Source organism: Podarcis tiliguerta (genome assembly GCF_965153285.1).
Source record: "Podarcis tiliguerta genome assembly, chromosome: 2".
NCBI lineage: Eukaryota > Metazoa > Chordata > Lepidosauria > Squamata > Lacertidae > Podarcis > Podarcis tiliguerta.
In genome coordinates, this window is record NC_139535.1 from 38,926,621 (window position 1) to 38,987,568 (window position 60,948).

The 60,948-nt window shown below is 44.4% G+C and overlaps 1 long non-coding RNA gene across 1 annotated transcript; it reads right to left on the reverse strand.

Annotated features, from left to right (window-relative positions):
* Positions 1-5,700: 5,700 nt before the first annotated feature.
* Positions 5,701-42,539, reverse strand: LOC310671253. The gene is made up of 4 exons (XR_014507929.1): positions 42,444-42,539; positions 39,438-39,512; positions 10,549-10,693; positions 5,701-7,847 (listed from the first exon to the last, which is right to left on the reverse strand). It is a non-coding gene; the product is annotated as an uncharacterized lncRNA (long non-coding RNA).
* Between the last annotated feature and the right edge of the window lie 18,409 nt (positions 42,540-60,948).

Consider the following 60,948-nt stretch of genomic DNA (forward strand, 5'->3'; position numbering starts at 1 on the left):
ATCAAACCATTGACTTATTTCTTGGTTTGGCTTTTGATTAAGATAACCACCAGCCAGGATTGCTCCATTTGCCTCTTCTGCATTTCCAATCATTTTGCCACTTAGAGAGACACGACATCCGTCAGGTCTGACACTGCCTTTTTCCAAGATGTTTTTACAGCGCCCCCCCCCCCAAAAAAAAAATTAAGAAGAACTAGGGAGAAAGTAGGAAATTAATTTTGATGGCTTTAAAGATTCCAGGCATACAACTTCAGAAACATCAGCAGCTGAAAGTCTGGGGCTTCATTAGCACAGGACGATAGAAGATAGAGACATTAAGGAAGGAAATGTGTGACTCACAGGGGAAAATGGGAAAAACAACACACAAAGTAGCAGCTGTTACATTTACTTCAATTAAAGAACAGCTCAAAGGGTATGTTAGGGAGGTAGAGAAAGAGTGCAGATGAAACAATCGGTACCCTAAAGCCCCACAACGACCTGACTAAGGAATGTGAACACTCAGGGAGGGCTCTTGGTCCTAAACTTCAAAATGTTTCTCATTTTTATTTTTATTTTTTATTTTTTGCGTGAGCCCAATTTAGCAAGGGGATACTGACGGACCAAAAAAAGGCATTGGCACTGCTTGAGAGGCATGGAAAGTAATGCGAGGCAGATGGGTTGCCTTTTGTTGGAAACGCTGCTGCTTCACTTCAAAGGGGGACCCAGACAGGCTGCTACAGCATGCCATGGTATTTTAAGGCGTTCCGAGACAGATTTGCAAGAAAGATCAGCTCCTGTTTAAACTCTAGCAAAGTCCCCATAAAAATGAGAAGGGTGCGGGGAGGAAGGACTCGTTGCATTGAAGGGACCGGGAAACAAGATGAGATTCCCTGTGACCACCCCCCACCCCCCCTTGGACTGAAGACAGGATTCGCCCTCGCCACAGCTTTGCAATGTGCATCTTTCCTTTTCCTCATAGGAATGAGTAGCAGCAGTTCAACCTAGAAGGGTGGAGGTTAAGCCTGATCTCTGCCAAGTGATTTATGGAGGCGTACCTGTTGTTGTTTAGTCGTTTAGTCATGTCCGACTCTTCGTGACCCCATGGACCAGAGCACGCCAGGCACCCCTGTCTTCCACTGCCTCCCGCAGTTTGGTCAAACTCACGTTCGTAGCTTCGAGAACACCGTCCAACCATCTCGTCCTCTGTTGTCCTCTTCTCCTTGTGCCCTCCATCTTTCCCAACATCAGGCTCTTTTCCAGGGAGTCTTCTCTTCTCATGAGGTGACCAAAGTATTGGAGCCTCAGCTTCACGATCTGTCCTTCCAGTGAGCACTCAGGGCTGATTTCCTTAAGAATGGATAGGTTTGATCTTCTTGCAGTCCATGGGACTGTCCACGGAGGCATACCTAGGGGTCTGCAAAACTAGCTCCCACCAGCGGTGCAGGCCCCCGGGGGGGGCACAAAAGTCAGCTATCAGACTGTGGAGCCTTTGGTGTTTATGTGTGTGGCAATACATCACCGCTGTCACAATCAAATTCAAGAGAAACTTCCTGTCCTCGCACTGTGGCACAAAGGTGTGCAATCCCCTCCCCTTTCTCCTCATCTCACCCTTAATCCAGAAACTTTGAGTACTTGGATCACGTAAAATTGTAATAATTTCTGATGTGGCTATTGTGGCAAAGTAATTTTTTCCTCGTTGGGGCGGGTGCCGATACAGCTCCTTGTCAAGGGCACAAGGAACCCTCGGTACACCTCTGGTGATTCCAGCCTGCCAATAACATGGCACCATCCTCAAACTGCTTCTTGAGCTGCCTTCAGAAGTTTTATCCACCACATCCACCACATGCATGAGGGAGGAGTGAACCCATTTTCCATGTGAACATTCCCACAGGCCTTGCTACACTGAATCCTGCAGGATTGGTGGAAGGTTTGATGGGGAAGTTCAAACACACACTGCTGAACTTGTGAAGACTTCCTCTGCAAAGCTTACTCTAAACCAGGGGTCAGCAAACTTTTTTAGCAGGGGGGCCAGTCCACTGTCCCTCAGACCTTGTGGGGGGCCGGACTATATTTTTTTGGGGGGGTGAACGAATTCCTATGCCCCACAAATAACCCAGGTAAAGGTAAAGGGACCCCTGGCCATTAGGTCCATTCGTGGCCGACTCTGGGGTTGCAGTGCTCATCTCGCTTTATTGGCCAAGGGAGCCAGCGTACAGCTTCCAGGTCACGTGGCCAGCATGACTAAGCCGCTTCTGGCGAACCAGAGCAGCGCACGGAATCGCCATTTACCTTCCCGCTGGAGCGGTACCTATTTATCTACTTGCACTTTGACGTGCTTTCAAACTCCTAGGTTGGCAGGAGCAGGTACCAAGCAATGGGAGCTCACCCCATCATGGGGATTTGAACCGCCAACCTTCTGATCAGCAAGTCCTAGGCTCTGTGGTTTAACCCACAGCGCCACCCAAGTCTCTAAATAACCCAGAGATGCGCTTTAAATAAAAGCACACATTCTACTCATGTAAAAACACACTGATTCCTGGACCATCTGCGGGCCGGATTTAGAAGGCGATTGGGCCAGATCCGGGCCCCGGGCCTTAGTTTGCCTACCCATGCTCTAAACTGTGCAGGAACAAGGAAGTGAAGCTGTTGAGAACATTCACTTCCCCTTTCTTACAATCGCTGAGGGCTTTGGTCACATTGCGATGTGGTGGAATGTCGGGAGACTGGGACAGAATGCTGAGAACTGTCTTTTTTACATACGTACATTGCAGTATTCACAAACTGTAACTGGCAGCAAAGCTGGTGCTTTTGGCTGTGGCAGACATTTGAAAATTTGCTCCTGGTGTGTAAGGTACTAGGTTTTCTTCATGAGCATAAGACTTAGCAAGCCTCTGGAATCCACAAGGTTCTTCAGGCAAAAGAACCTTGCAAGCCTGCAGGCTGAAATATCTGGGTCTGACAAGAGACGTCATCATGTTGAGAGCGTAACAAAATCTCGGCTGGATCAAACAAAAGTCTCTATTCCCATAGAAGCCTATGGGAAGGCTACAAGCAGGACATGAGTGAAATAGCCTCTCCTGCTTGTGTTCCCTAGCAACTGGCATTTGGAGGCACACTATCTCTGATATTGAGGGTGATACATAATCATCATGTTTGGTAACCATTGATAGGTTTTTCTTCCCTGACCAACAGAAATAAAGATCAGGTATCTTAGAGGGAAAGCTGGTACCTGATGTTCTAAAATGTAGTTTTAAACAGTGCATCCATTCAACCATAATTGTTTCAAAAAAATAAATGGTAAAGAGAGACGATAACAGTATCTCTGCAAGCACATCACTAGAGGGCATCAATGGGGATGGAATCACTGTTCTAATTTCACAATAGAAATAGATTCATGAGAATGGCAGCAGCAAATAGGAAGAGGGCAAAACAACCTTAAGGTCCAATGCAAAAACAAACTTCCGGGATCCTGAACTTCTGATTCATAAGCATAATCAGAGAGAGAGAGAGAAAGGAAGGAAGCCTATATAGGTGAGCCCTACAGATTCTGCAACAGACAGAAGTCAAGCATATTTCCACCACTCTTTTTGTCCAACTGCTGCAGAATCTGCAGTGCATTCGACAGAATTTTCCTATAGCTGAGGCAACGACCAAGCTACCAAGAGAGGGGTCTAAAAAGGAGCCAGGAAGACACATGTTTCATCTTGAGCAAGACACCCCTGCCCCAATTTGACTGGGGCTTCATACTACACATTTAGCAAAATGTTTAATGGAGGCCTTAACACCACAAGCCTGACAGAACGGCGGATTTGTCTTTTCAGCTGCTACTTTTCACCTTCATGGGCCAAGTCATGATGCAAAGGCAGATAAATGAGAAGGGGGTGATTTCTGTAAAGCAGAATGGCTGCAAGAACTGGATTTTGCCTCCGGCTCAGAAATCAGAATCATACCCCTGACTGCAGTTTAAAATAATGCAAAAGGCCTTACTGTCAATTCTCATCCTCTTTGCCACTTCTGTCTTAACCTTGCCTTCGACCCCACCGATTCCATCAAGCCTACCACAGAAGATGCAGATTCAGGGCAGCCAAAAGAAAGGACCTCTCCACACAACACATAATTAACCCCTGTTGTAGAGCTGCTGCTCACCTGGCCTCTGGTTGGTGGGATAGAGGGGTATACAGGTGAGGCAACGGCAAGGGTGGTGCAGTGCAAGCACACCAGCAGAGCCAATCTAGTGCTCCTGCCTGCTGCCTTGCTGTTCACCCTCTGCCTCTCAGGAAGCAGCTGCAACGCAACCAGCCAGAGGCCAGGCGAGAGGCAGCACCTCACTCTCCCATCTGCGACTGTTTGAACTATGGAATTCGCGCCCACAAGAGGTAATGATGGGCACCAACTTGGACGCCTCTTGATTTGTCTTTCAAGGCAAATTCACGAAAGATATGGTTATCAATGGCGATTAACCACAGTGATGATGTTCACCCCACAGTCAGTGACAGTATGGCTCTGAATGCTAGTTGTTGAGAATCACAAGTGCAGAGAGTACAGTGGTACCTTGGGTTAAGTACTTAATTCATTCCGGAGGTCCGTTCTCAACCTGAAACTGTACTTAACCTGAAGCACCACTTTAGCTAGTGGGGCCTCCTGCTGCTGCTGTGCCGCCGGAGCACGAATTCTGTTCTCATGCTGAAGCAAAGTTCTTAACCTGAAGCACTATTTCTGGGTTAGCGGAGTCTGTAACCTGAAGCGTCTGTAACCCGAGGTACCACTGTACTGCTGCACTTAAGTCCTGCTTGTGTCTTCTCATTGGGGCATCTAGTTGCCCACTGTGAGAGCAGGATGCTAGTTTGCTATTTAAGTTGTCGTGCTTCCCTGCTCCCTTTCTTTAATTTTTATTAAACTATTTCAAAACACGGCATTTTTTCCTTTCGAATCACAGACATTTCAAAACTGCAAATATATACAAAACGAAGCAGGTGCTACAACACTTGGACCAGCATTAAATCATCAGTTACAACTGGCTCCAACAGGTTTGTTGGTTTGTTGGTTGGTTTCGGATGTAAATAACAGCTTCTTCGGGAAGCCTCTTTTCCACCCACTTCAAACTAGGAAACGTGGCCCAATCAGCTGTGTACTTCGTTCCTCAAAGTCAGGCAGCTGGGCTCTCTGCAGGCCCACAGTCTACAAACAAATTGAATTTGTTTTACTGTGTGGGAATGTGAGCAAGGGATAACTGCAGATAGGGTTCCCAACTCTTGAGATGATAATTTAAAAATGCTTTTTGGGGAGAGGAGTGCTTTAGAACCAAGCTCAACAGTATTTAACAATTTGAGGAGAGCTCGTGAGTTTTTGAATGTTCAAGGGCAGAGCCTAGAAGGGGCTCTAGGGCAGTTTTTGCAAGGACTGTAAGCACTGCCTGATGCAAAGTTTGTTGGTTCAGAATGGCTGGTGGGAAGCAGAGGAGAGGAGAGAAGGAGACAGCCTTGCAGCTTGCTTTTTTGGCAAATGGGTAAACAGAAAGAAAGCATCCAGGTTTTGTTTTTTGTTTTTTTGGCCAGTTGGCAGTCCTACAAGTATAGAAACTGTTCGTTGATTTTGGAGGAGATATATCATCCAACAATCCCCTTAAATTATTGCATGCCATCCCATAAAAAGCTCACAGCCACATCTTCTAGAATGAGAGTTTAATTCAATCAAGCATCTTTACAATTACAGTAAGGGCGCACCACACAACCAAACATGGCATTAGGGAAAATCAGAGGTTAGTTCCTGCAGTGATGTTGCTCTTGACTATCTAACTACTTGAATGGAATACACCACTTCTTCTGCAGGTGAGGAGAATGAACGCAGTGAATTTGACAGAGGCAGTAGCTCTTTCACATTGCAGATTTTCTCTTGCCCTGCCCCAATTTCCATGCATTAGGAGTGGACATCAGAGCTGCAGAGGTCTATGCATGTGGACCTCTACATGTTCAGGGATCCCTTGCAATCTGTGCTCCAGAGTGCATGGAAACACATGCTTAGGTATGTAGGCTTCCCTGCTGCAGGTTCATTGTCATTGGGGCCAGTACTGTCTGGAGTGGTGGTGTGCAGCCATGGAGCTGCCCTCCCAACACAGATGTTGTTGCAGCTTACCTAGACAGGACTGGGGCAGAGCACTGTCAAGTTGCACAGATACACCTGCTAAAGCACCTGTATATTCCTGCAGTCCTGACCTGCTATGCTCCAGTCCTGACCTGGTAAGCTGCAGAAACATCAGTGTTGGGAAGAAAGCTCCACCCCATCTCAGCAGCCAGTACTTCAGGCTATTTTCTACCTCCACTGTTGGGGGCAGTATGCCTCTGATTACCAGCTGCTGAGAATCGCAAGTGGGGTGGGGTGAAATGTTAGGGACAGTCCCTTTCAAGGCACAGGCATCCTTTAGATAAAGCATGCCGGGAGGCTAGTTATAGTCTGCTATGTCCACCTAAGCATGCATTCTTAATGCAAACAATAAAGTATGGATGGTATTAGAGCATCGTGCTTATGAAGCCCTAATTTCCCAAGACAGAGTCTTGATTCTTGTCAATAGAAAAGGATTCCCCTCCTCCCTGTTTCTTTGACAGCAGATGGGGAGGAGGAAACCTCTAATCGGGTCAAATACCTTTCCAGAATATTATGAACTATACTGACAATGTGTTGCCCCATTTTGACACTCGGTGATTCAAGTGAGAAGTTGGGAGGCAGGCATAAGGTTGACAGTCAATTTCTTGACATGGCCCTGAAGTTTTAACAAAGCTGTGGAGATAATCACAGCTGTCAAGAATGCTCCTCTATAGGAACATGATGACAAAGGACAGGAGTCCCCCACCTGTAAGCTGCAATGAAGATAAGTTAGTCAATAGTGCCCAAGCGTTGCCATGATCCTTTGACCATTTCCTGCACAATTTTGTATGCGTCTGCTCAGAAGTAGGATTGTAACCTTAGTGTTTTTGTCATTTCTCTTATTTTTTGTTTGAAATCTCAGCTTAAGGGAGCATCACAGTTTAGCATCAACCAAAAATGAAGGATTTTTCTATGCATCTAAAAGTTGATTCTCTTTCCCTTCAATGAAGCAGTTGTCTGGAATGCAGGTTTTAAACAAGGTTAGAATTATTCAGTTCTGATGCTTAGGGTTGAACCCAATGAAGTAGTCCCATTAGTGCCAGGACTTCTGTCCATTCAATGGGACTTCCTTTCCTCTCCTTACCCTGCACCATCATCATCATCATCATTCATTTATTACTGTTGGAGAAACGTTGGAGGGTATTCAGATGGGAATATGCATCCCAGATCACACTGGACAGTTTTCTTTCAGATTTGCATCACCATGTTCATCAACATTCCATCTGTGCAAGCATGCTTTATTCCAGAAAGAAAAACTGCACACAGAACACGCTGTCACTCAAGCGTCTCTTTTGCTGGACCAGGACACAAAAGGAAGAGCTATAGTTAAGCATCTCTATCTCTGGTTCAGACTTCAATGATGACGCTGTTCAAATCACATCTAGCCTTAATAATTTAAATGGGGGAATCCTTATTTTAATCTTGGTTGTTATTCCATTCCCTAGCCAGAGCAGGCTTTCCCCCCAATCCTTGCCGTTGTGTGAACCTTTGAAGGCTCTGTAAAACAAGCCTTGGCCCAGAATGCATCACAAAGTCCTGTGGATCCGGGGATAATTGCCTGCCTCAAAGCCTCAGATGGAACACTCCGATACAAGAAACTCCAAAACTTCTGACATTTATCACTCTAAAAAGCAGCTAGTGGAAAAGCAAGCCCTATCAGATAAGATGTGTCAGTCAAGATTTCGATGCAGTTGGCTGCGGCTTGAAAAGGGCACATCACAATAGATCTGCAGAACAAAGTGCAAAGAATGTTAGATCTCCTGCAGCCTGAGAATTTTCACAATGGGAACAATCTCTGTAATTGATAATGAGCACTCATGGTTCCCGCATGTGAACTTTAGTTGGGAGCAGCAACCGTGAGTGTGCTGAGAACCAGCAATAGCTCATTCAATTTATCCCCAGAGATCAGCTTATGTTAAAATACTCGGCTGAGTTATGCATGGCACACACATACAAACACACGCCAAATCATGAATCACCGTTTTCTAGATGTGACTGATAAAATAAGCAGAGTAACTTAAATGTTTGGGTAGGGGGTGGAGATGCCAACACTGACATGCAAAGTTCAAATCTTTCCAGCTTTTGATCTTGAAATAATACTCTAATTTATATGTACAGGTGCAAACGTACAAATAATTGCTATAATTTAAGTTGAAATACACTACGGGCACAACCACACCATATGTGTAGCTCACATTTAGCTCCCATTTAAAGCACATAGTTTCCCTCAAAGAATCTATGGAACAGTAATTTCACCTTCATAGAATCATAGAATCATAGAGTTGGAAGAGACCACAAGGGCCATTGAGTCCAACCCCCTGCCAAGCAGGAAACACAATCAGAGCACTCCTGACATATGGCTGCCGCATCACACTGTTGGCTCATGTCAAGTTTGTGGTCAACCAAGACTCCTAGATCCTTTTCACATGTACTGCTCTCAAGCCAGGTGTCACCCATCTTGTATTTGTGCCTCTCATTTTTTTTGCCCAAGTACAATACTTTACATTTCTCCCTGTTAAAATTCATCTTGTTTGTTTTGGCCCAGTTCTCTAATCTGTCAGGGTCATTTTGAAGTGTGATCCTGTCCTCTGGGGTGTTAGCCACCCCTCCCAGTTTGGTGTCATCTGCAAATTTTATCAGGATGCCCTTGAGTCCATCATCCAAGTCGTTGATAAAGATGTTGAATAAGACCGGGCCCAAGACAGAACGCTGAGGCACCCCACTAGTCACTCTTCTCCAGGATGAAGAGGAACCATTGATGAGCACCCTTTGGGTTCGGTCAGTCAGCCAGTTACAAATCCACTGAGTGGTAGCATAGTCAAGACCGCATTTTACCAGCTTCTTTACAAGAATATCATGGGGCACCTTGTCAAGTGCCTTGCTGAAATCAAGGTAGGCTACATCCACTGCGTTCCCTTCATCTACCAGGCTTGTAATTCTGTCTTTTTTCTGTCTGTTAATGCTGACTATTGGTGATCACAGCATTCCTTCAAAAAGCTACAGTTCTCAGCTCCCTTAAAAAGCTACAGTTCCCAGAATTCTTTGGGGAAGTCATGTATGGTTGTGCACACAGTCTTTGTTCTGGGTTTATTGGGCCAGGGCTAGCCACAGTTCTTCTGATGAGACCTTTGCTAATTTATTACATTTATATTCTTCCTTTTCTTCCACAGGAATTCAAGGTGGCATACATGCTTTCCCCTTTTATGTTGACAACAGTCCTTGCAAGATAGGTTAGGCTGAAAGATAGTGACTATCTCAAAGCCACCCACTGAGCCTCATGGCCATGACAAAATTTGAGCTTGGCTCTCTCCAGTTCTAGTTAAGGATGGGGGAAAGGTTTTGTTCAGTTCCTATTTCCCAAACCCACAACTCCCATTTCCTTCAAAACCTGCAAGTCTCTGAATGTTGTGGTGTACTTCTCCAACTGAAAAATAGGTACAAAGATGGGGCAAAAGTGTGTACAAAGGGCATATATTAGTTAAAATAGCACACAAAATGCATCATATTAGTAGCAATTGCTTGCAGAAATAAGTATATTAGGAGATACATAGCCTAAAATGCTGTTGAATTTTCATGATGACATTTGTGGTTTTTTCCAATCCCAACTAATGTAGAAACATGGCCAACAACTGTACTTATGATTTGGAAAATGAAAAACTGAAACTGATGGATTCATTTGCCCCTAGTCGGAATCTGATACTCTAACCACTAGATTGCAAAGCTTTCTGCTGCAGTTATTCTCACCACCCTTGCTCCTCTGAAGTAGGGTTTTATCCGGAAAATGCATGGGAAAATTTGGACTTCCTCTGGAATTATATCCCCGTTTACTCAGCCAAGGGACAACAGTAATTAGCATAATCTTCATGTGGTGAATGCTTTTTCTTTTCATTCAAGTTTTCAAGATTTCTGTGTAAAGGTTCATCACACATGATTCACTGTATTAATAATCACTTTTTTACTGTGTTTTTGGTGATTAAATTATAATGCTACCTTTTCTTTTCCTCTTTTAATGTTGCCACAAGCCACACTGTACCGTTTGGTGGCTTAGGCGCTAACAATCAATGCTCAATATGGGGAAACAGAGGCTGGCTTGGGATGCACACCACAGCTACATGAGGCCTTTGTTCTTCAGTCCAGGAAAGCACATGCCAAGAGGGAGGGAGTAGAAAGAGGCAATTGTGAATTTGGCCACAGAAAGCTTCTTCCTTTTTTCTTTTTTGCCCCCAGCAGTGAGAATCTTGGAGGGCAGGAGAGATGCTGCATTCGTTACACAAGAGATGCCAGTTCAAGACTAGCATTGACTTTGTGTCGGTACATTTGTGTAGGTACCTTACACCAAATCAAACTATTGGTCCAGTTAACTCAGTATTGCACACGGACAGGCAGCAGCTTTCTATGGGTTCAGGCAGGGGACATTTCCAGCCTTACCTGGAGATGCCAGGGGTGGAAGCTGGGATCTTCTGCATCAGTGCTATTTTCCTAGAAAAAGAGGTGCCGGAACTCACTATGTTCTCTTATATTGGCAATGGTGCCCACCTGAGAGGTGCTGGAACTGATTTCTGGTGACTTCTGGCTGAAAAAAAAGCCCTGTTCCGCATGCATTATCTCTGAACTACAGCACTATCCCCTTCTGAACACCTGCCAGATTCCCAGTTTCTTACAAAGCGTACCACACACCTGCATTTCTCTCACGCTTTCCTTGAAAAAGGCTGGCTCGGGAAAGTGAGGGAAGCACGAAACCACCTAATTCCCCAGCTCCCTCAGCTCCCATCATTTGCTGGCAGGTGTGAGCTTTCCCTGACAAACAAGGTGAGAGGCTGGTTTGTCAAAAGCTCCAGGTGACCATCCCAAGGTCCAACAGCCGCTCACACCCTCTGGCTGACCTTCTGTGTTTTCCTGGCACCATGGTGCCAGCTGCTATGCAAGCAGGGCCGCACAGCGGGGTTAGCGCTTTGCCTCGTGTCAGTTTCTAAAACAGTTTCCATACATGGCGGCTGAGTTGCCTCTGTGAAATGCAATCCCGTCCCTTTGTGGGCTCTGCGGGTTACAGAGGGTGGCGACGAGTAACCATAGAAACTATGTTGTAAAACAGCATGGGATTTGACGTGTAATAAAGTGCTACCACCATGCAAGCACCTGAGTGGAGTCCTTCAGTGTAATTATAGATGCACTTGTAACTAGCTTAAGCACGAACAGTCCTGGGCACTGGAAGCAAAAAAAAAAACAAAAACAAAAAAACCTTTTGGCTCACAGTATATGGCAGGACTGAGCCAAAATCTAGGTTTTCTATAGAGTTCCCCTCCTGTTTTTCCCTCCAACACCTTTTCGGAGGGAGTCATAGCAGAAGTGGAGAGCTTTACGTGGTTTTCGTTTCTCATTTTTGGCCTGTTTGCCAGATTTTAAAAATAGTTGGGGACATTTAATGAAAAGGAACCAAGCAGCTCCGTTGAAATCTAGACCAAATAATGGTAGCTGAGTTCATTTGAAAATCAGGCCCTATTCAACAGCCAGATGGCTTTTCTTTTTTTTTCTTTTTTTGGCCAGACATTCTATTTTCATTCCTTTTGATAAAAGAAAAAAAGAAAATAAATGTGGGGAAAACAGTACATGATAAAAATGGCTTTGTGAGACACCAGTGGAGAGTCCTTCCCAGCTCTCTAGGAATGTTATCAGAGATGGGACCACATAAAACCCTACAACATTTATTATCAGAGTGCAATTCCATGAAAATCAAGCCCATTAAGCCCCACAGATCTCAGAGGCAGGTCTGGGCTGCATTCTCTCCCACTGAAGTCAATGTGACTTAGCTTGATCCTGCCCTCATTTTTCTCCGGCTTCAGTTGTATAAACGTTTGCCTTAAAAACCTGCCCAGCCTTCACTTTCAGTCAGTAGAAGAGGCTTTTGGGTGGGTGGGTGGCAGCCTAAAACTCATATCCAGCTTTGGCATCAGCAATTGGCCAACTCAGGTGACACCCCAGCATTTAATCATGAAGACTGCAATTCTGTGCATGTTTACTTGGAAGCAGGTCCCACTGTGTGTAGAATCGTGGGTGCAGGATTTTACAGCATCTCTTTCTCTCCCTCTTGCTTGCCCACGCCTGGGCTTGGATAGAACTATAAGCTGCAGTCCTGCAACAGATTGACTTACGAGAGTAGAAGAACACTGGAGCTGGGAACATCCAATAAACTGGGAAGTGGGCCTCTACCCCTTTGCCAAAGAGAAAGGGTGATTTTGCATGAGTCACAGTACATTCCAATGCATGCCTATTCAGAAGTAAGTCCCAGTGAGCTCAATGGGGGTTACTCACAGGTAAGTGGGTGTAGGATTGCAGCTTTAATTGCCCTGACGTTGTACAGTTCACACAAGCCAACTACTCACATTAAGCTCAGTGGACTGCTGTATACTTTGCATGCAGAGCGCCCCAGGTCAAATCCCTGGCATTTCCAGGTATTATCATTATTATCATCATCATCTTGCATTTTCAGATAGAGCTGTCTGAATCCCTGAATACCCACTGCCAATCAGCATGAGCAGACAATACTGTTCGAGAGAAACCAATGGTCTGACTGTGTATATGGCAACTTCCTCAGAATTGTTTATTAGTGAAAGTCAGCCACCAAATCTACCATGATAAGTATCCATACAGAATCCATGTATTGGTACTGATATCCATTTACTGGTACTGATGATACAGGTGGCAGCTGACTTTCACTAATAAACTAGACTTTGGCAGGAGTGGGCAGCTCAGTGGGGCAGGGATGGGGGTATCATGGAGCCACCTTCCATAAACAGGCCTTGCTGCTGCTTACCAAGGTGGGTAAGGAGGTGATACCAGGGCTTTGCAAGCACACTGGCAGAGCCAATCTGGCCCTTCCACCAGGACATCCACACAGCCCCAACTGTGCCATCACCCTGTCCTGCCCCTACATATTCCTACTAAGAGGCAAAAGCACCACAGGGTGACTCTGCAGCAAGGCTCCACCACACCAGCTAGTCCCGGCCATAGCAAGATGCCTTGTTGCTTCCATGAATGGAAGCAGTTCTTCAGGGTTTTAGGCTGCCCAGTCTGTGGCTCATGTCAGCTCAGGCATGTAGTGGGGAAACTATGATTTCTCATTACCTGCACACCAGGCCAAAAGATGCAAAAGTTCCTCCGACACAGGTAAGAAATTTGTGACAGGAATGGGCTCTTGAGAGTCAGAATCCAGAGGCGAAGTCATACTGCACAAAGGGGCAGGATGTATGTGACGTAATGCAAGGAATCCTCATCCTCAGACAAACTTCCAAGTCAACATTCAGCTCTTCCTCAGACAAACTTCCAAGTCAACTCCTGCAGTTCTTTACTCTTCTAAATCAAGTCTTCTTTTCTGAAGCACCCCTGTGCTTGGGGGAGGGGGAGGGAGTTTCTCACCCATTAATTAATGAGAGATGAACATTAAAAAGTGGAGGACAAGCTGAGTTGCTGCTGAAAGGCTGCAAATTGCAGGAGGTGGAGCTGCAGTCACAGCTCTCTTCAAACCCTCTGCTGTTGGTTATCTCTTCCATCAACAGCAAGGATGGAAATTCAAGCCTAACCCTTTCTCACTTCAAAATTGAGAAGCACCAGAGTGGAAATGTTCTCATTTCTCAAGAGCACCACGCACACATCCACACGCACTTGTTAGCTGTTAGTTATGAATTGCCAGGGGCACCGCTGGATTTATTAGTGTTCCTCCACTCAAAAGCTCCATTCTATACAAGGCTTAAACTGATTTCTCACTTTGACGAGATTGTTCCGTTTAAGCCCTGGCCTAGGAGATTGTACATTCTGTCTGAAGGCTTCTGTTGCTTTGGCAGGCAGCCTCTGCCTACTGCTCTGTGCTTCAGATCCTATTTGCCCAGTTTCCACACACACACACACCCCAAGAAAACTGAAAGAAAATCATGCTAATCTTAATTATCTCAACATGGAAACTAGCCCTATGGATTTAGTAGGCACCATTTACAAAAAATAGGTCCCTTTACTCCTAGGACATTCCCCTGACCTGTATTTTGAACGTATTGTGCGCCGATTAATTCTCCTAGGTCCGAGAGCTTTTTCTCGTTTATGTGCTTCTCGAAAATCTGATCTTACCCGCCGAATTGAAGCTCGCTTAAGCACAATCTCTCTCCGGATTTCCGGCGCATCTAATAAGATCTGATTCAGCAGGTAAGATGGGGTTTTCACAAGGCACTAACTGAATTTAAGGCTGGGGAAATGAGAAATGGAGAGAAAGTGAAATTGACAGATTCATCCACCCCTGCATGCAAGTAAAAGGAGTGCCTTCGGAGATGGAAAGCCCCCCCACACACACACACACATGTTTTATTCTGGTAGAACCCTTTCCCTTGTCACATACAAGTCAATGAAGCAAACACAATTGGCCTCGTACACAAGTCCACTGTAGTTATTAGCTTGCAAAACAAATTTACTTGCTTGCTGGGAGTGAAGGAACAGAGAACTTTGTCCCTCCTGCAGCAGCCTGCTGCATTCCTGTGCGGAGAGACAGGTTTTGCTCCTCTCACTTGGCTTGCATGCTGGATGCACAAGAGAGTCAGAGGACCCCATCCCACTCCCTTGCCTGCGTAGAATTCCTTATTGCCTATGGCTGCAATGCAGTACAGAAGGCTTAAGGTAAGAGATAGGGGGCAAGGAAAAGGAACACAAGAAGAGCCTGCTGGATCAGGCCAATGGCCCATATGGGCCAGCATCCTGTTCTCCCAATAGCCAGCCAGATGCCTACAAGAAGCTCAAAGACAGAACTTGAGCACAAAACACCCGCCCCACCTGTGATTCTTGGCAGCTGAGATATACAGCCGATAATACAGGCTTAATGCCTGCATGAAAAATCCACTGGCTGCATCCAGGCCATGCTCTAGCACAGGGATGGGATATCTATGGGCCTCCAGGTGTCATTGGACACCAGCTCCCATAAGCCCAGCCAACAGGTTAAATCATCAGTGATCATGAGACCTGTCGTTCCACAACATACAGAGAGCCACAGGTTCCCCATCCCTGCTCTACGTAGCATTGTGGCTACGATTTGTTCAGGCTTGAATGACTGACCATAAGCAACATACAATTAGCTTCTGATTGTGTCAAATGAGAATTATTTGTGACTATATTCAGGCAGCGACCATTTTAAGCACTCCCAATTGGCGTGCGAGCGCCGACACACAGGTCTTTTTGGACCTGAGAGAAGGCAGAATGGGGTGGAACTGGGTGGGGAAAGGGGCAGGGCACGATGAAATGCGCTCCACCGAAATGCATGGAGGCCAAGAGCAGGAGCCCCATGTGAAATGGTCACCACCTATATAGCAAAAGAGCTTTCATCAGTGCAAACAGCCCACCACAGCCAACATGGCTGAATTTGAATCAAGCAAAAAATACACAATGCTGCCCTTGTTTTCTGTTTCGTTCACTTCATTTAGCTGCTTCCTGCTAAGAAGCAAATCAATATATCTTTTAATTTAGGCATTTTATACCATCACTCCAGAAACTCTGTGAATACTTCATACATTAAAGCGAGTTAAAGACTTACCTTGGTCAGGTTAGAGTCTCAAAATAGATTTCCTCCTGCACCAAAGAGATTGGCAGCCCTACATGGAAGTAAGTCCTGCCGCGATTGGTTGGTCTAAGTGTGACTCATAGTAGACCCATTAAAATTAATGAACATGACTAAGTTAGGTCCATTAACTTCAGCAGGTCTACTCTGGATAAAACTGTGTTGAATTCCACCCATTGTTTCTTCTAAATGAACACTAAGCTGTAAGGCTGTATTGCAATGCACATTTACTTGGAAATAGTGATGCAAGTAGGGAACTTTAGTCTTAATGGTCTTTCCAGGGAGGGGTAGGTGGGCTTTAGGCGGCCATGTGTAATACTTCAATAGCAAAGCACATCATTAACATTTCTTCCTCACCCTCATCATTCCCTGCTTTGCAACAGCTTCTGCATTCCTGAGATGTTAGAACAAAAGCAGAACAAAAAAGGTTGCAAACTCCCATTTTAAAAAAAAAAAAACCAGGAATAAATACTCTGAGCATGTGCGATTTTGAATTCACTTAAATCAGAGCACCATCATAACTGCAGAAATAAAATGGGTTTTGCTTCTGCTTCCCTGATGCTGAACACATTTGCTTGGGAATAAGCAACATTTTGTAGTAGAAAGGGCTAATATATTTTTAAAGTAAAAATAATAAAATGAGCATCTGTAGCCATCTACATGCCCAGCCGGCTGCTCCCTGAGTACAAAGTATTATTATTATTTTAATATGAGGAAAGGAAGCATGCTGTCCTGGCTTGGCTATACCAGCCGAGATGCTGGTGCCAGGCCTGGTGGCTGCTGCCCCCATAATCTGCCACTCTCTGGGTAGTCATGGTCAGGGGGAAGCCCTAACTGCATCACTGTCTCATTGACTCTATCCAATATTATGTTCCTGCTTGTTGCTTTTAAGCATTGTATAATTATATGCACTTCATCATCTGTGTTGTTGTTTTTATTGCATTCTGCTGTTGCATATTTTTATAACTGTGCTCCATATCTATTTACTGTACCCCTTTGGTCTCCACTGTTGCTTAGTTTATAACGTACAGCTGCACAGGTATTGCACTTCGCACATTATGGTTTGTGCTGCTTACATTTTGTTCAAAAAACCACATCCCCTCCTCTCAAGCCATAACCATATGTAACCATGTGAGTGAGATGCTAAGCTGTTGGGTGGCAAGGGGCAATGTGCCTGGGGAAACATGGGGTGGCGCTGTGGTCTAAACCACTGAGCCTCTTGGGCTTGCCGATCAGAAGGTTGGCGGTAACTCCTGCCAACCTAGCAGTTTGAAAGCACGCCAGTGCAAGTAGATAAATAGGTACTGCTGTGGCAGGAAGGTAAACAGCGTTTCCGTGCACTCTGGTTTCCAACATGGTGTCCAGAAGCAGTTGTACCAGAAGCAGTTTAGTCATGCTGGCCACATTACCCAGAAAGCTGTCAGTGGACAAACGTCGACTCCCTCGGCCTGAAAGCAAGATGAGCGCCGCAACCCCACAGTGTCCTTTGCCTAGATTTCACCATCTAGGGGTCCTTTATCTTTTACCTTTTTTACTTGGGGAATCATTCTGTAGCTGGGGGTGTCTAGGCTGCCTTAAGTAAGATTACAGATGGTTTCACAGATGGGACTGGCTGGGTGAGGAGGAGGAGGGAGAGTTGATTGACAGTTGTCCCTCCTTCTGCCTCCATTGAATAAGTCCTAGGTTGCTCTGCCAGCCAGCCCTCTGACCTGTGGTGCTCTTATTGGATGTCAAGCCAGTCATGTATGGCTTAATTGTGGATTGAGGGGGCATCCTGGCATGTATTACTGAGACCTGGGTGGGTGAGCTGGGTGGGATGCATATGACTCAGCTCTGTCCTCCTGGACAGAGGGCAAGGGTTGAAGGTGGAGTTGCCATCATACATAAGAATTCAATCTCCTTCACCAAGAGATCCCTCACCACCCACTTCCCTGCTCAGCAGGCTCTCTATTTGAGTTGTTGGAGGCCATCTCAGAGATGGTGTAAGAAAAATTGCAGGATTTTTCTTCTGGGAGACTTTGACATCCACAGCTGGGCCACCCTGACAGGTCCAGCTCAGGCCTTCATGACCGCCATGAGACTATCTCGGTACATCATTGACCCAATATATGCTGAAGGCCACTGATGCAGGAACAATGGGACTCCTAGAATTCTACAAGGAAGGCTCAAGCAGTATGTGGACCGAGAACTCCCAGAAGTGCAAGCTGGATTTAGAAGAGACAGAGGAACCAGAGACCAAATTGCAAACATGTGCTGGATTATGGAGAAAGCTAGAGAGTTCCAGAAAGACATCTACTTCTGCTTCATTGACTATGCAAAAGCCTTTGACTGTGTTGACCACAGCAAACTATGGCAAGTTCTTAAAGAAATGGGAGTGCCTGATCACCTCATCTGTCTCCTGAGAAATCTCTATGTGGGACAAGAAGCTACAGTTAGAACTGGATATGGAACAACTGATTGGTTCAAAATTGGGAAAGGAGTACGACAAGGCTGTATTTTGTCTCCCTGCTTATTTAACTTATATGCAGAATTCATCATGCGAAAGGCTGGGCTGGATGAATCCCTAGCCGGAATTAAGATTGCTGGAAGAAATATCAACAACCTCAGATATGCAGATGACACAACCTTGATGGCAGAAAGTGAGGAGGAATTAAAGAACATTTTATTGAGGGTGAAAGAGGAGAGCGCAAAATATGGTCTGAAGCTCAACATCAAAAAAACCAAGATCATGGCCACTGGTCCCATCACCTCCTGGCAAATAGAAGGAGAAGAAATGGAGGCAGTGAGAGATTTTACTTTCTTGGGCTCCATGATCACTGCAGATGGTGACAGCAGCCACGAAATTAAGAGACGCCTGCTTCTTGGGAGGAAAGCAATGACCAACCTAGACAGCATCTTAAAAAGTAGAGACATCACCTTGCCAACAAAGGTCCGTATAGTAAAAGCTATGGTTTTCCCAGTAGTGATGTATGGAAGTGAGAGCTGGACCATAAAGAAGGCTGATCGCCGAAGAATTGACGCTTTTGAATTATGGTGCTGGAGGAGACTCTTGAGAGTCCCATGGACTGCAAGAAGATCAAACGTATCCATTCTTAAGGAAATCAGCCCTGAGTTCTCACTGGAAGGACAGATCGTGAAGCTGAGGCTCCAATACTTTGGCCACGTCATGAGAAGAGAAGACTCCCTGGAAAAGACCCTGATGTTGGGAAAGATGGAGGGCACAAGGAGAAGGGGACGACAGAGGATGAGATGGTTGGACAGTGTTGTCGAAGCTACCAGCATGAGTTTGACCAAACTGCGGGAGGCAGTAGAAGACAGGGGTGCCTGGCGTACTCTGGTCCATGGGGACCCGAAGAGTCGGACACGACTAAACGACTAAACAACAACAGTCTAACACTATTGGGGTGGGGGGCACATGTTCCCCACCACTGCAAAAAGAAGTCCACACAATGAGAAAATGCACACAGGTAAGAACATTGCACACACACCCCTACCCCTACCAAGTCTTCAGAAAAGAGGCACTCAAGCAACATTCACTTTAAAAACAAATTTAAAAATAGAATAAAGGAGAGAGTACAGTGAAACTGGAACTTTTAACACTTGACATCTCTATTTAGAAGTGCCTGTACAGGTTGTGTAAAGGCTGCAGGGTGTCTGGAGAGCATCGAATGTACTTGACTATTTCTGGGCTCCTTTTTAATTTACTCTAAAATGGGGAACCTCCATCCTGTTATTCTGAAATTTGACACCTCTGATCTTTCAGGGGTGTAGCAGACAGCCAGAAATTTCCATGCCATTTTTGGATGGGGGAGGAAAGTGAAATTACAGGCAATTGACTGGATGTTCCATTGAAAATTGGCTCAGTGTCCCAATGAAGTCAGTGGAAAAGCTAAAGGAATTGGGAGATATCGATTTATTCATTAAACGTATACCTTGCCGTTTGTCGCTGAAGGATACCCAGGACAACCAAAATAAAATGTGATGAAACTGTATCCATTATACAATAGTTAAAATGACTTTATACAAACTACAATGCCTAAATATACCTACTCCATATCTGAAATAATGGTGGATGAAAAACAAAATGAATGCAAATCAAATTAATGCATTTTTTAAAATCAAAAAGGTAAAGTGGAAAGAAATGGGAAAACAAAATGGAAGGTCTGTCTCTCTTCTGGCATTTCAGCGTTATATGAAGACTCTTTTTTATTTCAGAAGTCTTTTGGTATAGCTCCAGCTTCGTTGCTATGTTATCTCTCACTGCTTTTGTTTGTGTTTGTTTGTTTGTTTGTTTGTTTGTGTGTTGCTATTTTTCTCCCTATATTATATCATATGCTTGTTTTTTAATTTATTTGACTATTTCGTTTCCAAGTTTTTTGTTAGCCATTGTGTGTGTTTTTAAGACATATTATTTAAAACTCATTCTCAGTCAGTTCTCCATCCGAAGACTGATTATCACGTTAGAATATTTTAAGACATAGCATGTTTCCCATGTCACTTTGATGAGAAGAATGTTTTATTATTTATTAAGGATTAATTATTACCATTCTCATCCTGCATACTGCACCTAACGGAGTTAGAAACAACAGAGGCCAAAGCGGTAGGTCTCTGCCCCCTAGAAGCTTACAGCTTAGGGCAGGCAATGGGGAAAACAGCAGAGGAGGGGAGAGGCAGAGACAAGGTTAGGAAGGAAATAACACGGAAAAATGCAATCACCTGCACTTGACTGGTTCCTCAACAGGCTTGCAAAAATTTATAATGCAATTCAAAGGCTTGTTTTTTTCAGGGAGCAATTCAGCTTCATGTCATATTCACAAAACACATTTGCACATAGGTCTGGGAAGAGGAGGAGGAAGAAGAAGGAGGAAGAGGAGGAGGAGGAGAAGAGAGGCGTTTGGATTTGATATCCCGCTTTATCACTACCCTAAGGAGTCTCAAAGCGGCTAGGAATCTCCTTTTCCCTTCCTCCCCCAGAACGAACACTCTGTGAGGTGAGTGGGGCTGAGAAGTGTGACTAGCCCAAGGTCACCCAGCAGCTGCATATGGAGGAGCGGGGAAGCGAACCCGGTTCACCAGATTACGAGACTACCGCGCTTAACCACTACACTAAATAGCACCCAAGAATAATCCTGTTTCTGGAAAACATAGTAGATCAGAAACCCCACCCCCACCCCGCACTTTAACATTGCCTTCTAATGTTCCAGTTCCCCTTGCGCCATTTCTCTGTCCTTCTTCTTCACTCCCCCCTTTATCTCAACAGGTTCTGCCTCCATGCAAGCAGGCAGAGATAGATACACATGCAGTCCTAGGCTGGCATTGCCCTGTCTCTCTCTTCCTCCACCACCACCCCACCCTCCTGCTGTCTTGGAGGTGCGTTAATCTCTACAGAACCTTTCCAAGCCTCTCCTCTGGATGATTCGTTTGCGAAACAATGAGGCATAAATCACAGCCATGTCACTTCTTTTTCCCCTTAAAGGGTAGCTGAGGACAAGCACATCTCAGCATCCATCCAAGGAGGCCTTTCTCTCCCCACTCCTACCACCCTGAGGAGCTGTACAAAGGAACTTTAAAAAAATCTAATCCCAACCTGCCCCCCTTTCAGAGCCCGCCTGGCCCTTTCAAGCAGGGCACAGGAGGAGTTTTTCATTTTTTTCAGTATTAAAATCCCACAATGTTATTAAAAGGAATTGTTCAATCCCTTTAATTGGCTCGGAAGATAAATTCTTTCCTCAGCCCAGGGGTCACGGCCATCAGCAGCTATTTATTAGCTGCATTGATTGAGAAGAACAGCCTTTAAATGGAAATAAATTGAATTCTATGGCAAAGAGGATTCCATACAGGCTACTAATGTAAGACAGGAAAGCTTAGCAATCACTCAGAGGGAGTTTGTATTCTATATATATTTTTTTTCCTTCTTTCTTTTCAATTTCTTGACAGCCTCAACTATTCTGCTTCCAACCACACACACACACACACACACACACACCAGCATTTATACCACACACACCCCTTAAAGAAGACAGGATCCAGAAACAATGTATAGAATGACAGGATAGCTTGCCGAGCAGATTCCCCCGCCCAGTTGGTTATCTGGTTTGTTCTTCACTTGCCAATCAGGCAAGAGTGGATGGAATTTGTGGGCAGAATGAGGACAAGAGGTTAAAATAATTGAAGGAGATATTTGTTTCAAGCCACCCCCATTAAACCAGCAACAAGTAGCACTTGTTCAGAAGGAGAGCAGGTTGGAGTAAGGTGAAGGATTTAAAACCTACAGCTACAGACAAATGCATCAATACCACAGATGGAGAAACTAATATGACAAGTCAGAGCACGGAAAGATATAATAATAATAATAATAATAATAATAATAATAATAATAATAATAATACAATAGCCAGCACAGACACATTTCATGAACGGTGGGGGGGTGTTATGCTTGATTTAGTTTGCATTTAAAGGCCAGCTTATCTTAATTCACATTTCCTTTGTGAACTGAAACAGAGTCATCTTTCTCACAAAGGAGAAGGCTATCAATGACTGCTAGCCATGATGACCACACTCTGCCTCCACAGCTGGAGGCAATAATGCTGGAAACCATGGGAGGGGAGAGGGCTCTTGTGCTCATGTTCTGCTCCCTAGTTTCCCACAGGCATCTGGTTCTCCATTTTGAGGGCAGGAAGACGGACTAGATGGGCCACTGGGCTGATCCAGCAGGCTTTTCTTAGGTTCAGAAATCATACTTCTCCAAATTATGCAGCCAAGCTCCATACACTACGGCATAGAAAGAAATGCATATATTAGTAAAAACAGCATGCCGAAAGGTATTGCATTAGGGGAAGCTGCTTTGCAAAATGTGTACATTAGGTAAAATTACATACGGTAAGAGAATTTCACACAGGATTTTTCAAAAAAGAAGAATCAGAAACTGATGTGAAAATGTGAAGCACCAAACACAAGACTGGAAAAATGAGGAATTGGGGGAAACTGAAATAGAGTTGTCCATCCCTAACAGTGGTATTACTTTATTGCCCAGCTATCCCACAAGGAACATGACTGGAGGTCCCACCCCCATCACATGGCTCACTCTTGGGCTATATCATTGTGCACTGGCCTATAGCCTGGATGGTATCATTACATTTCTTGACAGGACGACTAGCTTGAAAATATGATGTAAGCTCTGTTATTTGTTACTGTTGCCTCAACAAATAAATAAATGTGCTTATGTATTCATTTAAAATGATTTAAAGCATGAAAAATGGAGGACTGTCCTTTTCTTTTTTAAAAAAAAAGGAAGAATAATATTTTGCCTTCTAAACGACACATTTTTATTTTGCCTTTGCCACCATCCACCGACTGCCGAATACATTTCATGGTGCTCGCCTTCATCTGGGAGTTTAATTGCTTGAGATTGTTACTCGTAGGCTGTTAATTTATTAAAACCAGATCCCTTGTATTACTCCGGAGCCCAGAAGAATCATTGCATTCCATTAAGGGCAGCCGCGCGTGCCGGCTTTGCTTTGTCTCCGGCCACCTCTGTAATTGCACCCCTCTGCTAAGCTGGAAAAAGCTCCCCAGATGCCAGGCCAGGCAACTGGCTTCTCATCAGGGCGGATTATGCTGAGAAACGTACGGACTCAGATTCGTCGCAGGAGGAGAGGAGGGAGCTGGGAAGGCAGCGTGCAGCAGGGTTTTGTTTCAGGAAAAAGAGAGGGGGAAGTTGCCAAGTCTCATCTGCACAGAAGTAAGGATGGAAGAGAAGTTCCATTCAGCTCGCATTTATAGGTGAGCTTCGCCTAATTCACTGTTTCCAAAACAATATGCAAACTGAGATGCGGCCATCCTTTGACATCATCAGGGAAGTTTTTAATGTGTGACATTGTAATGTATTTTTTCATCTTTGTTGGAAGCCGCCCCGCCCAGAGTGGCTGGGGAAACCCAGCCAGATAGGCGGGGTACAAATAAATTATTATTATTATTATTATTATTATTATTATTATTATTATTATTATCTGTGCTTGCCTGAATTTTGCAATGCACTTCGCCAGCCAAGTCATGTGTACAGAAAATGCATATTGCAGGGTAAAGTGAAAATAACATACAGAAATTCATCGTGTTTGCAAAAATTGCTTTTCCAAAATGTGTGTATCAGCCAAAACTGCATTTCAAATGTTGGATCAGTCAATACCACTCAGCCTAGCTACCAAACAAGGTTGTTGTGAGGAAATAATGGGGGGGGGGGGGCCTTCTACGCTGAAGTCCCTGGAACAAGGATAGAATTAAAATGCAATCACAGAATCAGAGAGTTGGGTGGAACCTTGGAAGTCATCTGGTCCAAAAATTAAATATAGCACCTCTCATCAAGCTCTCCTGTTGCTTCTCTCACTTTGCACCTCTTCCTCTAATAGATGCTTTCAACTCCTTCTGTGCTTTTTTTTATGGAAACCTTCTCTGAGTGCTTGTTAATTTGTGACCTTTATCCAAATTAATTACAGTGAAGTAGTTCTCACAATCGCTAGCATGGATTAGAAGAGCTTCCAAGTGCTCCTTGGAAGAATGAAAAGCCTTTGTGCCATTCTTTAACCACTCCGATTGTGTGAACAGAAGGTGTTGATAGATAAGTAAGGCACTTGGTGAAACCTTGGGAATGTCTCCTTAATTTTTCTTTGCCATATTTAAAATGAGGTTCACACGAAGGATGGCTGCAGAAAACTTCTTAGTGTGCGTTGGCAGAAAGGTGGCGTAAGCAGGTAGCAAGGAAAGAAGTGTTGCCTGCTGAAAATACAGGATTTATACAGACTTGGGGCTAGGTCTCTCATCTCTTCATTAATCAACCCCTAATGAATTGCCTCCATTGAAAACGATTGTGCTTTGAGGGGGGTATCAGGTGTTACGAAAGTTTTAGCTGTGTTGTTAGACATTCACAGATGCAATTAATGCTCTAGTTGACAAGTGATGAGTAGGCATGTGAGGACTGGCCCTGCACCTCATCTCAAAGTGGCCATGTGGTTGCTTCAGCCGAAGGAGAGCTGTACTGACTTAGAGAATTATGAGAAGATAAATGATGCAAAGGTGCAGCTATATAGTATGATAAGTGTGGGGCTGCTGCAAAAAATGACTAGTCCCATGTCTGATTCCTCATTTCTTGATTTCATTGATTTCATGAAATTTACATACCGCTTGACTGTATAACCTCAAGTACAACTTGCCATGTGCTCTGGCATCCTCACACTATGTGTTTCCAATCACCTCATCCTCTCCTGAACATCAATAGCAGTGTCAGCTGCTACAGTTGATAAAGGAAGTTCACTATATGAGCTTCCTTTGTCAACTGTATCAAGCCAAGGGTAGCCTTACTGCATATAATGGAGGAAGAAGAACTCGGTGGTAGAGGACATGCTCTGCATACAAAGGCTCCCATGTTCAATCCCCACCATGTCCAGGCAGAACTGGGAAAGACCAACACCATCAGAGAGACAATACTAAACCAGATGGACCAAAGGTCTGATGTGATATAAGAAAGGTTCTTGCATTCTGAAGATAGGGCTGCCATTTTTAAAATGTCTGTCCATCTAAAGACTGTTTACTAAGAAGGCGCTTTCCAAAATTTTCCATGTGAGTGGTTGACCTCATGCCATTGGCATTCAAGCCATTATTTCCCAGGCTACCCACTTTTGGGAGGTTTTGAGTGGCTTGGGGTGCCGTCTCTGGACACATGGCGATTTGATCACACAATGGCTTTGCCATGTACCAAACTCTGCATGGACCCACCATCCTCACATTCACAGTGCACCAATATGGACACACCTGTTGGACTCAAGAGTTTCTTTGTCTCCTAGAGAATCTGGTAAGCAAGAACCGAGTTCCACAGCAGCCAACTTCTCTCCAGCAGAGACTGCTTCTTTCTAATATGTGATTTATTTTAGCCACAGGTTGGCCAAACCTCATCAAAGCTCTCTTTAAAGCCGTAAAACCAAGTAAAGAAAGGCTACAATGTAAGGCTCCCAGAAACCCATTTCATTTAGATTAAACTAGGCAGTTATTGTGTTTTAATACCAGAATTGATTATTATAAGTATGTTTATTGAGCTTTAGTAGCCTAGATTTGTATCTATTTCATAGTTGTTAATCTGCGATAAATATGTTTTTAATAATCTTGCACTATTTATTGAGCATAAAGCTGTCTACTGAAATGGAGAGTGAGATCGCTAAAAGATACTTATTGTATGTTACTCTGCCACAAATTCATTGCTGCATCCCTTTTTGCAGAGATTTACTTTTAACTAGGGGTAAAAGGGATGTAGCTCTTGGGCAATAAATATATTTTTAATAAGCTATTGATATTTAACCTGTTATCACCAGCTTAACAAACGCATGGCATTAAACGGCTATCGGCAAACCGCTCTTCGTAATTTCTTCTTCGGGATTTGATGAAAGTGGCGCTGGCAAACGGAAAATCTAGAAATAGGAGCAGTGTGGGCCTTATAGGACAAGTTGTACCTACACAGCTCCTCTGAGGCATCTATGTCTTGCTATGCCACATTCCAGCTATTCTTCTCCCATATGCCCACCTACAGATCCGCCAATATATCTATGCCTTAATAGGCTGCACTTCTGCTATTCTGGTCCACATGCCCACCTACAGCTCTAGCAAGGCATCTCGTTCCTGGCATAGAGCACATTCTTCTATTTCAGTAAACCTTGTGATTGCCAATGCAATTTACTTTGGACTAGAGCTGATGGGCAATCCATTAAGTTTATCTCATTTTGGCTGAAGGAAAGAAAATTGAAATAATAAACAAAACTAACAAAGCACATTCAAACACAAATTCCAGTCACACTAACAGGAGCAGTGCTTTTTTCTGGGGTGACGCAGGGGTACGCATACCCCTAAACTAGGCACAGGCAAACTCAGCCCTCCAGACGTTTTTTGGGACTACAACTCCCATCATCCCTAGCTAACAGGACCAGTGGTCAGGGATGATGGGAATTGTAGTCTCAAAACATCTGGAGAGCCGAGTTTGCCTATGCCTGCCCTAAACATTTTGTGAATCTAAAGGGAGAAGAAACTAATATATATATATATATATATATATATATATATATATATATATATATTAGTTTCTTCTCTAGCACGGTGAATCGTCACTTCCGTTGTTGCCCCCGATGGCGGCCTCATTTCCTGTCACAGTGTTTCCTGAGTCTCAGACAGAAGCGAGCATTTAATGTCTGAAGTAGGAGTTGGAATCTAGCACAGTGATTGGTCAGTTTCGTTGTTACCACCTCCAATGGCGGTTTCATTTCCTTTCCTGGTGTTTCCTGAGTCTCAGACGGAAGCGAGCATTTAATGTGTGAAGCAGTGTGGAATGTGGATGTGTGATAATATAAGGTAATACATGTTATTTGTACTTTTGTCCATTTACTATATTTATTTTTCCTGATTTTAACTATAAAATGATGGTTTTCTTGAGTCAAAATAAGAGTACCCTTAAACATTATTATTTTTTTTAGAAAAAAAGCACTGAACAGGACTGAGCCTCGCCCATGTTTAGGGCCCTTGAGGTGGAGTGAAGCAGCCGCCCTGAGCAGGAAGAATCTCGTGGGGAACTCGTGAGACCTCACAGAGCTCTCACAGCATCTGACAAGAGCTCCACAAGACATCATGAGATGTCGGTGGAATCTGCTGCCGAGACACTTTCCCATTTCACCTCAGGCGGCGAAACAGGATGGGCCATCCCTGCTCACATTGGCCTATAAGGGGGGAAAAGCCACTGTCTATATTAGAGTGATACTTTGGTTAGGCCATCCGAAACATCACAAAATACTTCGCAAACTCTCAAGTTCTCTCTACTTGGCTGGAACCTCTGCTTGCAAAGCACTAAATCGCAAAGGGGCCTTCCTTTGAAAAGAGTTAAGCTCACACAGGCCAAGATTTCACAGGAGTCAGAGCATGCTTAACTCTGCTGGATTGTGGCCAATGTCTTTTAACTAAGTACCAGAACGAGAGGGAGACACAGCTAAGGGCTCCACACTTCCTCTTGCCCTGCTGCTTTCCCCAGGGGGAAAACTACTCTTTAGCACTCAATCGGAGCAAACAGCAATTTGGGTTTTCTCAGGATTCGGGTTTGCACTAAAAAAGCACATGTCTAGCAAAAAAAAACCCTGCTCTGACCCATGCTTTCTAGGGAAAGAGCAAGCAGAAGTGTGGACAAGGCCTTACCCTCTCTTTACTTCACTTAATGGAGTGAATGAAGAAAGATTAAAACCACCTCTTCTTTTCTCATGGTCCCATCTTGTTTGTTACACATCCACTTATTAGCCTTTCAAATCCTTCCTTTTGAGCTCCGGTCTGATTCCGCCATATGCCACACAACGAGGCAGCGATCCAAACATGGCAACTTTTAATTGAGCCATATCATCAGCTCCGGATCAAATGTAAAATTAACGATCCTGAATCATAATAATCATAAACTCACACATAACCCCGCGCGCCGGCAAATAACTATTTGCCGTGAGTCTAGAGTGTTAAGCTGATTTGCAAGAAGTGCACACGCTACCCAGGAATTCTAATTAACCAAATTAACACTATCACTTGAAATCATGTCTCGGCGGCAGGACACTTCTGAACGGCCTCGGGCTGGCAGCAAAGGAGCCAGATAAATAGCTGTTTCCATCTACAGGGCTTCAGAGGATTCTGTTTCTCAATAGGAACAAAGATAGCCACACACTGGATATGTTCTATTGAACTGATCCAGCAGGAGAGACTCATGTATGGAAGTATGTTTACACACTGGGTGCACATCTACATATGTACTGCAGTGCTCATTGGGACTCATTCAACTGTTTGAATGAGGGTGATTTCTTTTGAAGAGGACGGGAATGCAGGTAACACGAGCTGGATTGGGGCCTGTGTGTAAATTGGGGCAGAGTGAGTGGGACACATGCCAAGGCAAAGCAGTGGTTGTGAGAATGTGCAAAAACTTGCCGTGACAAGACAAAACACAAAGAGCAGGAACAGACCACTGATCTATGGCTTTTGCCCGTAACTGGTTTCCACTATAACCAGCTGGTTCTCAGAAGCAATGACCAGTGCCAACAATCCCCTGAAATGGAGTAACCAGCACCAAACTCCCACCACTCCCTTAAAGTCAGTACAGTGGTACCTCGGGTTAAGAACTTAATTCGTTCTGGAGGTCCGTTCTTAACCTGAAACTGTTCTTAACCTGAAGCACCACTTTAGCTAATGGGGCCTCCCGCTGCTACCGCACCGCCGGAACACGATTTCTGTTCTCATCCTGAAGCAAAGTTCTTAACCCGAGGTACTATTTCTGGGTTAGCGGAGTCTGTAACGTGAAGCGTCTGTAACCCGAGGTACCACTGTAGTAAAAAAAGGGAAGAATCAGGAGAGAGTCGACCTTTCTCTTCCCACATTTGGGGCTCAATCAGCCCCAAATGACCAAAGGAGGACTATCAAAAACACTGTGAAAACTTTTGTACAAGGTGATCTGAAATCCCACCCTTTCCTTCTTGGGTGGTTACAGAGTATTTAGACTCCTCTCCGGTGTAAATGTGGGTAGGATTTTATTTCTGACCCAAGTGCATCACTTTGTACTTCTCTCAGCTTCATCCTGCTTTCTGATGCCCAGTCGGTTTGTTGGCAAATATCCTCTTGTGATTCTTTCACCATCTCGTTCTGAATAATTTCATGCCATCAGCAAACCTTGCAATTCAACCCTGACACAGACAGTTTTGGATAAATTAAAACCACTGGTCTAAATGCAAATCCTTGGAGGACCCCACTGTTTACTTCGCTCCACTATGAAACAGTTGATTTATTTCACTTTATGCTTCCCTGATAAGATCATGCTTAGTTCTTGTAACCTCCCATCATCTCTTATCTCCCTCCTCCAACATCACCCTCATGTATAGGAATAGTCTTGTTTATATTCCGCCATCTTCTCAGATTCACCCTATCTAAGCATGAAGGATACTGACATTTTTTTTAAAAAAAAAATCCAGTTCTATAACTATTATGAAATTATCACATTTTTTTTACAATTGAAAAATGTTTTCATACTTGCGCATCCATGTGGAAGTCCCCCCTCCCCAATCTAGTCTAACTGTACACTTGCAAATGAAGGATGCCCTTCTAAGATGGTATCACTGGAAAGTGTAACAATCAGCATGTTCAGGTGTTCTAGAGGAGGCAGAAATCCGAATGCAAAGATGCAGTAAGAAATACAACCAATATCAGACCACATGAAAGATGCATTAATACATTCACTGCAAATTTGGTCAAGTCTTGTTAGCAAAGCAGTAGAGATTGTGGTGAAATGACATCCTATTTATGTAAGGATCGTTGTCGGAAGAAACAGCAAAAAATATCTCAGCAGGAGCTAGGAAATAGTTGATTGTGTTGAAATGCTCTAGACCAGCCTTTCCCAACCTGGTGATGTTCTAGACTATAACTCCCAGCAGCCCCAGCCAGCATGACCAAAGGCCATGGAGCTTAAGGTGAACCTTTCTGGAGGGCATCAGGTTGGGAAAAGCTGCTCTTGGCCAATGCATGCCAGGTAGAAACCATACTTTGTGTGTCTAGGAGATGCACAAATGGACAGATCTGGGCAAAAAATGAGTTGCTTCTGAAGACTTTCTGTCCAAAATACACTGGGCTACAGCATTCATCATAACTTCCTAGCACCTGTAGAGATCCTCGCTATTGCCTTCCATTTTTATTTATTTTTTACTTCCCACGGTGATTGCCACCATGAGGAAAGGCCCATTAAATTCAGCATCCTTTCAACGGCACCCCAGAGGAAGCTTCCTTTCTTCACCCAGAAAGAAGGACCATTTCCCCCCAATCTTCTCCCTTTCCCACCGTTGCTCCCAGATTAATTGCAATCAGCTTTCTGAATTGTGCATTTACAAAGGCAGCCTAATAGTGAGCACCTGCGGGAGCCCCTAGTTAATGCCCAGTGGGGGAGCTGCTCACTGCAGAACCTGTGTTAATGCCCGGCAGAGTCATTATAATGAAGGGTGTTGTGGCAAGATAGCACCAGCGGAATCCGTTCCTAATGAGAGACTTCAAAGCAGTAATGAGCTTGCAAAGCAATCCTTTTCATTTACTGAACTGGCCCCATATGCTCGGCGTTTAGACAGGGGTCACACATCAGGCAGAGAGAATGTGTGTGCATGTGGGCGGATATAATATATTTGTCATTCTCTAAAAAGCACAGATTAATAATTGCCCTCACTGAAACGAGACCTTTTACCATGAAGTGAGCCGGGGAGAAGGGAGACATGCCAGCCAGGGTGCCGGTGGCTCCCACAGGTCAGATCCTGGACGCACTAAGAGCTGAAGTAAATGTTTCTAATTAACTCTTTTGATTCCCTAAAAAGCGACTTGGCGGTAACCAACTCTCTGGTCAGCAAATTCTAGGCACTATTAGACTATGGCTGGTCAAATTGCTCCGCCCTGAGAGCAAACATTTTGTGGCTGTCAGTTGCAGGTAGAATTCACACACATGCCGTATTTTTTGCTCTATAAGACTCACTTTTTCCCTCCTAAAAAGTAAGGGGAAATGTGTGTGCGTCTTATGGAGCAAATGCAGGCTGCGCAGCTATCACAGAAGCCAGAACAGCAAGAGTGATTGCTGCTTTCACTGCGCAGCGATTCCTCTTGCTGTTCTGGCTTCTGAGATTCAGAATATTTTTTTCCTTGTTTTCCTCCTCCAAAAACAAGGTGTGTCTTGTCGTCTAGTGCATCTTATAGAGCGAAAAATACGGTATGTGATTTCTAGCACCATCTTACCTGTCTGCATTCAGACAGGCCAACTCTCCACTTATCTGCCCTGTGCCAGAAGCTAAATTTACCTCCCCTCTGGCTCCATTGGGAGAGGAGGTGTGTGTGTGTTTGGAAAGAGATGCAGTGAATCACAGGGACTTGGAAACAGGTCATCTGATTTGCACAATTCACCCCTGCTTCAAACACCCTGTGGCGAGGAATGCTGACTTGTCAAAAAGAGAGGTGGAAGCTGCAGATATCCTATTAATAATTTGCTTGCTAAGTTGGGTCACTATTGGCAAAACATTTTGCAAGCCTCGGTGTTAGTCAATCAATGCATTTTTTAAAAGCGTCCCATAGTTGCGGAATAAAAAATACTTGCATTAGTATCCAAACAGCTTCATTGCTCTTTATGGCTGAGATCCAAAAGCCACCTTTCAAGACATCCACACCCCTTGGTGGCCATACCAGCACATTTCTCTTCTTTCTAGCTTTCTAGTCATAGCTTGCCATACCGCATCCAATGCTTTTTCTGACATTCTCATAAATTTTGGTGGTGGCCTGTTTGTCAGCACCCCAGAAGTCTGCAAAGTCTCATGCTGTTTTGCTTTTCTGTCCCTTTTGTTCTCCTTTATCTCTATATTTTTCAGGGTCCATTGACTTTTCTAGATGTTGCCTATGGATCACTGAATAGCTCTGGATTTTCAAAATTATTATCTTGTTAAAGCATAGCAACAGAGGATTTTTTAAAAAGTGAAAAGCTTTGTTTAATTATTTTTTTAAAAACACACACACAATAACAATGACCCAAAGCTCTTCAGAACTCCATAGGCAGCATTCTAGACACCCTCACATTATAAGGCCTATCAGAGAACACAAACAAGCCCCACAAAAGCTCTGAAGGTGTTTGTTTGTTTTTTGTTGTTGTTTTTTTGATGCAATGCAAGAGAATCCACCCTACTAAAAATGTTTAATTTAATTTATTGTTTTCTTTTAAGATATGAAAAAGCAAGGTATTCTTGCTTCTGCTCCTCTCTCCCCGTGGTGTGGGTGGGTGTTTTTTAAACTATACTTGCATATTTTGTATCCAGGGTGGTCTATAAATATTTTTAAAATAACGGATTTTGGAGGAAACTGAATTCTTTTTGCTTCCTGCACATAAAGTTCCTGGGCCTATCGGTTTGCAATTTGGCAAGCTTAATCCACTTGGGAGGTGGAGCTCCTGTGCCTGTAAATTTAATCCACTTCAACCAAAAGGGGGGAAATGTTAGAGCCATTGTTAGATTCCATTACTGTGCATGCGGAACACACATATTATGTGTACAAAGCAGGTCAGATCCTGAATTACAGATCAAAGCACAAAGTGACTCAGAAACAGAATGGAATTTTAAAAAGCACCTCGATGCAAGATGAGACTTGGGGTGCGGGGGGGGGCTCCATGCGCCTATTAAACAGTCCTGTCCTGGCTCCCACCCTCAAACACAGCACACAGCTTAGATATCCCTAAAGACTTTATTCCACAAGTCAGTGCACAGCTTAAACACAGATCAGGTCTACACAGTTTGTAAGTTCAAAAGCTCTGAGACGTATGCCTAGGCCCAAGCTACGGTGTTGTCTCGACACTTGAGACACACCCCGGGCTCATGTTCTGAAGAGCAGGGCAGGCACAGTCATTCGCATGGTTCTCGCCACAAGCAATGGGACTGGCCAAGCAAGCAGAGACCCCTGTGAGTCGGCCACATCTGCTCATGCTGGTGCCAGGGGCTGGGTTGACTCAGCCAGCTCACTGACCAACTCAGGCTCAGGCAATCTCCTCAGTCACCTGAGAAACCTTGTTGACAGGAGGCAGGGTGGGGGCTGGAAATGGTGGTGCTGCCTCCTCCTCTGGGACATCCTCACTAATGGGGCAGAGCTAGGCTGTCTCCCACTGCAACACTTGGCCCCTCAGTGATCTCATCCCAATCCTCTTCCCCCTCTGGCCAATTATGTGCCCAGGAGGCTTAATGCATGCTCAGAAGCAGAGAAGAGGAGAGCAAGGGAGCTTCATACATCTACCTGGCAAAGTCCCCTGTGGCATGACCATAGCGGTCAATGTTTCCCTTTTTTTAAGGGAAATTCCCTTATTCCAAATAGGATTCCTCGCGAGAAAAGGGAAAAGTTGACAGCTATGGGCCTGACAGCCAGACCCCAGTAGGGACTAAGCTCAAATACCAGCCTTTTACACCAGCAGGGGTCTTTGGGTCAGGATTACCCCAGCCTCACAAAGCACCATAGAGAGGGGCTTTAGGGGAGCCCAGAGAGGGCATTTAAGGCTACACTGACCTCTTCCTCTTCCTTTAAGGAATGGAAAGTGCCCCTCGAGGAAGTTAGCCACAGAGAGGAGAGCAAATCCACTACTATGCACATGTCCTTCACAGCCACTAAGGGGAGCCAGACTATATTGGCAACATAGGAAGCTGCCATATACCAATTCAAACCATCTAGCTCAGTATTCTCAACACTGAAAGGCAGCAACTCTTGAGGTTTTCAGGCAGGCGGTATTCTCATTCCGACCTGGAGATGCTGAGGATTGAAGCTGGGACCTTATGCATTCAAAACAGATGCTCTCCCGCTCCTCAGATATTTACCTTACTCTCTCTGGATGATATCCAGATTCCTGTGTAAGGGCTGGTCTTGACCCTGAGAGGGAAGGGGAAGATTCTTCTGCAGAAAAAGGAGAGTTAAAAATCAAGGATGCTTAGTTTCCTGCTAAATGTTTTGCTGGACAGAGACCCTTGACTGACTAGCAGTCGTTGTCTTCTTCCATTTGAGACCTAAGCCCCCCCCCCCCCTCGGAAAGACTCTGTAACATGCTGTAACATACTACCAGTACAGTGGTACCTCGGGTTACATACGCTTCAGGTTACAGACTCCGCTAACCCAGAAATAGTACCTCGGGTTAAGAACTTTGCTTCAGGATGAGAACAGAAATTACATGGCAGCGGCGTGGCAGCAGTGGGAGGCCCCGTTAGCTAAAGTGGTGCTTCAGGTTAAGAACAGTTTCAGGTTAAGAACGGACCTCCGGAATGAATTAAGTACTTAACCCGAGGTACCACTATACCTCAAATGATCCCGAGGACTTTCGCATGCCATTAATAGAAAAGAGTCCAATCAAAGTTACCAGGGTATCCGTGTGGGATGCTGTCAACAAAATGCAGTATCTGTCATAGGATCGCAAATCATCAGCGACTGTAGCTGTACAGCCCTCCTAAAAGATTACTCTCACAAAATGAAGCAACTGAGCATGAAGTGAGCATAAAGGCTTCCCTCCCCCCCCCCTTTATACTTTTCAGAGCTTTCCTTAAATTCTTCTGTTGCCGTTTCAGAAGGGCTACACAAAGAGCAGTCAATTTAAATAGCACAAGCAGAGCAGGGGGGCAATTTTCTTCCTGTTTTCTCTCGTACACGTACAGTCTTTTTTCAGCAACATCAGTAACAGATCACAGCGGGGCGTTGCACATAATCTGCATCTGTCTTAGGCAACGCATGGCACTAGGAAGATGTGTCAGTTTTAATGGTATGCAGCACGCAAGGATTTGATGAGGCCAGCCTCCTGTCCAACAATGCTGATTGCGACTGCCGTTTGTTGCCACCAGCAGCGCAGCCTAGCTGCCCTCTGCATCACAGCCCCTGTGTCAAGATCACAGCCACGCTGCTGCCAGGTTGCATCATCGCATGCACATCTAGGTCTTTGGCATATACACTAGTCATACACGTTGTTCCTGCTCTTATTCTGGGAGGTACATGAAATCCAAGAAGAAGAGGAGGAGGAGGAGGAGTTTGGATTTGATATCCTGCTTTATCACTACCCAAAGGAGTCTCAAAGCGGCTAACATTCTCCTTTCCCTTCCTCCCCCACAACAAACACTCTGTGAGGTGAGTGGGGCTGAGAGACTTCAAAGAAGTGTGACTGGCCCAAGGTCACCCAGCAGCTGCATGTGGAGGAGCGGAGACGCGAACCCGGTTCCCCAGATTATGAGACTACCGCTCTTAACCACTACACCACACTGGCTCTCCACCTAGGCGGTGGTGGCTTGTGAGGGGGGAGGGAGGCAGCAACATTCTCCCAGCCGCAGTGCTGTGCTCATTGCGATGGGGCAAGGGAACAGCAAGCTCAAAGTAACTCTGGGACAGTGTTACTGCCATCAGAAATACTACACTGCCTCTCTGCCCCTCCCCAACACACCACACGAATCAAAGGGTTAGGGTTAGGGTTACATTTCTTCCAAAAGTATAGAATATTCCAGCCTTCTGTCTATATTCAGGGATGGCGGCCACAGCACTGAATGCATATATGAACAGAGGCAACCTGGAAAGCAAACCACTACAGCATTAGCTTGGGTTTGGGATGGGTTTTTGGAAGACACCTGAATTTGTTTCATGTGTGTAGATCAGTGCACACTGACTAATGCAAAGTCTTCGCACTAAGGCTCTATTCCGATAGCATGAGTGTCACAATGATCGGTAGATTCTTATCTGTTGCAGCCTTCATCCGTCTTCACAGCCATTGTAACATACCGCTTGTTATCTTCTGCCTGTTTTGCTGTTGAGGACTTTTTTGATCATTCTTTGTCTAGCTCCTTCCCTTTGACTTTACTGTCTTGGGTGACCCTGCTGGGAGTACGAGACTCCTGACAGCTTCACTCACAAGGGTCATAGGAACGTGCAAGCTCACTCACCACGACAAGGTGGTGATCCAGCGAGTGAGATCATTTACTCTATTCCGAACCTAAAAATGGAAAGTGTAATGCTGGTGGTCAACAGAAGAGGTTTAAAGACTCTCTCAAGGCAAATCTTTAAAAATGTAGTATAAACACTGACAAGCCGGAAACACTGGCCTGCGAGCGCTCCAATTGGAGAACAGCCTTTACCAAAGGTGTCATGGACTTTGAAGACGCTTGAACTCATGGACTTTGAAGACGCTTGAACTCATGGACTTTGAAGATGCTTGAACTCAGGATGAAAGGTGGACACAAGCTAAGAGGGAGGCACATTTGGCAAACCCTCATCATGATCAACTCCCGTCTGGAAACCTATGAACCCATTGTGGAAGGACATGTGGATCCAGAATTGCCCTCCACAGTCACTTACGGACACACTGTTAAGACCATGTTCATGGAAGACAAGCTTACTCAGCTACTAGTGATCACCGAAGAAGAAGAAGAAGAAGAAGAAGAAGAAGAAGAAGAAGAAGAGCATTAGCACCAGAAACAAATGTTTCCATTTGGGGGAGGGAGTTAAAGAGCAAGCTCCTGTCTTTTCCAGTATTGCCCACTCTAGCTGCAAGGGCAAACATAAACCAGCACACACACACCATTCTTGACATCGAAACTCTGCAGAAATTCATGCAAACACAAACCTATCAACCCAACACTCACTAGTCTCCTTTATCTCTGTGTGTCACTTCCCAGTTTTCTCTCTCCTAAAAAACGAAACCACAGCACACACGTTCATGGAGCCAGTTGCCAGCAGGGTGCAATCCTCTCAGGCCAATGAGCAAAGTAGCAGCTGCTTGTCAGCGGCACCAACCCACTATGCACCACCAGCTTCTTTTGCCTGAGTGGACGTCCAAAACAGTGGCAGCATCAGCACGGATTTTCAGTCCAGCTCAGCATACCTTGGCCCAGTGCTCCAAGACCAGAGGACAACAAGAATATACAGCGGCCATCCTGCAGAGAACCTAAGAGCCTTAAAAAGAAAAGAAAAAGATGCTACTCCTACTTTGTTTGGTGATTTAGGCCCTCCTCCAATTCATACATCAAATACACAAAATAAAGTGGTTACAGAGCACCCCAGATTAAATTTTGGGAAATGCTCAGGAACAAAAGACATAGTTGAACAAAAAAAATGCATGATGTCACCAAAACAAGGTGAAAAGAAATTCCAGCAAATTACAGGCTTGGAAAGTAAGCGCTCATGTAAAGTGGTTTTAAGAGTTTTTCCTCTTTAATGTCTAGAAACTTTTCATTTCCATACATCATATTGAAAAACAAAGCCTCCCTAGATTTTGATGTGGCGGTCCATTGTTATTTCATAAAGCCTTCATAGAATTGTAGAGGTGGAAGTGACCACAAGGGGCATCTAGTCCAACTCCTTGCAATGCAGGAATCCTTTGCCCAACATGGGAACTAAATACCTAAGGGATTGGAAAAGCAGTTTGTGGTTAAAATTTCCCAAGGGAAGACTTCCTGAAAAGATGACGGTGCTGATCTTTTGCTAAGGCATCAGAGTTCTCACTTTTATTCTGGCTATAGCTTTTGGATTAATAATAATAGTTTTAAAAAGTTGAAACCTTGAAATGGGGAAAGAAGCTGTTTGCACCAAAGGGAAACAATGTATTCTTTGCATGTTGATTTCCTCCAAAAAGACAAAGCAGCGCAGTTATTAGAGCCGAGCAAATTATTTTGAACAAATTATTTAGTTGTCCATATTTTTCTGTTCATAAGTTATCTGCCACCTGTTTGCAATTTTCTCAAAGCTGTTGGGATCCTCTGTAATCCGCCAAAAAATGTCTGCAAAAAGAAAGGCTTTGATCTGTAGATTGTTATTCACATAGTTCCTTGTAAGTGTTTGAAATAGAATCACAAAGTAGGAAAGGGGCCCAGGGGTTGACTAATCCAATATTCTGCTTTCAGGCAAGAAAATTTTAAGAGCACTCCTGGCAGACATGCAAGAGACAACCAGCTTTTCCTTAAGGCCAGTTCTCATAAACCCTGCCTAGTAGCAACCTGCCGGTCAGAGCGGTCCTTATTAAAGCTAACAGTGCAGCAACACAATTGCTTGGAACCTTCAGCACTCAGGGTCTCTACTTCACACCTATTTCAGACACAGAGCGTCATGTGTGAATTAGCCACCTTTCTGCTTGCAATGCCATTGAGCTGAGCAAGTCAACACACTTACAGGTGTACTTGCAAGGGTTGCCCTGTGTTACAAAATACTTACCTGTGTTCTTACAAAGTGGTTTATTTTGACTTGGAAAGCTCAGCTCTTAGCCAATGCATAACATTTGTTGTTTAACGTTGTTTAAGAAACCTCAGCAAAGCCCTTTCAAAATTGCTGAACAGAAGAGGTGGGGAATCTACATTCACAATCAGTTGTTTGGACTTCACTCCCAGTTGTTTGGAATAGGCTGCATGTTACACTCCATTGAATGTCCATTGGGGTCTCTTCAGACCTGCTGCTGAATACACAAGGCTTGGGGCATGGACATCCCTCACACCCTCTAATACACAGGCATTTAGCCTAGACAATTCTGTGGATCTAAACAGAGTTGTAATGGTGCCTTCTTCCACCCTCACAGCATCGTTCAGCCTGGACACTGAGGTCCAGCGCCGAGGGCCTTCTGGCAGTTCCCTCACTGAGAGAAATGAGGTTACAGGGAACCAGGCAGAGGGCCTTCTCGGTAGTGGCGCCTGCCCTGTGGAACGCCCTCCCATCAGATGTCAAGGAAACAAACAACTATCTGACTTTTAGAAGACATCTGAAGGTAGCCCTGTTTAGGGAAGTTTTTAATGTTAGATGTTTTATCGTGTTTTTAATATTCTGTTGGGAGCTGCCCAGAGTGGCTGTGAAAACCCAGCCAGATGGGCGGGGTATAAATAATAAATGATTATGATTATTACAGTGGTACCTCAGTTCTCGAATGTAATCCATTCCAGAAGACAGTTTGACTTCCGAAACGTTCAAAAACTGAGGTGCAAAGGGCTAGCCACAAGTTCAATTGGAAAAACTGGAAAACACGCAGCGGAAGCCGTTTGACTTCTGAGGCGCATTTGAAAATGGAAGCAATTACTTCCGGGTTTCAGAAGACTGAAACCTCAGCAAACCAAAACCTTGGCTTCTGGGATGCACAAAACCCAAGGTACCATGTATAAGATAGTCTTTATCCTGCTAGAGAGATTCAAGCCCATACCAGAAATTTAGGTTTGCAGAATTAATGTTGATTAAAGCGCACATGAAATCCTTGCCAACCTGGTGCCTCGTGGATCTGTTAGACCTCAACTTGCATCAGCCCCAAGAGAAAGAGGGAAGAAGAGACAGGAGTGGTTACATGGAAGGCCTGTAGCCAAGAGGCAGCACATCTGATCTGATGCAGAAGGTTCCATGTTCAATCCCTGGCATCTCCAGGTGGGGCTAGAAAGGACTCTTGCCTGAAACTCTGGAGAGCCACTGCCAGTCAATGTCGACTGCAATGGACTTGATGGAGCAATGCTCTGACTTGGTACGAGGCAACTTGCTATCTGCCTGAAGCTTGACAACACTGATGATTAAGACGGTGCTACTGGAAAACAGTTCCATGCATTTAGCCACTGCTTTTGCAATTAACCTTCATGCTAGGTTCAAAGGCTGATAAGAAACAGCACAGTGGAAAACCCGCATTTCATCCCAGCTGCTTCCTCCACAGTGCGCACTAGTGTTTGGCAGAAAGAGAGAGACCGAGATAGTGTGAGTTATGCAGGTGTCATAATAAACCCAGGATGTCAAGGTATGTGTTGCATGAGTTCCTAATGTGACATGTGTTCTTTAGCCCAGAGCCTGGCTCCAGGCTAAGAGCTAAATTTTGATATTCTCTGAGGCTAAAACTTCTTCAAACCCCATTCCGGGTTAATTAGGGAGGGGAAATTTTGGATGCATCTCACTGTGAAACAGGAGTAGCTCTGGGAATGCTATGAAAGTCAGGTTTTGAGAGACCAAAACAGATGGGGCTGCTGCGGGTATATTTAAGGGGCTCTTGCGGCTAACTTTAGAAAAGTGAAGAACTTTACAGGGGAAATGAAACGGTGTCCTCTCAAAAGCAGAAAGACCCCCGAAGAAGCCGCGTTGACTCAGCCACTCGCAAAACAGCTCCTGTCTCATATCTTCAAATTGTTTTATATTTAGAATTTTCCTACTCATCTTTAATTCTGTCTCTCTCTCTTCCCTTTTGTGCAAGCACGTCGGACGGGCTGTGCTGTCAAATTATAATTACATTAGAGGAAATTTAGAATTCGCTGCGTTAAAAAGGCCTTTGTGCTCGACAAGACAATGGGTATAGGGAATGATGGGATGCCGTCTCGTTTCAAGCGGTGCATATTTGCCACTCTTTCTTAGCATGCACCTGTGGCTGTCATTGCATACACCTGTGCTCAAGTGATTGGGAGCCGGGAGCCTGGATGCAGACACACCTGCATTAGATCACTTCCCCAGGGTTGCGCAATCACCACAGGCCTGTTTGAATAACTCCACCAGTTTTAGCAGAATGCACACAAAGGACCATGACTTCATTTAGGCAAATGACCTATTAAGAAAAAACACCCTGGCAAAATGCAAGTGCGTTCATGGGGTTCTCCTGCCTTGGAGCTGAACAGAAAACACACGGTCGGTTTGGATAAGAGGGACTTTTGAAGAAGACAAGCTCCAATGAGGCATCCACTTCTGTACACATATTGGACTCACAGCCTTGAATTCACACTGAAACACTAGAAGTTATTTCAGATCAGACCATCTCACCCACCTGGACCAGAATTCCCTGCATTGACCTGCAGCCCTCCAGGTCTTAGGCATAGAGCATGGTTGGAGACTTTCACTTGCAGGTAGGGTAACTTGTCAGGTGCTGCATGTCAGTGGTGGGCAGGGCCAGAGCAAAAGTAGGTGGGGACAGCCATCTCTCTTTCTCTTTCTGACACTCCATTCTGTCTCTCCCTCCCTCTCTTCCTAATGGGCTGTTGGTGAGCGGGGTGGACAGACTGCTCCTGCCAGAGGCCTGAAAGTATTTTTTTCTTTCGTAGGAGGCTTTGAAATCAACCCAAGGGCTGCAGGTTACCCACTGTGGTGCAGATACTTTTAACTGGAGAAACCAAAGATTGGGGGGGGGGTGTCTACTGTGTTGTTCCACAGAGACAAACTATTTTGGTGCAGTAGGAGATGCCGTATTATAATTTAAAAATCGCATTAGCTGCACCATACACTAAAATGTCTCGTGCTGAAATTGTACACTACCACAGAATTCAAAACGTCACATTGAGGTCATCTGGAACCACTAAGAGAATATGCCTATTGTGCCAAGATGCTTCCTAAATTAACAAGGCACGCCCAGGTGTTTCAGGTGATTTGCATCCTTTTTGGACAATTGCCTTTAATGATAATTGGTTAATAGTTTCCATATTTTGATTAGAAGAATATCAAAAGTAAGCTTTCAATGGACAGATGGGGTTGGTTTGGAGGGCACTTCCACCTCTATACGGGAAATAAATTTGATTCAATTTGCATATAAAGGCAAGCCTACCTAATGCCCACCTTCAAAACTATACAGTGGTACCCCTGGTTGCGAACAGGATCCATTCCGGAGGCCCATTCGCATCATGAAAAGAATGCAACCCGCAGCAGCGTGTCTGCGCACGTGTGGGTTGCGATTCGCCAACTCTGCGCATGTGCATGACGTCGGTTTGCGCTTCTGCGCATGCACAAGCAGCAAAACCCGGAAGTAACCCTTTCTGGTACTTCCGGGTCGCCACGGGACGTAACCTGAAAGAACGTAACATGAAGCGGATGTAACATGATGTATGACTGTATGTGGACTTCAACATAGTCACCTCTGGAAATTCACTTTTCTCCTGAATTTTGCAATTCTTCTCCAGCCAAGTAATGTGTAGGGGACATGGAATGCATGTGGTTACGTAAAATACATAAAATGCATATGGAAGCAAAATAACACACAAATGTGCATTATATTTGGGGAAATTGCTTTGCAAACAAATGTATAAGGAGAAAAATGTGTGCTGGTGCGACTTTAAAAGTTCACAAACTAATGTGGAAATGTGGAAAACTGAAATCAAGATTGGAAAAATGAGAGACTGAGAAAAGCTGACTGAAATTGGCTGATACATCCATCCCTGCTTCTGCCTTCCCTTGCCCAGTAAATGCATCAAGGAGATCCTACCTGAGGGCAAAGGAAACAGGTGCCCAAAAGGAACAAACCTCAGCACAGTCATGGGAGCCACATGGGCAGGTCTGCCGGTCTGCCTGCCCAGTAGCTAATGCTGGAGTAGGGGAAACTATCCAGCTTTCAATATTATTTGCACCTGAAATAGTTGGGGGGCAGACATACTGCTTCATTTCCAATTGATGCATGTCCTGCAATGTCCTGCATTAACATTTCATATAAAAAAATCTTCTGGTGGGTTGTTGGGGTTTTTTTGGGGGGGGGGATCTGTCCTGCTTTTGTTGTGCTATGGTTTTGTTGTGCCCACCCACTCCAAGACAGCACTGTGGGAAGCGCCAGAGAAGAACTAATAAAGCAGGATAAATCCACCAATAACACTTTATTATAGTGTCAAGAACATGGTGCAGAATACACCTGCAATAAAGAACCAGTCAGGGAGGGGAGTTTAAGTGCGTTACCTGCATTTCTAATCTATTATTTCCCATCCCAAACCTCTACTGAAAAGGGTAAATAAATAAAACATTGAACAGGACCATAGAAAATCATCACCAGGAAGGCCATGCTGTACCCAGGACACTGAAGAGATAAAAATGAGTCAATTTCCTGCCAGCGCGCCAATGTGCCGTCCTCCGCAGCAACATTTCGCAACCTGGAGGGAAAAGGCTTGGCTGGAAAGAAGCCACAAGACAGCATGTCAGCGCTGCTGGTCTACAGCTATGTAGTGGCCCAAGGCCAGAATTTCTGAGGGCTAATGAGCTGCCTGATTCTGAAGAGACACTGACAGTCATTTTAAGGAAGCAAGGAGTGCGAGCAAATGACGGTGATGAAGAGCCTGCTGTTCGTTAGGTTCCTGCAGGCAAGAGGAGTTGAGAGGGAGGAATCAGCTTGAAGCGCTGCGTTCCCACGGAGATGTTTTCTGCCCTACCATGGTTCGCAGGAACAGGCAGCTGGATGTCAGCAACATGTGGGGGCAGACTTTTATCTGCAAAGCAAACGAGGCAGGCAGTCCAAAATACAGGCCGCAGCAGCCAGAGAAAAATATTTGTGTTTACCACATTCTCCAGAAAAACCTCTGGCAATTATTTCAAAATAATCAGACTCCGGAGTCGCTCTAGCGGCTGGAGGATGGTCTTGGGGAACCTGCAGAAGGAAAAGGGCATAGAGAGTATTTAAAAATAAAGCCCTCACAAATGGAACAGGAGCAGACTCAGGTACAGTCATACCTCAGGTTGCGAACGTGATCCATGTGGGAGGCACGTTCACAACCCGCAGCGCCGCATCTGCGCAAGCACATGACGCAATTCAGGGCTTCTGTGCAAACCGCGGTTGCTGAAAGGGAAGAAAAGGGGCAAGTAAGGACTGACCTCACCTTAAATGCCCTTTACAAGCCCCGCCCCCACCGCCAGCCTATTGGTTGACGAGATGAGTAATGAATAATAATGCTCCCGGGATTTCCTTAGTCTCGCAGGGCTGCCTGCAGCCCCACGAGGGTGTGAACGTGGCATGAGCCCATAAAACCCCCCCTCCGGATGTCGGGAGTGGCTTTCTGTGCATGCATTGACATAATTTTGTGCTTCTGCACATGCACCAAAACCCGGAAGTAACCCATTCTGGTACTTCCGGGTTCGGTGTGTTCCGCAACCCGGAAACACGCAACTCGCAGCCTTTGTAACCCAAGGTATGACTGTAGTTGCTTCAGCTGGCAGAGTTTGGCTGCTTTCATTTCTTATAGGTAGGTAGCCATGTTGGTCTGCCGTAGTTAAAACAAAATAAAAAAATTCCTTCTAGTAGCACCTTAGAGACCAACTAAGTTTGTTATTGGTATGAGCTTTCGTGTGCATGCACACTTCTTCAGATGCACTGAAACAGAAGTTACAAGACCCTTATATATAGTGAGAGGGTGGGGAGGGGTATTATTCAAAAGGGTGGTGGGAATGGGTGATTGGCTGATAGGTGTGGTAAACCTGTTGATGACTGTTAACGACTGCAATTGGTCTTACAGGATTTTTTAAAATTTTGTTTCATTTATTAAGTCGATGTGTTTTTATGTTTGTCTTCTGCTGGTTTAAAATTTGTTGATTGTTTTGTTTGGGTGTTGTTGTTGTTTTAACAAATGATCCTACTGTTTTTTTCTTTTTGTACACCCCTTTGAGGTTTCCTACTATCAAGCGGTATATAAACTTCATGAAATAAATAAATAATATTATATCTTCATAATGAAGATAAATAACTGATTTTCATGTACATCCTTACATGTCATCTTGCAAAAGGGAAGGCTCTTAAGTGATGCAAACCAATTTTATTGGTGTGCTAATCAGACAGAGGGGCTGGGCTGGGCAAAATAAAACTGAGGACTGTGTGTTTTGTCACAGCAAACGCTACGTAAGGATTTGAGCGTCCTACCAGTTTCACCATTAAGACCGAATGCTAACTGAGAAGTAATCAAAGAAGTAGATGACTTTGGTCATTTAAGCCATTGGTTCATGTTCCACCTGGATCATGGGAAGAGACTGAGAGTTCGGTCTGCCTGAGTGTGGGGATTGAGCCAAGGGAAATCTCCTTTTTTCAAAGCTGGCTGGAAGAAGCTGAACGGATGGATGCTGCTGCTGTCAGCTTCAGAATGATCATGCTGTGAATTTGGTACTGTCTGCTTTCTGTTAGCTTCTGTAGACACACACTCACAATACCTTTTCAATTCTATGTCTTGGAGATAAACAGACTATTGCAATGCGCTCTAAGTCTCTAGCGCTCTCTCCTTGCCAAAGAAACTGACCCTGTAAAGCTGCCCTGGAATCTCCTCCCGCCCCCCCAGCACTTGGGGAAGTGGGGAAAGTGACGCACTATTACGCTAAAACGTCCTTCAGTTTTTCAACTCGTGAATAAGAAGAGGGGAGAAACAAATCTAAGTTTCAGTCCACTGCATTGGCTGTTTGTGGGCAGGAAACACACAGAATGTGCAATTGAATATCCTCTTCCAAGAAGAAAGAAACATGAAATCGCAGGCTTGGGCTAAAAAGGAAAAGCTGAAGATGGGAGATTTTTAAGAATGCTCTACATGCTCATGGGTGGGTAGGTATGCACGCACGTGCACACACACACACAGCAGCACCAAAGTGTGTTTGTCCTGCAGGGCAACCAGCAAGGCTATGGCGATAAGACAGCAACAGGGGTAGAGCACACATATTGCTCTTGCAATAAAATTTTACAGCAATTACCATTTTATAGAAAATATGTTTACTTTTTCTTCTCCATATGGGTTCCCAGCTGGATTTCTGCACTACCTTGAAAAAGAACAATTTGCTAGAAACATCAACCGTGATCAGGTACAATATTCAGCTAATTAAATGCAACTGTCTCAGGAAGCGAGGGCAGCAGGGGAACCGTCTCTCGTGCTGGAGGGCATCCCGCTTTTCTGTGGAGTGGCTTTTTGTCGCATATTTATCTCTCTCTTTTTTCCCCCCTTCTTTTTTTTCTGCTGTTGCATCACTGGTTTGAAGCGATATAACGTGCCTGATTGTGATTGGGTGTGTGCGTGTTAAGGACACGAAGAACTGAAATGAGAACAAAAATTCCCAACTCGAGTACAGGAACTAACAGGAAGAAGGTGATCTGTGCATCACAGAATGTCTGCTGGCTGTGCCTAAACACAACAATATATGCATAGGCCAATGACACCAATGAGCTGTCTCTGAGTTGGACTGTGACCTCTACACAAAATGTCCCCCAAGCTACTCCAGCTTTAGATTCCCACAATATTTTTGACTATGGTGTGTGCATGACATAAATCCATGCAACACCCTTCAGGAAGGGCTGGAAAAGACCCTGGGCCTGAGATACCCTTGTAGAGTCACTGCCACTTAGTGCAGACTAGGGGTGGGAGACTGAAGGCCACTTTCTCTTCTGGGCAACCTTCCAGGGACCACGTACCAGTGGTGGGCAAGGCCAGAGGCAAAAGTGGGTGGAGCAACGAGTATGTATTTTGCACTTGTATGTTGGCATCAGTTTGTCTCGGGAGGAGTGCACCTTTGGAGAGATCAAGCCGTTGGAAGGTTACAGCGCCTCCTGTGGCTGCAGAGACCAATATGGGGGAGACATGTTTTGTTGCAGCTGGGGTGGATGAAGGCATCCGGTTGTGCTGATGCAAACTACACAAACTCCATCCAGGCAAGCAAGTACGCATTCCATCCAGGCAAAAAACACTCAAGGAGGATTTGAAGCAAGGCTGATGAATGGTTAGTTGCTTTACACTGAATCAGATCCTTGGATCTATCTTGCTCAACATTGTCTACACCAGCAAACTTTTTCAGCAGGGGGCTGATCCACTGTCCCTCAGACCTTGTGGGGGGCAGGACTAAATTTTTTTTGGTGGGAAGAACGAATTCCTATGCCCCACAAATAACCCAGAGATGCATTTTAAATAAAAGGACACATTCTACTCATGTAAAAACACACTGATTCCCGGACCATCCACAGGCCTGATTGAGAAGGCAAATGGGCCGGATGCGGCCCCTGGCCTTAGTTTGCCTACCCATGGTCTACATAGACCGGCAGCAGCTCTCCAGGGTTTCAGGAACGAGTCTCTCCCCCAGTCCTACCTGGAGATGCTGCGGATTGGACCTGTGACCTTCTGCAAGCAAAGCAAGTGCTCTACCCCTGAGGTATGGCCCTTTCCCACAGGTGTACTCTGGGGAAAGAGGATGCAGGTGGTCATGGTGGATGGTGAGAGGGTGGGCATCCAATCTCAAGGACCAGATAGAGAGGCCTGGAGAGTCAACTTGGTCCCCCAGGCTTGAGGTTCCCCACCTCTGGTGTAAATAATATTCAGCTATTGTCGGTATGCTGCAAGGAACCAGAAGGCCATCTCAACTGCTTCTGGGCAAATAGCTCAGGCTAGGGTTGGGGCACTGCAGAAAATGTTTCCAGCTTTGGTTTAATAAATTCTAGCATCTGGCAAGTATACCAGGATTGTGACATGGAGGCAACTGAGTGGGGACCCCAGGAAATAGAAGTGAGCACAACCCCTGGGTGCTGGGTGCTCCGTTTCAACAATAAAATGTGAGTTTTCCCAGGGAAAGTGCCAGGACAAAAGAAAAAAAGAAAAACACCCACTCAGACATGGACCTGGAAAGCCCAGATATGTGCCTAGAAATGTGGCAGAAAAGAAAGTATGAGCCCTATGTCACAATACAGTGGTACCTCGGTTTATGAACTTAATTCGTTCCGGAAGTCTGTTCTTAAACCAAAACAGTTCTTAAACTGAGGCGTGCTTTCCCTAAAGAGGCCTCCCACCACTGGTGCACCTCGACCATTCAGATTCCATTCTTAGACCGAGGTAAAGTTCTCAAACCAGGACACTATTTCCGGTTTTGCGGAGTTTGTAAGCCAAATCGTTCTCAAACTGGACTGTTCTTAAACCAAGGTACCACTGTATTGCTAAGCCTGCCTCTTGGTGAGACACAGCCATGCATTTTAGCTATATTAACACTCGCTTCATATATACTTCTGCTCTGTCTGACATAATACCCTTCAGTCCGTAGCTCAACACTTGCAGTCCAGAGCCTGGCTCTTATTCAACCTTGACCTGGTTAGGTGTCACTTCTGCAATCATACAGGGGGGAACTCTTGCATCAGCCAAATCATACACTGCAGTTCTACTACCCAGCCTCCTGCCCTTTGAAAACGTCTCTGTGTGTGTGTGTGTGTGTGTGTGTGTGTGTGTGTGTTGTTTATCATTCCTCTCCTCCGCCCCTGCTCCCTCAGAATAGAAATCGGTGTAAATAAATATTCTCAACTCAAGGGGCTGACCTTTTGCTGCCCACTCTTCTGCAGAGTATTTCCCACTCTCAAATGCCTAAATAGAGAGCCTCCTTCCCCCAGACTTGCCTGTTCTCATGTTCCCTACCTCTGTTGGCAGTGTGGGCACTTGTTAGCTGGAAACAGCTTCCCCAAAACATGTGCTTGCACTGAAAAAGCATGAGCGGTGCTGCTGTTCCACCGCTCTGTGCAAATCAAATGAGCACCCGTTAGTCAATAAGTCAAGGTGAACATTAACACACAAGATATGGGGTAAGCCATACAAGATATGGGGTAAGCCATACAAGTCACGGTCTGACATGTCTGAACACATTAAAGAAAACCAGGAGTAGTGCATGCTACTTTGGGCCAGTCCTATCATTCGGCAGAGTGGGGAAGCTGTCTCAGGACACTGATTTTGGGTGTCAGCAATTTGTTTCCTTATTATTAATGCAGCTGTACTGCCCAAGAATGGAGCTTAGGGTTTTTCTGCTTCATATGCCAAAACTACAGGACCAGCCTTGGGTACTATAGGCACCATGAACTGTGAAATAGAGTCTATATATATATATATATATATATATATATATATATATATATATATATAAAATTAGAAATTGTCCAGTAGCACCTTAGAGACCAACTAAGTTTGTTGTTGGTATAAGCTTTCGTGTGCACACACACTTCTTCAGATACGGCTACCTATGTGAAATAGAGGCACCTCAGGTGGAAAAATTACTTTGGCTGACACAGATCGCATTGTTCTGCCACTCCCAATGAACTGCAGCACAGAGAAGGAGGGGACTCGCATGCATACCTTTGGGGTGCTGCTGGATGGCGGCAGACTCCAGTATGTGCCATAGATTCCAACAAGCAGTGCTAACTTATGGTCAACAAGAGCCCTCTCCCCTGCTGCTGCCACAACCACCATGTCCTGCTTTGCCCTTGTGGTTGTTCTGTGGAAGAAGCCAAGGAGAGCAGACTGCTGGTCCAGACTCCTCACTACTAACCCCAGTTAAGAGCCCCATATCCACAGTGATGGGGCCATGGAGCTCCTGGGATGAGTGTGTGTGTGTGTGTGTGTGTGCGCGCGCCGGGTTGAATGAGGTTATCCACACTACAACTGCACACTCAGCTCTTTCCCTTCCACTAAAATAAATAGCTCCTTTCAACTGCCATCCATGCGTGATGCGAAATTCTTGCCTGCCACCAAACAATCGCGAAGAGGAGGAAAGGGTGCCAGTTTTGACCTATAAAGACTTCAGACCCCAATACCTCAAGAACAGCTGCTCCCCACATGAATCAATCCAGAGCCTGCCGTCGTCATCTGAAACCTTCCTCCATGTGAGGTCCAGTGGGTGGTAACACAAGAACAGGCCTTTTCAGTGGTGGCTCCCCACTTGCAGAGTGCTCTCCCCAGGGAAGCTCGCCTGGGGCCACCTTTATCTATTTTTAGGCACCAGGGGGGGACTTTCCTTTTCCCCCAGGCTTTTCAATCTTAATTCAAAGGATTTCAAGTACTCATGGCCACTTTGATTTGGGGAGGTTCTGTAAGACCTGTCTTTTATTAGTATAGGTGTGTTTTCTACTATTTTGTTGGTTTATTTGTTGCAATTCACTTCTGGTGAATGTGCGGCACCTGACACCTTTGCAGGCGAGGGAGAGCTCTACGTGCAGTAAAGGATTGCACCACAGGGGGGGGAGCTACGGGCTAGACCAGGGGTCAGCAAACTTTTTCAGCACTGTCCCTCAGACCTTGTGGGGTGCCGGACTTTTTTTTTTTTTTTTTTTGCGGGGACGGGGGGAATGAACAAATTCCTATGCCCCACAAATAACCCAGAGATGTATTTTAAATAAAAGCACACTTTTTACTCAGTAAAAACACCAGGCAGGCCCCACAAATAACCCAGAGATGCGTTTTAAATAAAAGGACACATTCTATTCATGTAAAAACATGCTGATTCCCGGACTGTCCGCAGGCCGGATTGAGAAGGCGATTGGGCCGGATCTGGCCCCCGGGCCTTAGTTTGCCTACCCATGGGCTAGACCTTGGAATGTGCAGTTCACAGATGAGTGAAGGAGACAGTTGCATGCTTCATTCATTCACATGAGACATTTGAGCTTGTTTACAGGTACAGGAATAAATTATGGGCATCACTCCTTGCCTGGGAAAACAAAAAGAGAGTGAAGTTAAATCATGTATGGATTCTCCTCAGCTCTTCATTTAGACTTTCATTAGCTACCCTTTTCTTTGGCCAAATCTGAAGTTTTTTCCAAGAAGAAACAGGACATCCGTGCCACACTCCCTTGGACTTGATTGCCTAATTCCCACACATCTTTTCAAGAATCCCAGACCCAAAACAACAAGCCCACAATCAAAAAAACAACCCCCGCCAGCCTCTACCACTGTGCACGCCTCATTTGATCTCCTTATTTCTTTAAATAAGACACACATTCTTTCTTCTGGGATTTGCAGACTGATTTCAGAATAATTAGACAAAATAAACCATGTGTTAAGTTGTTTCTTTTTTAAATGATCTGCTCTAAATGTAGAGGGCTTTTTGGAAAGTAGACAATGAAATTATTATTATTTTGTCGCACAGCTGTGCTGAAGGCACAGGGGAGACAGTAGGAGGAGGCAAGGATTTGTTTATTTGACTTTCTATGGCTATGACAAAGCAAATAAAAGCTTTGGTCTTGGTCCACAATTGAACTAATTGGTAACACTCAAATTGCTTGCCCTAAACACTTCTAATTAGTCACCACACATGACGCAAAAGAGGTGCTATCGCCACCCTCACACTCCAACCCCACCCGAGGACGAGAATTTTGTAACCTTGTGAAAAGCCAGTCGGGCTACATGTGGATACGTAAGATACAGATATATATCTCAGCATTTATGTAGCACTTCAGAGAGCTCAAGGCATATTACATGAGTGAGGTGGTCAGAAGATTTCGACCCAAACTTGGATCTCCAGCTCTTTTTTTGGACTACAATTTCCATCATCCCTCACCACTGGTCCTGCTAGCTAGGGATGATGGGAGTTGTGGTCCCAAAAAAGCTGGAGACCCAAGCTTTGGAAACCCTGATTTAGATACTGCCTGCTGAGCCAGTGGGAGGCACCATCCCAAGCTGCAGAATGCCCCCCAGAAACTACTGGGGAATTGACAAATTCCTGGAGAAGGAGGCTCTCCGTGGCTACTAGCTACAAGGACTATGTTCTGTCCCCACTGTTGGAGGCAACTATTCCCCTGAATACCAAGTGCTTGGGAGTAGAAGCATAAAAAATGCTGTTGTGCTGATACCTTGCTTGCAAACTTCCCATAGGCATGTGGCTGGCCACAGTGAAAACAGAGTGCTGGATTACATGGGCCTTTGATCCAGCAGCCTTTTCTTATGTTATAATCCACCCCTGAGGTTGCACACAATTGCTTGCGCCACTCATGTCCACAGACATGCACAGGGTCAACATTTGCAGGGAGGAAGCCATCACACAGGGCTGGCCCTACAAAGAGGCAGAGTGAGGCAGCTGCCTCAGATAGCAGATGCTGAGGTGCAAGAAGTGGCCAGAGCTGTGAGTGTCATGTGGCATGCACTGTACACCTGCTGCCTTCAAGTGCACTAGAAGGAATTGTCCTTTCACCAGTCCAATTGGCTTCTGTATGTGTCTTGAGGGAGGGCCATCTTGTCCTTTGCCTCAGGCAGCAAAATGTTTTGAGTTGAGCTTGCCTCCACATACAGAATTGTCTGTGCAAAGGCATCCATGCAAACTGTGCAGTATTCCAGATTATATGGGTGCCTTTAAGCACACATGGGACGCAGGTGGTGGTGTGGGTGAAACCACAGAGCCTAGGACTTGCCGATCAGAAGGTCGGTGGTTCAAATCCCTGCGACGGGGTGAGCTCCCGTTGCTCGGTCCCTGCTCCTGCCAACCTAGCAGTTCGAAAGCACTTCAAAGTACAAGAGGATAAATAGGTACAGGTCTGGCGGGAAGGTAAATGGCATTTCCGTGCGCTGCTCTGGTTCACCAGAAGCGGCTTAGTCATGCTGGCCATATGACTTGGAAGCTGTGCGCCGGCTCCCTCGGCCAGTAAAGCGAGATGAGCGCCGCAACCCCAGAATCTGTCACAACTGGACCTAATGGTCAGGGGTCGCTTTACCTTTACCTTGAGCACACAGCTATAGGCTAGGGAACTTACTCACCAAAGAGGTGCGCCTTGCACCTTTACTAGACAGTTTCTGGCAAAGACTGAAGATGTATCTCTGTGCCCTGGCGCTTGATATTTGAGATACACGTTTTCAGGACCCGCCCTATGCCTGTGATTTCAGTTTCTGAATTTTGAATTGCTGCAACCCACCCTGGGATCTGCTGGTGGAGGGGCAGTAATATATTCCAACATCCTCCTTGTGGAGATGTGGCTTCCTCCTTGTGGAGATGTGTGTTGCATGTGTAAGGATCAAGGATAGGGCTGGCCATCATGTGTGGTGGTACCGAGGACAGGGCTAATCAGCACAGCCTTGCTCACATATTGATTTCACCTGAAAGAGGCTTAACTCTGCAGCCAATCGCAGCCTATCAATGGTTTATTAGTTCCAACCTGAAAACAGAGAAGTCATATATCAATACGTGGCCCACCACATTCTGCCTTCGTCAGACCACATCTGGAATACTGTGTCCAGTTCTTGGCACAACAATTTAAGAAGGATGATGACAAGATGGAACATGTGCAGAGGAGGGTGACCAAAATGACCAAAATGGAAGCCAAGCCTTATGAGGAACAGTTGAAGGAGCTGGGTATGTTTAGCCTGGAAAAGAGGAGACTGAGAGGAGATATGATAGCCAGGACTGTCACATGGAAGATGGAACAAACTTGTTTTCTCCTGCTCAGCAATATTCTATGAAATAAAAGCTTCTTCTAAAAGGTAAGCAAAAGAAAGAGGCTAGCATGTGTGTTACAGATATATGTTGGAGAGATTCAGGATGAAATGCTAATGACCTGCACATGTGAGATGATTCAGGATTCCAACAAGGAGCTGGCAAGATCCATTAGGAACTTCATCTATATACACATTGCATTTGTCAGCAATAAGGTTTTCTGTTCACACGCAGAGAAGATCTGGTGAAAGAAAGAAAAGGAACATCAGTGTGTTGTTACCTATTCAGTAAGGACAGCAAGTAGATGTGGGGGGGGAAGGCCCTTGATCAACGCACTCTGTGTGGTTAAACTGATATGTCTAGTAAGATTTCACAAAGAAAGGGAGAGGTCAAATGAGATTAGAATCTATTATGACAATGGAATTGGCTTGTAACCTATTGGAACAAATGATTTAATAAGAATGTACCCTTGAAAATATTAGCATTTTGATTGGAATAAAGAACCTTCTTCTTGACAGATTGAGATGTATATATTCAATTACATAAAGCTTAAATGCTATTCCTAATATTGACCTTGTTGCTGGTGTCTTTTTTCTGAGCTGATATTTTTTCCCCTTTTCTTGAATATGAAATTGTTCTTTTTAGCAATGATTAAATTATCTAACAAGAAAAGAAGAACTGAATAGATTTAATGCTTACTGATGAATGGATTTAATTATTAGCTGCATATATTTAGTTTAACAGGATATTATGCATTATATATAATAATAATGCTTGTGTTTAGATTTTAATGTATTTTTATGAAATGTTGTTAGTGGGATATACATTTTTTTGAAAAAATAAATAGAAAACACTCATTTTTTGTTAACAATGCAAAAACAAACAAAGCACGAAACTCAAACAAAAGAGATTGTGGTTTTTTAAAAAAAATAAAAGGGGATTGCAGCCTTGAGGCTGCACATATGAATTAAATGAAGTTTCACATAATGTTTTTACTCTGTTCTATTAAAAAAGATATGAAATAACTTTGAGCACTTTAAAGAAAGTTTGAGTTTATCTGTATTTATCTTGGTGCAGCAAAAGATGTCAACGTAGTTACAGCAATTCGAGACTGCAATTCACCAAGCATACCAGACAGACCAGTATTTCCAACACCATCTTGGATAATATCCCCTTGCGTCTATTTGGTAAAATTCTGGGAAACTGAACACTTAGGGTGTAGGGTGTGGTATTCCAATGGTGGATTGTTTCCCCTTTTTAAAAAAATGTCAACAAATCGAACAGCTAAGCAGCTGCTAGGAGCCGCTGCTCTCCCTACAAAGCAGCAGTGCTGAATTCAGCTTGCGCTTGTTGTGACTGGGTGCGGAAGGAGGCAAAGACATTTAAGTACACCCTGCCAGAGAAAATGCATAAAAAATGTGTTAGCATTCAATGCTGTGCCCGACCACACAACCTTCACAAGGAACAGGGATCAGGAATAGGAGCAGCTCAGCACCGAACGCATTAGCCCCAGAAGCAAAAAGAACAGCTTTCATGGGTGGTGGTGATGGAGGAGGAAGGGGAGGTGTACCAAACAAAACCAGAGCAAAAATAGAGAGCAAAGAAGGGAGCAAGAGAGAGAAAAGAGGAAGTAACTGGTTTGGGGTGGTCTGGGAACGGAGTGCAAATTAGCTGCATTTATTTGAGGTGGATGGAAAATTAATTGGCTTACTGCCTGTGAAATTTAAATTCTACTAATTGAAAATGTGGTTCTTAATTTGCCCCGAGAGGCAAGTGTGCAGTGACCAAACAGGACATGAGAGGCTAAAATTTGTCTGTGTGGAAGGAGTTCTTTTAAATATATCAGAATAAGGTCAGTGAACGCCTTGCAGTTTATGAGAGATATGAGTGTAATAATATCAAAGAGAAATCAACAGCACATTATACATGGATGAATGTCAGGGCAAGGGGGGAAATAAGGTACAGTATATGGAAATAACGATTATATGGAAAGTGGAATGTGAATATGCGGCTTAACATTTAAACTAAGTTCTAGTTCGAAGAGCAATATGCCAGCTTAACCATTGCTGAATCCTACAGCTTAACCATTGCTGAATCCTACACTGGCCCATCTACACTCCACCAGCCCTCTAGTTGAAGTTTACTACTTCACCCCTGCTGACCTGGCTGCATGGCCTTTTGATTTAAGAGAAGAACATCGCTACCAATCATGGATTCATAAAATTGTGAAGTTGCTGGGTCCCTAAGGGTCATCTAATCCATCCCTGCAATGCAGGAGTCCTGCCCACAGCCATCCCTGGGTGGGCTCGAACCATCAACCTCTTTGTTAACAGCCTGATGCACTGAGCCGTTGCGCCACCTGAGTGAAATTCCAAAAACTGGGTTCTTGTGGTGTTACATGCATGTTACTAGGTATCAGTCTGCTGCCTAAGGATATAGGATCCAGAAAAATCCAGTTGGGAAATTAATCCAGGTAAAAATTCTTTAAAAAATAAAAAATATCCAAAAAAGGAGTCTGAACCTCATGCAGGAACAAAATAATCAGAGCTGTCCAAAAGATATGTGTGGAGAACGCAGAACAGAAAAACAACTCAGTGTCAAATTATTACAGCCAGTAAAAATGGAATCTAAAAGACAAGACATGAATGTACATTTATTACTGGCATTCTTTAAAGCATTATGCACATCAGTGTCCCTAATATAACATCATGCACTTGTATACTTAAGCCCACAGAAAAGGAACACTGTAATCTGATATGGGACCTATTGGAGAAGAGCAGCCATTTTGAATGGCTATTATTATATTAAATGGGGAAGCCCTGAAGTTTGTGGCCTTAAAACATGGCTCTGCAATATTCCTTCTCTTCTACGTCCGAAGTTGTTTCCATGAGAAGTCCTGCCTGACTCCCTTCAGCCATGATATGGCTGCACTGTTTTGTTTATCCATCATGAGATGAACACTATGAGGCCTTTGTGCCTGAAGCACCTGAGTGGCCTGGAGACATTTCTACCTGCCTAAGCTGTAGGCCTAAGGAATGTTTCTCTAGGCACTAGAGAATTGGGAGTTCATGAGTTCTATTCTCACTGTCCGTTACCATGGATTTCCGCAGAAACGCAACCCACTTAGGTCACAATTATTGCTTTGTAAATATTACATTTCACCAACAGCCTAGCAACAGAAGTTACACCAGGTAGCTTAACATCTTCACCACCAACCCACCACAAACACTCATGCTTCTCTTCTGAAGAAATTGCACACTATTATTTTTTTTTAAAAAAAATAATACAAATAAGTAAGGAATCCATCCTCTTTGCAGCAGTGCCCATGTGTCTGTCATCACAAGATATGGATTTATTGGAATAACATTTGATAGACACACGTCTAAGCATATTAACTTGATTGCATGATATGTTTGGACATGAGAAATGGTATATCATCTCACATTGATTTTGCAACTCGTTTGCTGCTTTAAGTGTTGTTTGTGTTCACTGAACATATTATTATTATTATTATTATTATTATTATTATTATCATTATTAAATACTTGAATATAAAGTGTTGCTTCTGAATGCCACACAGCAGGGGAACAGGATACCTAAAAGATAATCTTGCCCCTGATCACAGCATTCTGCAGGAGATGGCCTTTAGCAGATGCCACCTGATCAGGAGATCCCTTTCATATGATTTAAGAATCAGGCCTTAAGTGTGGCAGCACCTACTCTTTAGAACTCACTTTCCATTGCCAATTAGACAGGTGCCATCTCTATTGTCTTTGGGGCACCTGTTCGGGACCTTCCTTACTAGAAGAATATACCTTTTAAGTGAATAGTGTATCGGCATTGGGTTTGAAACAATTTCATATACAAAAACAGTTTCAATTGTTTTTGTACATAAAATTGTTTTCTAGATGCTTCCTGGCTGATGATTTTATTAATCAATTGCTTCAAGATGCTTCATAAAAAGTGATTCCTAAATTAAAACAATCAACAAATCTTTTTTTAAAACCCTGGAATTAGACAGAACTGGATTTTGGGACACTTCAGCAATAATATTCCACAGGTTCTTGAGTTCCATGCTATCTTGTTTTGCCATTCACAAGGCTCCTTTTTTATTTACATGAATTGCGCCTTCCCCAAACTGGTGCTCCCCAGATTTTTTTACACTACAACTTCCATCAGCTGCAGCCAACAGATCTCTGCTGGCTAGGGATGATCTGGAGGGCACAGGCTGACACAGTTGGATTCATAAGTGATATTTCTATCTTTAAAGTAAATTCTTGCCGAGTTACAGCTACAGCGCTGAGACTGGAATCCAGCCTTGCTCCTTTAAATTCTATGATTTTACTACTGCCTTTTTCTTTTTTAAAAAAACCCCACATAAAAATCTGACGAAATTTAGCACGACTTTTATCTCTGTGTGTATGAGTTACGCACGCGGTAAAGTGTCCCGTCATCGTGAATTCCGCTAGGGTGTCTATTTTTTCCATAGCAAATTCATTTGGTCTTCATATAGCTGTCAGCTGCATTATCGGAGTGGTTTCATTCTAATTTAGCATTCCTTAATGGGCAAGATAAAAGTGAAGTGTTGGCCATGTGGGTCTTACCTGAGACTGCCTTCTCTCTCATTCAGAGAGGGGGGGGGGTACAACTGCAGTGCTTTATGGCCAATAATTCAAAAGAGCCCAGGAGGGAGAGCAAGAGGCAGGAAGATCACACACTTGTCAGTCACCTGGAGTCTTTCTGCTCAAATGTTTATTACCAAGCCCCTAAAAAATATCTCCCTTTTCTCCTTGGTTTTTTATGAGATATTGAAGCTTCTTTTTTTCAGACAGAGAAGGGAGGAAAGATGAGCATCAGGTAAAGCAAACAGGATTCCCATTTGTACGTGGTGATAATAATAATTCAGAAATAATAATAAACTTTTGGGGAAAGAATTAAACAGACTGACAACAAATAGAGTTGGTTCTCTTGGATCACACATGGAACAGGATGCGATGAAACTGTCAAGTTATGGCTCATCCCCAGTACAGATGGCTGTGATGGACACAGGACCCAAGTCACCCGAGTGCCCAAAACAACACCAAGACACAGCAAGCAATTTTATTGCACCAGCAATGAGTGACTTCTCCTCCCCAGCTCCCAGCTCCTTCCCCCTCCCCCTCTCTCCTCGGTTCGGGAAGGTAATCATTCTGCGTATATCACTAGCTTGTTTAAATTGGAGATGAAAAACTGCAAAAGTACAACTTAATTGAACCCTGCATTGTGTTATTACAAATGCTGCCGACCTCTCTCACAGTCCATTATCGCAGGGTTCTGCTGAATGCTTTAATTAAAGACAATAAGGCTAATAAAAAGGCATCATTTTCCTGTCTTCAGCACCGCTGGAGAGTTGGGCTGATGAGCCTAGATTATTCCCTGCTAATGCTTTTCTCCTGTTTAGGCTGATATTGCTCTCTCGCTCTCTGTCTCCATCCCTCCCTCTCTCTCCTCTCCACCTCCCCAGCTTGCAAAATAACAAGTGTGTCTGAATTCCAAGAGGTCCCTTTGTTCAGCATAATTGTCTGATTTTGTTTATCAAATAAAAATCGAAATATAAATATCTGAGCACCCCCCCTTCCCACCCCAGCTCTCTTTACAATTATATAGCTCCTCATAGCTCATCATCCTTGAGATGTCTGTGCGGAAGAAACCGGGTTTGTTTTAATAACTGTGCTCTTTGACAGCTCAGGCAAGGTACAAATACAGAGAGGGGCTTGATTGCCCCCCCCCCGCGCTGCCGCTGCCGCTGCCGCGCTGCTTCTACCCATCCATGCAGGGCAAGCTTCCATTCCAGTTACTGGAGGCAATCCTGTTGCTCTTGGTGAGAGGTTGTTGCATCTAGTGGGAGCAGCAGTGGCAGAATCTGGCCCTTCGTGAGTAATGTGACACCTCCCCATAATTAGTGTGCTGCTTAGCTAATGGGCCATATGTGCTATCTTTCTTTGCTTTCATCCCAGTTGTATTAATGACACTGAATTGACAGCATGTTTGAGGCTGATTAAGGCACTCTTGTTGGGCAAGTTCCAGCCTTCATACTTCCACTGATGTTGCCACTGTGTTTCACCTACAGCAAAGTTGGAAGAGGAATTTGGAGGCTCCTGCTCATCGGAGGTGCATTTGCAGAAGCAAAAACACATTGAGGAGAGGTTGCTGTTGTTGCTGTCCCTGGAGAGGGGTTGGGGTGTGTGTGTGTGTGTGTGTGTGTGTGTGTGTGTGTGTGTTTAAACCCATACATACATAAAAAATAAAATGTCGCTTTTCTTAAAATGAAAAGAAGCGAGGGGGAGAGAGAAAATGCAGGTTGAGGGCAATTTGAGTGGGACAAAAATTATGTGTCCCTCCTTCCATTGCTCATCCACTCAAACATGGAGCTGCTTGAGGGCCCTCTTCGAATCCAAAATGTCTGCCAAGTGCTTGAAGCAGGGTTTTGAGCTCTAAGGCCAACTCTAAGGCAAGTTCCTCCTCTATAACCAACCCGTAGCACTTGTTTTTATCCTTCTCTTACTGTTTTACTTCTTAACTCCTTTTAGTGCCTCATTATGTTGTTTTAATTTATTGTTTTATCTCATTGTTTTATTGTTCTAACTCCCCTTATACTGTGAGGCTGCATGATGCTGGGCTGGGCTGAGCACTTTGCCAGGCAGTGCCAAACACAAAGTTTACAAGATACAAGTTATAAATTAAGGAAGAGGTTTAAAGGTTTGACCTTTGTTGCACACCAGAGGGATGGTAAAGAGATGAACCTAATGAGGTGCTGATGGAAACAGTAAAATACATTGATCAAGCAACTTTGAATTTCTACTGGTGGCGCAGTGCTATTTTTCTAGAAAAGAGGTGTGGGAACTCACCATGAACACAACCCTTGTTCTCTCATAATGTGCAATGGTGCCCACCTGAGAGGTGCCAGAACTGAGTTCCAGTGAGTTCTGGCTGGGGGAAAAGCCCTAGGTGGACCTAACACAATTCAACAACTCTTCATCAGAGATGCTGGCTAACTCCTAACTGAATGAGGAGTCTTTTTGGCCTGTTGATGAGAGCAACTTGTGAAATTCACTTCTTGGTCTTTTCTAATTTGGAATTGACAGGCAAGTTTTACCACATGTGGTGGGAATGTAAAAAAGTGAAAGACTTCTGGGAAATGATTTATAACGAAATCAAAAAAATGTTGAAATATACATTTCCAAAAAATCCAGAAGCTCTTTTACTGGCTATGGTAGGTACAGAAATTCATTAAAATGATTTTTAAAAACCTGTTTTTATATGCGACCACTGCAGCAAGAATACTATTAGCCCAAAGATGGAAGCAAGAAGAAATGCCAACAAAAGAAGAGTGGCAAATAAAATCAATGGACTACGTCGAGCTGGCAAGACTTACATGGAAAATTCGAAACCAGAGGGACCAAACTTTCCTAAAGGACTGGAAGAAATTTATGTTGTATTTGAAAGACATCTGTAACTACTCAACATCACTTGTAGGATTGCAAGAAGTTTTATAAGGAGTACTATTCAATTTATTGTGAGAAGCATTAAGATTAGCTGATGTAAGATTGGATTTAAAACAATATTGTTGTTGTTTAGTCGTTTAGATGTGTCCGACTCTTCGTTATCCCATGGACCAGAGCACGCCAGGCACTCCTGTCTCCTGTCTTCCACCGCCTCCCGCAGTTTGATCAAACTCATGCTGGTAGCTTCGAGAACACAGTCCAACCATCTTGTCCTCTGTCATCTCCTTCTCCTTGTGCCCTCCATCTTTTTTTTTTTTTTTTATAGATATTTTATTCGTTTTTGCATAA